The following is a 72089-nucleotide window of genomic DNA, read 5'->3' as shown; positions in this document are numbered from 1 at the left end:
TGTCTCAGCATGTCAGTGACACACATATTGGTACTACCGCCTCATAGGTGGGACAGAAGGTTTTTACACAAAGACCATATGTGCACTAAAGAGATAATGTAATGACCTTTCTGATGTGGCTCTGGCTTAAGGAGTTACTGCTCTCAGCTGTCTGATTCCCTTTGTCTGTGCACTGTTCCTTAACTCCTTTTTGTTGAACTGTTCACCTGTGTGACTTCTAAAGCAGAAACTAGTCTCTTAAAATGTCTTGTCTGTAAATAGTTTTTTTTCAAAACCAGAATAATTTGTAAGTGCCTGCATTTATGGCTAAATGAAGCATCCCACTGTGGTGCAGATGGCATATTAACATCCAGAAGGGGCAGAAGAAGTCAGGTCGGGCTGAATGGTAGGTAGTAATTAAATATTTCTTAGAAAAAGAGCACTCACATAATAGGAAAAATTTCTTCCAAAAGGGGTGTTCAGCCAGACAGTCTAGACCGGGTGGCTCAAGGTAATGGTGGAGTCACCATTCTGGAGGTATTTAAAAGACATGTAGATGTGACACTTGGGGACATGGTTTAGTGGTGGACCTGGCAGTTCTACATATACAGTTGGACTTGATGATTTTAGAGGTCTTTTCCTACCTAAACAGTTCTATGATTGTGTGATTCTGTGTGTAGCCATGATTCTGTGATTCTGTGTGTAGCCTGTGTGGACCAAAATATTCCTGCCTGAATGAGTCCTTCACTGCATGTCACCTCAGGTTTCTTCCAGGACCCTGTCACTGAGTATTCTGGGACTTGCATCAGCTGAGCCACAGCCCTTCCTGTTAAATGAAATGCTTTCCACATCATTGTGAGGCAAATCATTGTGTATTAGAATGTTAAATGATATTCCTTAAAGTTAAAATATTTTCCTGCATAAATTAATTAATTATGTGGAAATTATACCCAATGAATTGTGAAATACTGATTTCCTCTTGTTCCAGATGCTGTTCTGCTCTGTACCCAGACTACTATACCTTAATACTCTTCCTCTATACTCTGAAACTCTTGGTCTTAAAGTCAGCATTAGAAATAAGTGACAATATAGAATATTACCTTCTAGAAAAAATAATTGCTGTGGCTAAAGGCAAGGTGGAGTTGACACAAATAAACTCTTAAACTAAACATTCCTGATATGCATATGAGAGAAATATGCATTGGATGGAAATGGGTTATGTGTGTACAAATGCAGTGTGGCTTTTACTAGTATCACTTATTCAGATGTAATAGACTGTTTTGTTACTGCTTTCTCTCTTGTCTGACTTCCTGAAGATCTCAGAGCTAAAACGATTTTCAAAACTGGAAACCAAACAGACTTTACACCCTTTGGACTCTGCTAATTTCTGGGGTGTTTGCAGTGACTATAGGAGTGCAAAGTATTAGTATTAGTGTGAAATACTAATTCATGTGTTGCCAGATTTGATGTACATTTTAATCTACACAAGAGGAATTCTGACACCTTATTGAATTGTAATATAAAGATTTTTCAATATGGATTTTTCAATTCAATATGGATGCTGTCACATTTAAAATGATCCTGTACTCTGACATTGCTGTTTGTGCATTGCTAGATCACGTCATTAATTTTTTAAGTCTCCTTATTATAAGATTCTTTTAATTTGCTCTGGGATCAGCAACACATTTTTTGATTGGGCAGTACCTCTGCTGTAGCTGCAAAGAAGTCTGGCTGAGGGTTGAGTGCATCAGCCTGCCCACATGAACACTGGCTGCCTGACTTTGTGCTGGGAAGCCTGGCAGGGAGCAGGGAAGGTGCCAGCCACCTCCTAGTCTGCAAATCTTGCTGCTATTACAGCTTTCTCCTATGCTAACAAATTATTATACAGCATAGTTAGGCTCTCTAGATGCTGGTGTGCCCCACACGGGGCTCATGTGAGATGCACACACTTTTGCACTTCTGCCACCCCACCAGGGCTGTAGGGCCTTTGCCTCTTGACTCAGTTTACTATGCCTTTAACCTCTTTTAAGAAGAGCTGTAATATCTGCCAAGATAAAAATGAAATGATGGACAGGCAATGATAACAGCGTTGTGGTTTTGCACACATGACAACTATTATGATATAAGGGTCTTGAGTTTTGATTTTTTTGATCTCTTGCCCAGAGAAGTTGTGGATGCCCTATCCCTGGATGTGTTCAAGGCCAGGTCGAGTGGGGCGTTGAGCAACCTGGTGTAGTAGGAGGTGTCCCTGCCCATGGCAGGGGGTTTGAAGCTACAGGATCTCCAAGGTCCCTTCCAACCCAAACCATTCTGTGATTCCATGATTCTGTGCTACACCAAGTGCTGTTTTATCTTGTTACCGCTTGCTGCTGGAACACAGTTTTTTGTCGTTAGAGGGAGCTACAGAGCAATTTATGAGAAGATCAGCTATAAACATATTAAATACATGTGAAATAATAATAATACACAAACGATTGGTTCACAAATTACTCTGGACTTTTGTTCTTATTGTGGTGAATTAATTTTGGCCCTCCTAAGGCTGATTTCCTTGCCACTGTATCCTAAGTCCTCTGTTTTAAAGCACTTGTTTGTTTTCTTTGACACCTCTCCCTGCTGTGCAGTATTTCCATTCCCATAGCACATGCGTTATTTACAAAGATGTTTAAAATATTTATGTAATCTCCAAAAAATAACTGCTTGTTTGTTTCCTAGGTCACTACTCCTCTTATCTTGGTAAGAAAAATCTCTAAGGGAATTACAGAGGAGGCCTGCCCTTCCCATGGTGGCACTGAAGTGTTGGGCTGTACTTGAAGCTCCTCAGTGCCAGCCGGCTGTGCCAGGGACCTGTGCTGTGCAAAAGCTCTGTAAGTGCAAAGAGGATTTAACTACAGTCCACGGCAGCTGGTGCACGCAACAGAAATGCAGCCTCTGGCTGATGAGGGTTTGAAAATCTCAGACCTGTTTACCACCAGGAGGTGAGAATGAAGCAGGGCCACAAGCACTCCCTGCAAGTCCTGCTCATACAGCACTTACAGCTGGCCCCTGCTGCTTTTGTGAAAGACCCCAGCACAACTTGTCACCCAACATTTACAGAGGGGAGGGTCACACAGAAATTGCACAGATTCACAGTCACACAGAAATGCACCGGAGGGAACTAGTGAGATGGAAAAGAGAAGAAATGTGAGAAACCAAATTTAGATCCAGGTTAAGCTTCCCCAAGTCTGAGCAGAGAGGGGACAGCCTCCAAGCAGGAAATCTGAAAATACAAATCCAGATGTAGCTGGCACTGCCATAGGAAATCTGCCTGCAAGGCAGTGGTAGCACTTGCTGGGTTTTGTATGTTTCCACTTCCAGCATTGACAGCACTTTCTTGACTATTGGTGGACGGCAAGACAGTGACTGTCTTGCCGTCACTATCTTAGAGACATTTATTTCTTTATTTTATCTAATATTAAATCAGATATAAGGGAGAAATTATTTACTGTGAGGGTGGTGAGGCACTGGAACAGGTTGCCCAGGAAAGCTGTAATTGCCTCATCCCTGGAAGTGTTCAAGGCCAGGTTGGATGGGGCGTTGAACAACCTGGAATAGTGAGAAGTGTCCCTGCCCATGGCAGAGGTGTTGGAACTAGGTGGTCTTTAAGGTCCCTTCCAACCCAAACGATTCCGTGATTCTCTGATGTGTCTGTGCTGTGACACACTGCCTTCAGATGCAGCCTGCCCATCTGCAGTCATATTTCCATTTGACATTCTCAAGGGGAATTTTGACTGAGTGAGGCTGTGCACTGCTTGACTTCCTGAGGCAAACACTGTTTGCAGATACAAAACACAAACAAGCCCTGAAACTTCTGTGCATCATTTTACATTGACTTGCTGTGGTCTGGGCTGTCTCCAGCATTTTTCCTCCCTGTACTCATTACTTCAGGTAATAATGAAACTGCATAAGCCAAATGACCAACTTGGCTTTGACATGATCATAATGTTGTTGAAAGTGGGGGGAAACACAAACATACTGTCTTGGTCATAGGAACCTTCCTGCTTCATTTACAGTAAAAAAGAATCAGAAATCCTTAATTCCTTCACTTTCAGACTTCTCTGATACACATGCACTTTAAGGCGTTGCACAAAACATTAGGAGAAAGAAGTCAGACGACTTTCATAATTTGATCTTTCAAACCTGTCAGTGAGAAATCCTTTGAAATTTAACTTCCCACTAAAGAAACCCAGGTGAAGCTGTAGGGCTGTTTTAATTGTAATAAAAACTGTCACCAGACGGTCACATCACTTGGAAGCAAATGCTACTTTTAAGTAATGATCTCCGACTGCAAAATGAACTGACAAAATAAGAGTGATAAATGGTCTTAGGCGGGATCGTTGGCATAGCCTTCATTGTGGTTTTGAAGCAGCAAGGAAGGATTCAAATACCTATGCATTTACAACAGAACTGGAATGATTTATCTGCTCTGGTTTATGTCAGCACGTTTCTGTGCAAATAGCTGGAGTGAAGATTCCAGTTTTCCTGATAAATAGTAGAAAATCAACCCACTGCCACTGGCGTGTGCAGCATAGTTCACATTGCTTTACAGCAGCTGCAGGATGTGTTCCTTACACTTTGTGTAAACAAAGAGATATGATCCCAGCATAGGGAAGGGCTCCTGACAGGCTGCTGGTGCAGGAGCCGCCCAACTGCCTGGTCAAGAGATAGCAGGCACTGGAGCCTTTGATTGCTGTTGGCCTGAGCTGTATCCTACCCAGATTTCTTAAAACTGGCTATTTTATTGTTTGGATATAAACTGGTTGCTGAATAGATGGAATTAGGTTTGTTTAATTAAAAAAAAAACCAAACAGCTAGCTAATTGAGTTAAAACTGTGGTTTATGGCAGAAAACACCAAAGTTAATGACAGTTACCATCTATTTCATCAAAACACTTATTTATTTTGAATATGTCTATTGTCAGGTCAGGACTGTTTTTAATGTCTTTCTCAAATTTATTCCAGTAGGGAGGTACTTTAAAATTAAATGACCTTGTTCTCCATAACCTCAAGCAGACAACAGAGTGGTGGTGTCTGCAGTGACCTTATGGTGCTATTTCTTGAAAATATTGCTGTGGCTTTAATCACTGCAAGCTTATCTCTGTGCACAGGGAGCTTGCATGTTTTTTTCCAGGGATTTATTCAAGGAGGTCTGTGTGGTTTTGTATGAGGCATATTGCAAACATGAAGGGCATTCTTTTCCCCAGTATCTCCTTTCCACTACCTGACCATGATTTAATTCCTGATATATCAGTTCTCAAAAAAACCCTGAAGAATTCACCTCTCCCCGTGTACTTATGCACAGATTCACGTGTACATGCACACACCTCGTTCCTAAGAGCTGTGTCACAATATATGAGTCAGCTCTCTTGAGAGTCATGCAATGTACTTGTATGATATGGTCTGGAGGAACTGAGTGACTGGACATAGCACAGGCTTTTACTACATGAACTTGATTGTGACATGGGGCCATTTATCCCAGGCTCTTGCTGTACCTCTGGGCTGCCTGCATTCCCTGGGGGATGCTAGCACAAACACCAGTTCTTGCCTAGTTTCCAGGAGGGTTGTGAGGTATTTGAAATAAATGTTATGTGTTGCTACTGGTAGATAGAAAAGGCTAGGCTATTGCTTAGGTGATAGAAGCAAGGTGGCTGTGAAAAATGGGAAACAAAAATAACTTCTTTTAACAGCCCATCTGTCTTATTATATAAACATTCTCCAAAACATTAATTTCTGTGGCAAAAGTATCACTGATACTTTTGTCATTTCCAAGGCTTGAAGGAATGTATGAATTCATGTGTACTGAATCCTATGAATTCAAGGAAAATTCAATGGATATTTAATCTGCTTCTGGAAGGAAAAATTCTTCCCTCTGCTTCCTTCAAAGAGAAACAAAAACATCCTTTATTATTCTTAGTAAGAGGACCGTGCTGCTACCACTCTACATAGTGAAATGACAACTTCTTGAAAATCCTGCTGCTCTTACATCTTGGATAAATGCTAACCTAATGGAAGTGATAGAGAATTAGGCAATAAGATTAGAAAGAGCGATTGTTCCTGAATCAGTCCATTAGGATTAACCAGGCTTTGTTCCATGGCAACTTAGCTAAGAATAATCACAACTGCAAATAGTGCAGTTCCAGTTTCTTGGGTGGAGCACGGAGTAAAATTGCTGGTCTCCAAGCGCGGTTGTTAATGTGTTTGGCGGTTCTTAAATGTCACCGTGGCCATACTTCAGCAATTCAGTTAGAATTGGTTTTGCCATAATATGTGATGCATAAGGAATTCAAAAGCCTGCAGGAGAGCTGAGTTCATAAGGTTCTTGCATGTTCAGATTACTTCTGGTGGGGCATGATTTGTGGCATTAACGGTTGAGACTGACAGCATTGACTTTGCCACCTGAGTCACCAGCGGTACACGAAGCATGAAAGGAGTATGTGAGCGATGTGGGTTGGAGCAGTAAGGCTGGCACATTGGTGGGTCCTGATGATAAACCGGTTCTCAGAATGTGGATCTCAGGTGGAGGAGAAATTCAAAACACCTTCTCTGTTTATTCGTACTGCAGTGCCCCATTTTGGGCATGACTGAGCCCGGCCCAAGGAAAGGCAGTATCACCAGTGAACAGTTTGATTACATTGATCATGTCCAAGAAGAATACTGAGAATCTTTTAAAAAATGTAAACTTGCATTTCTTTATATTACTTGTTTTTACTATTCTACTGTACGCTCCCCCACCTCACATTGCAACATTTTTTATATTAAATGCATCTACCTGTCTAATCTGTGCTTGGAAATCGTGGTGCTTTCTTAATTCACCAATCTAAACTAGCGTGAATAATTTTACATAATTGATTATGTTGTCACAGTCATTTAAACAAAGAATGCATTGGGCACAGGCATAGGTTACAATGAAGGGCCCATCCCATCTGAGACATTTCATGGGCAGTGTAGTTAGCTGAAAGAGTAGTACGAGTGTGGTCACAATACTGAAGTTCCCATCTGCCATCCAGTTCTTTTGTCCTGGTAGAAGCCCTGTTGTGTGCCATAGTTTTGTCATGAGGGGAAGTACACACTGCTTACCAGCTGTGTTTTGATTCCACTCACTGCCCATCTGTGTCCACTTGGATGTACACCTCTTAGGATGTCTGCCAAATCAGTCAGTTGGGGCTGAAATATTCTTCAAGATACTGGTTTAGGAAATATTTATGCAGGAACAACAAACAAGAAAATGTGGCTTCTCTGGTGTCCTTTGTTTTGTAGCTAAAATTAAGTTTGTCAGCAGGAGAGAGGAGCAGATGTTCTGCAGGCCACTGCTGGTGCATAGGCTCCAGGGCCAGCTGCAAGCCACGAGGGACAGGGCTGCTGCTCCCAACATACAGCCCTGGGCAGCTCACACTCACAGCAGTGGGGTAAAGCTGCAGTGTGTGTGACAAAGTACCCTCCGTGACCTTCACCTGCCCTGAGCAGGAGGTAGGACTGTTCTTGTGCAACTTACCAAGTGCATTTTTTGTTCTTCAGATTCAATTTTTTAAAAAAAAATTTAGACAAAGATAACACACACGCCCCTTCCCTAAATTACAAGCATTTATTCAATGCTCTGTGCTTTTTGCCAAGTTCATAAAGAACACCTCCTTTCTAATGCTTTGCAAAAAAACGCTGATGTGTTTTCCAGAACTGTATTTAATCTGTATATATTGAAGTTTGATGTCCTGCAGATGTTTGGTGAAATTCTAATAAAACAGCCAAAGTAAGCCACCATGGGAATTTTATCAAAATCCTCCCGAGGAAAATTCATCCCAAGGGATGTGTCATAGGTCAAACAAAAGCTGTCATACCTCCCTCCTCCTTGTTTTGAAAACACCCAAAACACTCTCTTTACTTTTATTTACAACCAATATATAAAAGCTTTTTGTCAGCAATTTGCCTTTTTATTTATGTGCTGGTATGCTAACTAATTATTACAAGTTCCACACAGTGCTAATCTTGCCATAATGGTATTTCTAGTATGACAACTTTCATCTGCTGACTAAACAAGCACAGTCTTGCCTTTTCTCAGCATGGCCCTGAGTCAAAAACAAGTCACTGAGAATTGAGGATCTTGGGGCTCGCCTGTACATGGGTTTTGCATGAGTGCAATTACACAAGTTTAAGTCAAAGCAGTGCAGCCCTCAAGCATGGGTGAAATTGCATTCCTGCTAAAGTCTGCACAGTTTATCTGAATAAATTCAGTGTAACAAGCAGTCCATGTTAGAATAGCTGCTCTGGAGTAGATGGAGTGGCTGTTCTGCTCTGGCTGAGACAATTCCATAATGTCCACCACTGTGCCAGTGTTCCCAGGATATTTTTTTTCTGACAACGTAAGAGTGAGATTTTAGAAAGAGCTCTTGGGAAAAGAAATTGGTCATCATGCTGTTCACCAAAAACATGAGATTTTTCCCTCTGCCTCCTTTCAGATCTGGGAATTAGGGGCCTGGATTCTGAGCCTCCAGTTGCTTATAGGGAACAACACAATACAGGGAACACTCATGTCACCTCACACCAAATGACTAGGTGCAGGAAACATGCCCTTTCCCATGTACCCCAGTGCAGCAAATGTTCTTCGGACACAAAAGCGCATGCAAGGGGCTCATCATGCAGAAACCTCACCACAGGACCAGACTGAGGGTAGTTATCCTCTACCACCACGTGCTGTACTGTGTATGACACATCTCCTATATCATGGGCATTTTGTTTGTTCCTTTCTTCTTTTTTTTTTTCTTTTTTAAAAGCCTGACTACCATGTGCTGATGGTGCAGGTACACAATGTGTTTGCTCTGGCAGTGAAAGCAGCTGAATAATTTCCCACTTCATCCCCCAGCCCAGCTGCTCACCCTGTTCTTCTTGGTTGTGCTGAGGCAACTGTTTGAATACGGGTAGTATAAGCCAGGACAGGGAAATAAAAATGTTAAAAAGTAACTCTCAACAAAAAAAAAAATTCACAATTGCAAGGGGGGACACTGACTTATGATTGAGACAGGAAACCATGGCAGAGGCAAGCAATTTTTTAATATATCATTACAAAAGTAGTAGGAATCATCTTGTGTTGGGGCAAGGATGTTAAAACCACAAAAAATGTGAAAAACAAGTGTTGAAATAAATAGACCAAACAACTAAGATGACATTTGAAATTACACAAATGTGTTGTCATCTATTGTGAGTATCAAGTGTACTTCTTCAATTTGTCTAATCTAATATAAACACTGAGCAGCAGGTATATCTAAAAAAAGCCACTGCAGATACCCATCTTGCCCTGGGGAGATGATAATGAAGACAGCAAACCAGGTATGACAGTACCTAGAGGCATAATTTAATGCATAGTTAGAAGGCATTCACATTCCACTGTAATGAGAGTGATAAACACAGGAGAGGAGGGGAGGGGAGGGGAAGGAGGGGGAGAAGAGATGTCAGATCTCAGTTAAAAAATTAAAGCACTTGAACATTGAATGTCACCCTCTCAGTGTTTCTCTCTTTTTTTTTTTTTACTTCAAAATAGAGACCATGCAAGTTCAGCATAAAAAAAAAAGAGGTAGCAATAAAGTTTCATTTTGGATGCTAAATTTAGTGGAACAAATGTGAATGTTTTTATTGCCACTGTCATATTCAAAAGCAAGTTTTCCTTCAACCTGTTTTTTTTTTGTCTTATAGCAAGCTGTTATAATTAAAAAAACCCACGTCTTTCCAAACATATACAGCATTAAGCCAAAAGACTCCCTGCATGAATTCTGGTTTGAATGAGTAAGTTTGACTCAAATTGAATCTCTTTTGAAAGACATGCCTAGAGTTTGTGTTTTGTAGAACTTTGGACTAACTGATTACAAAATTTTTTCCTTGACTGGTAGTTGATGAACCCACATGGATTTGCCCTTCCACCCTAAAGTTTTATTGGCAAGTAAAGTGAGGTGTCAAGATTTGATGTGATTCACAGTGAGGATAGGAGTGAAGCTGCCATCTGGTTTTAATGGTGACTCTCTTGGCCCTGGTTTGCCCACAGATGACCTTGCTCAAGAAAGAGGAAACAGAACTTCAAGTTCTGCAGATAAGAAAGCTTCCTTCTGAAACTAGAAACAACACTGCCTGAGATGTGACTCTTGAACGTCTTTTCACTGTGATGTTAAATTAAGCTAGCATAATATATACATATTAAAGTTTCTGCCATATTTTAAGTGCTGTTTGGATGTAGACTATGCAGTAACAACTTCCAAAATGGGTTGCTCTAAACAGGAGAGGATTTAACATGCATTTTTACCTCTTGCTAGAAAAGAGCAGGATTAGCCAAGAAAACAGTGTTTGCATTTGAATTACTTTTCTGCCTTGAGTTTAAATCCTGGTATAATAACACTGTCTTTCACAAAAACCTTTTTTGGGTCATTTTCCAGTCAGTGCTGGAAATCCCATGAAATCACCAGCGATCAGATTTCATATTTGTGGGTGAAATCTTGAAAGACTTCTTGAGATACTTTGGCCATGCATAGCAAGAAGTTGGAAAGCTGTCTATACTTTGGGTTTGATGCAGAATGATTCCTCCCTTAGTGGTACAGTCATTACTCCTGTCTATGGTGATCTGGCAGGAACATCTGCACTGAGTCCAGCTGTTTCCTTCTCTTGCTGCTCTTACCCTCACTGTCATGCTGTACAGAAGGCCTCTTCCACCTGCAGAGCTGGGTTTCAGTATCCAACATGCTCTTCTCTTAGAATGTTCTCTCTTCAATCTGTCTTGGCAAGTTTTGTCTGTGGCCTGCATGGAATTATTTTAAAACCCAACAAAGAACGTATTTCAGCTGTTGACCTCAGCAGTTCTTAGCAGCTACATCATTTCCCTGATACTTGCAATCCAGTAACCGGAGAGGACGTAAGTTGGCTGGCTCTTGGCCAGGGAGCTGGTTCCTCTGCACAGCTCTGCAATCAATCCAGTCCATTGCCACAAGTGCCATAGGGAGTTTTAAAAGACACAGAGACACGTTATAAATGCTTCAGTCTTTGCAGCTCTATATGAAAGAGAAGCAGACTGCCTGTCGGTGCTTTGGGGAGTTAAGAAGTTGCAGTACTGGGAGGTAAACAAGACCATTTTAATGTATTCATTTCTCTATGGGAACTGTTGACAACAGTGATAAAATGGGGTTTTCCCCTGATCTTCAGATCAAGCCCATATTCCTGAGAGGGCCCCATTCTTCCCCCACCAAGCAGGTTGGCACTTACTTAGGTGATCTGATGGTCACAGAGAATTTAGGTAGAATGAAATACCAGCTTACCCAGGCAGGAGACGTGGATTCTGTCCTCTTCTTCTTGTGTGTTTACTCACACAAAAACCAATGTATTTACTTGTATTTCAACCACATATATATTGACAACTTTCTTTTACAATGCATCTCTCTGGTAGATTTTAGATAGATCTTTACACTGAATTGCAGCTATCACAGCACAATTAGTACTAAATAGCTAGTCTTGTTGCTTTGTTTTGGGTTTTGATTTGGGTAGGGTTTTTTTGGTTTTTTTTTTTCTCTTCTAGGACAAGCACTTGTATCTCTTCACTAACAAATTTAGGCTCCTTCCCCACTGCAGTGGTAGGCACTCGAATCAGTGGGGATTTGCCACTGCTGTTAGACAGGGGTATGTCAGAGGGTGAGTTTTATCTCTGCAAGGTGCCTGGTTCTCTTTTAACCATCGCTCCCGATGGTCACCACTGGGACAGTCATACCAGCTCCTGATGCAGAGAAGGCAGAAACAGGTAAGGGATCACACCTAAGCAGGGCTGTACATGAGGCTGACACTTCGTAAGGCCACAACTTAAAACTACCAAGATACCCAATTTGGAAATTTTATTTTGTCATGACTTCCCAGTCCAATATTTTTGATAGTGGGCCAAAATCCACCTGAGTTCCCTTGGATTTTTTTTCTTTTCTTTTTCTTTCTGAGTGGCAGACATAGTGGTCTAGCTGTAGCAGGATAACATGCCAGGGATCAAACGTGTCTGACTCTGACCAGAATAGTTTAGTGGAGGAGGAAAATACAATGAGAGCATGGCAAGAGAGGATGGCAAACATGTTATCACAACTCATTCTTCTGCAGTACACCCTTTCAGTGCAAGGGATAGTAGACAGTCCCTGCATGGGTAACACCGACTGTCAGCTATGCAATAATGTAGTTTTTTACCTTGTAGGGTCTCAAGCCTTATTTGTGGAAGACTCCTCAAGTCTTGTTCAAAGAATATTATTTCCTCAAAAGACATTCTATGTGGTTTATATCAATAACCATCTGATAGCTTATGCAAGGTATGAGAGTGGCATCATCTCCACAGGAACTAAGACCTGTGTCAGAATTGTCCATGTTGTGTGTGTTGTTTGTTTTGGATGTCCTAGTTGAGGTGTTATAGACCCAGCATTTGGCACTGTTTGGCACTGTTTGGCACTTTCTCGAATCAAAAGGCAGTAACCCAAGGCAAGCCTGGTGGGAAGGGTTCATTCTCAAATTCTTGGTGGGACTGAAAACACAGAAAACAAAGGGTTCCTAGTCTCAGTTCTCCTGCCTTCACACAGATAGTCAAGAGAGTAGAGGAACTACATTTAAAAAGAAGGGCCGAAACAGCTCTAAGCTGGACCACATTTTCAGAAAATAAAGATAAAAGTTGTTAGCATGTCTCTACTGAGCATATGCAACATATATTTTTTCAGACATTTGTAACTTGAAAATAGGAAAAAGCACACTGCATGCCAAACTGCAATTCTTTTCCTCATGATGATGGTGACATTGCCACCTTTACATAATTTTCAGTGAGAAAAACCCACTTTGTCCCATGGTATTATTCTGCAGTGCCTGATCTCCCACAGCTAACATGAAAAGAAATACACTTCCCCCTGCCCAAAGCCCCTGATTAAATCAAACTGAAGTCAGAGAATGAAAAATTTAAGACCATCTGTTCAAAGTTATAAACAATTGAAACCAAGGTATTTTTCTGGCCAGAGCTATCAAGCATATCTACAATAATTAGATTTAGTTATGTTTCTTTAAGCCATGTTCTTTTTTTATCCACATCACATTTGTGATCTAGAGCTCCAAATACACTGGAAAAGGCAAAACAAACAAACACAAAAATTCTCTTCCTGCAAAGATGAACAGGAAGAAAATATGCTTCCAGAGTCAGAAACAAGGGTACTGTTCACAGTGAAAAAAGCGCCATAGCTGCATCTGCTTACAGAAATTACACTCAGTGGGTTTGTTGCCGCCCTTGGCAGCAAATTACTTTTGTCCCCCATCCATAGCTCTTTAACATGATCATCTGTGGCTTTATCATGGTTTCAGAGGAGTTAACAGCACAGAATATCCAAACCCTCCTAAGGGGAAAAAAAAAGGTGGTATTTTTAATCTTTTGTGTTTTTTACATTTTTGACATATTTGTGGATATTGTTGCATAACAGGTGACCTGCAGAGGAGTTATGTACATTTAAATGCTTCTGTGACTACCAACTCAACAGCTTCACCCTTGCAGTCAGCAAACCTCAAAACCCATTTTCATTTGAGAAAATCTGCCGGAGTGAGGGTTATTCCCTAATTAGCCACATCCTCCATGTATCACCCTTAGATAACACAAGGAAATGTGTTCACGGCTTGCTGCTTCATCGAGCTACTGTAGTGATTCATTCCACATCAACTAGCACTGGGAGAGCAGAAAAGCCCAGGCTGACATCAGAGATGTGAAGGAGAGCACCATTCCCATAAGATTTTTTTCCCACAGTGTCTCTCTCATCGTTTTTCCACAGATGAAGGTTTGCCCTGTGCTGCCCCAAGGAGCTTGCCCTCCATTTACCTCCTAGAGTAGAAGATCTTTGTGGTTGGGTCAATTGTTGAAAAAGTGTGTGTCAAAATGTGTGTTTTTTCGATCCTGCTCCCAGCTGCCACCTCACAAGGGGATCAGCTTGATGCCAGTGTCTCTCTGGAGCAATAACATTCAGATCCCATGAAATCCTGCTCCTGGAGACTGGAGAACTCTTGATGAAATTCTTGCAGTCACAGGACTCTTTGCTTACAAGAAGAGAAGCTGGAGCATGATGCCCTTCTCTGAGCACCACACACACCACAATGACTGATCGTTCTTTGTGGGATCCCCCATTCAGCTATGGCTATCTGAACACTGGCTGCATCCTCCCAGCCCAAGGCCTGGATTCCTTCTGTGGCCAGGGAACAACAGCCACATGTATGCATCTCCAGAAGAGATTTTATCTGTCCTGTTTCAGACACAACTGTACAGGAAACATAAGAAAACAATCAGATCATCGAGCTCTTAGAATGCTGTAATTGAGAAAAACACATGCAGCCCTCTATATTCAGAAATAAAGCTTGTATTTCCCTGAAACTGTGAAAGATTTATATTTTGAGCATCTCTGCATCTTTACTTGCTTTCACCTATCGTTGTTACCCACACGTAACCTGCCTACGCTTATAGTATTATGATTGAATACTCTGTGTGTGTGTCTAGTCTCAGGGTCTGTCACTGGCCTGCTAAGAAATGTGATGGGTGTAGGAATTACTTACAGTACAGCCTGGTGCTCTGAGTTATTTCAGGGACTCAGCATTATTTTGAAGGGTGCTCTGTATTTTAGATTACTTGTCTGCAACACTGTTCCTTACAACTGCAACATGTCATTAGCTTTTCTTCCAAAGAATAGCCTCTTCTAGGTGCCTTCGCTGGGCCTGTCTTCTCTGCAAGCACATTCCCTGAAGAAGTGAAGCAGCACTCAAATGTATCATGTTCTTGATGACTACTCCCACAGGAGTCATGCCAGTCTTAAGGATTAGACTCAGTGCGTGGAAAAGTGCTGTGAGTTTCCCTCAGGAACAAAACAGTCTGTTTTGTTCAGTGAGGGTTACCATTCATTCCAGCAAGAAATACTGTTTTATGGTTTAGCCCTAGTAGCAGCATGCAAGTTAAGTCCCTATTAAAACATGGCTCAGCTGTTCTTTGTCAGTAGTTTGGGGCCAGATGGCAAAGCCTTATGCTGACCTGCATCAAGGGAAATACTATGCTTTGATTTTCGGTACTGGCTAGCCCAGGCTGCTGCCAAGCTCCTCATCCCCTGGCCTCTTTACCTACTGCCAAGTAGGGTGATCAGCTGGGCATTTGAATTCTTAGTCTTGCTTTCTCTGTCCTCATTCACTTTGCTGAAAGGCTCCCCTTCCCTTCAAAGGATGTCTTCTCTCATACATTGGCATTGCAGCCCAATCTGCTCCAGAAATATGCCTGAAGATGACTCATATGTATAATACACAAGCAAACAGAACGTTTAACATGTTATTCTAGGTCCTTTGATATTAACCATGTAGGGGAGATAGGTTTTGTTTGCAGTTCTTGTCCCACCAAAAAAATCCTGAGTGTTGTATCAGTAATGACCTGCTACAGACCCTTTTATCTAGCAGCATTTGTTGTATTTATTTAGGCTGTGGTGAGGACACAGACAAGGATGAGAAATTAAGAGGTGTTGTGCTGACAAGAGACATGGAAGGCACAAAGTTGACCATACAGAGTAAGACAGGTAGACAAAATGGGCACTTGGCCTAGCAGCTGTTTGGGAGAATGATGTTATACCAAACCGAACACCGCGATTTAAAAGCAATTAAAAGCTACAGATTAAAATACCTTTGATAATAGCATCATAACTGTATGTGCCTAAAAGGAAGATGTATCCTTAGGAAGACAACCATCAGCTGTGCTCTCCAGCAAGTGGGAAATGATCTATTACTTCTCATCAAAGGTCTTCACCTACACTGAAAGTGGTGTATTTCTGCCTTTGTCAGTGTTGGAATCTCTAAAAGGCACAAGCATCTTAAAAAGTGAGAAGTATTTTCTCATTGTGTCTGGTTAGCAATATTAATACATTATTATTATTGTTGCTTTGAAATGTTGTGGGAATTCCTTACCTTACATCAGCTTTACAAGCAGGGCATTTGTTTAGTGCCAAAATAGTCTGGCACGCCAACCTGACATTCAAGAAGCAAATGACCTTAGTATTAGTTGTATCTCTCTTGGGATGTTCTTTTTTTCTTTACTTATGAATAAGATAAGTCTGTTAAATAATGTTAGTTTGTTATCAAACTTTCCATCCTTAGGAAAGGAGGGGCCTTTTTCCTCTTTAAGTGTGTTTGTTCTGCTTCTGAGGATTACTCATTTCCAGAACACTGGCAGGTAGCATATACAGCAGGGTTTAGCAACAGATTTTCCATACCTGAGTCACAGGATGTACTATGCAAAGAATATGATGTTATTTAGGAGGAGTTAGTGTTTTCAATGTAGGCCATGTGCAACGTAAATCTAGCAAAATAAAAAAGTGGTGATGTCTCACCATTTTCTTCACCCAGAAAACGTGGCCAAAACCATATCAATCTTCTAAGAAAACATATAAAGTCTCTAACATGTTTCATTACATTTCCTTTTTGCACAGATAGTGACTTGTTCTGAAATAGTACCTTCTAACCTGTAACCTTAATCCTATTCTTTTTAATACAAAGCAGTAAATAACCTCAGATGCAGTTCCCTGCTACACAATTACACAGAACAGAAAACTACCATGGACGGGGATCAGTTTGTACCACCACTGCATAAATACCTTTCTGTGTGAAAAGCCTGTCTCTCCTGCAAAAATTCGCATCTCAGCCTGTTGCTCTGCCACTTGCTTGTGGAGGTATCACCACTGGCTGCAGTTTGATCAAGAAGAGTTAGTCAGAACACATCACCTTCCTGCTCTTGGCCATCTCCTTGCTCTGTCCCTGCCAGCAATAGTCCAGGCTGGCTGCTGGCTGCTCAGGCTTGTACCTGGGTAACACCTCAAAAAGCATTTGAAGCACAGTTTATCACACTTCCAGGCACAAAGACAGGTAAAATTGGTGTTCTCCAGTCTGTGGTTAGCTCCATGAAACATGAGAAGAAGATCCAGGAAAAGGCTGCAGAATAGTATTTCTAAACAATTAGTCATGCAGTTACTCATCTATATGACTGAACAACAATAAAAAGAAATGGTGGTGATAGATAAACCTTCAGACTTTGGCCCATTTTCATGGTTGCAAGTACAGATCTCTGTGGCACTGCTGTACAAGCAATCTTCTGTGCTTCTTTGACAAAAATTTTGTTGAGAACCACTGGAAACAACACCTCCCAGTTTCTATGATTTTTTTCTATGCAAAGGGTAGCTTAAACAGCATTTCACAAGGCAGGTGCATCTCTTGTGCACTGTATATGTGACCCCCTGCAGCAGCAACAAATGTGATGAACAAGCCGGTGTTCATCCAGTGTCTTGAGCCTCTGCCTGAGTAGCCCTGCTCATGAAGCACCTTGAAGAGGAGCACTGAGAATTTTCCTTTTTCACTGAAAGAGCCATTCCCCACAGGCATTATCCTCCTTACAACCCCTCCTTAAAATCCTTCTTCCACACTCCACCGAGCCTCCTCAAAGATATCCACCAGCAGGCAGAGTGGGCCAAGGACTCTTGTTACAAATTGCACTGCCTTTGTCTCAACACTTGATCACTATCTTGTCTTATACTGCAATCAAACTGTAAAGGTCTGGGGCAGTGACAATCTCCTCCTCTTCTCTGTATCACTTAGCCCAACAGGGTCTAGCTCATAAGAGTATTGAGGAACTAAAGCAAAAGAAGTAAAAAAAATTGCAAAGAATTAAAATAATAAATAGTTAAACAAAGGAAGTAATAAGTACCCATATTTAGCATATTATACATATTTTTAAACAGTAATAGAAAAGATCACCATAGGAATAATAATTGTTACTATTTTTGCCTTGTGTAGATCTTTTAATCTGTGACTTTCTGAGCACGCTAATTAAAGACTTTGCACATATTCAAGCACAAATAATTCCCATCTGGAAGGGACAGAATGCCAAAAGTGAAGCAATTGAATGCCAACAATATCCTCATCTGGCATTATCACTGCAGATCTGGGGTTAAGCTTCCATTTTTAATTAGCTGGCAATCTTAGTATGACATAGATAGATTAAGTAGGTCCTCATCTACTGTTTGATACATGGGCCAATAGTCACCATCAGATCATGGATGTTTGCAATGGGCATTTACCAGCAAATCTGTGACCACTGAAGTGACTCAGTTATTGGCCAGAAACACGAGTGCTGGTCTGCAGCCATAAAACTGGGATTCAGCTTCAGAGCTGAAGGTGGTAACTTCCTTCTCCTTTTACCACTCATTATGTGTGGTAAAATAATTCCTTCCTCCAATTTCTTACTGATGGCATTAAGATTTCAGCTTTTCCTTTGTGGGATGGCAACTACATCTTCTCTGCAGCAAACAGCAGTCAGTACCAACCACAGACCTTTTCTTTGGAGCCAGGCAGCCACAGACCCAGAAGACAGTCTTCTCAGTAGAAAGCAGCAAGCTTTCAAAATTTCACCATAAATTGATTTACTAAAACTTCTGCAGGTGATTAGATGACTTTTCACTTTGCTGTGTGCCCATGGGGAGGGATAAAGGCAATCTCTTTCTCCTCCACCCACCCTGTTTGACAGCAAGGTGAGTGGTTCCCATCTTTTTTTCAGAGGTCAGTTACCCATTTGCAAAACTTCCAGGGTCCAGTTGCTCTTCCCTTTTCACAGACTAACATATTCCCAGTATTTCTTGGAGCAGCTCTGAGTCAGGTCTGGGTATGTGCCATGGGCCTGTCACAAGGAGCCAGGCAGCCAACTAGGCGAAAGGCACCACAGTCACATCGAGCTGTATCTTTCAGTAGCTGTTTCAGTTGAAGTTCCCTTTTTGTTCAGCCTGGAGCAGATGGTGAATCAGAGCACCTTCGGGCAAGTGAAAATCTTCCAGCAGCAACGTCTGGAGCACTGAAGTCAGCTCCTCGCACGCCCTCCCCCCTGCCCAGCCGTGCTGGCCCAGGGTGCTGGCTGTCTGCTCAGATGGCTCCAGACAGGGAAGAGCGTTGAGGAGGAAAAGTGGCAGAAGGCAGCTGAATCTGGATCAAAACAGGAGGCCTCACCTCTATGCAGCAAGCACTGATAGGAACTGGAATTTTTTCCAGCTGTGTTTTGGTTGGCTGTGTTTAAAAAGTGCCCCTCTGCAGAGAACTTTGAGGTTTTTTTATTTAAAAAGTCCACAATCGCCTGCTGTTTTCCTCATCTCACCCTGCGCATGGGCTTGAAGGGCCAGATCCAGACCTAAATTAAAGTACCTGTAAGTGTGAAGCTCAGGTGACAGGCCCCCAAATGTGGCTCTATTGACTGGATGTAATGCTTTGGCTGTGGGGAATTTTTTCAAGGGGTGATCCACTTTTATTGCCATGTTTGCTGTGTGAACATGTCTGCAAGATGTGTAATAAAAGCAAGGCAGCTTTTTCTGTGGCCCTCCTATGTTAACAGAAAGCTGGCAAAGCTTTCATAGCCCTTCCCAGGTGCCCTTCCTGTGACGATGCCAACATATTTTGCAAATGCTGAATTGGCCAAGATAGCTGCTTTCATGTGTGTTAAAATTTGCCCATATAAAATGCTGAGAGTGGGTGAGTAAGAGTGATGAACAGGCCTGTAGGAACTGGTATATGCCCATGCAATGCTGTTCTTTATGCTCAGGATAGAATATGCTCTTATGCAAGACTGGGGTTATTTAGCAGAGGTGCTTGGTACCTGTTGCCAGCTATCACTCTTTCTTTTGGTTTCTCCTGCTTTGACAAAAAAAAAAAATCAATTGTGCTACCAGGCTGATCTCAAGTCTTGGAATAGAGAAAGTATCAGACATTTATAATTTAATTTTGCAATTTCACAACGTGGAAAAGCTAAAGATGAGACCAATACATGACAGTAAATCTTGCTATCTGGAAAACAAAATGTGGCAGAGGCATCAAGCCTATCTCGAAGACTTAGGTCTTCACTACTTAAACTGATTAGGCAGCACTGTTAAGATCCATAAGCCTGTGTTTGCTGTTCTACCAGAAGAGTCCTGGCCACTCCACAGTGAGATCCCTGAAGCAAAGGAGATCTAGCTATGAAGTTTGCCATGTGGGGGAAACTGAAACCAAAGCTAATCTGAGTCATAGAATCGCAGAATCATTTATGTTGATCCTAAGATCATCAAGTCTAACTGCCAAGTCCATCACTAAACCATGTACCTAAGTGCCACATCTATGTCTTTGAAATATCTCCAGGGATATAAATCACCACTTCCCTGGGCAGCCTGTTCCAGTGCTTGACAACCCTTCTGTGAAGAAATGTTTCCTAATATCCAATCTAAGCCTCCTCTGGCATAACTTGAGGCCGTTTCCTAACTTCTCCTTAATTATTTTAATAGAAGACAGAGGACAATCTCTTTCTTCTGGCTTTCATTTGGACCGCTCCAAGCACTTCCTATCTTTCCAATTGCCTTTTATCTGGAGGAGGCTTCACAGAACATGCAGCATCTCAAGGAGAGCAATACTCAAGCAAATTGAATGTGTGACTTATTCCAAGCAGGAAATGGTCTTGATAAGCTTTTCTAGTTCTCTTTTGACAACTTCAGAAGCAATTTTCCAACCTAGGAGCCATCTTGTTACATGACCTAGGAGAAGATGTGCCAGCAAAGGTCTCTGGCCCATTGGCAGGAGGTTGGGCCAGAGCAACTAGACTCTTACTGGTAAATTGTGTCCTGCATCATTACATAATTGGTAAATGGTTATCTTCTGAGACTCATACCACAGTAAAAATGAAAAACTGAATGTGACATTTGGGTCTCAAACTATTACTGTAATTTTCTGTAGTTCTCTAGAATAGTATATAGCTGACATGGGGAATGGTGGGGTGTCTTTCCTTTGGGCTGGGGTTCCATCCCATCATCACCTGTAGGTGGAAGGAGCTACAGGGAACCCTAAGGTCTGTCTGATTGGATGGGGTATGACCTGCTACTGTGGAGGTAACTCTACACTGCATCAGGTGCCCTCTGAAAAAAGCTCAAGGAGAAGTGCTTTGGTCTATTTTAATGTCTGCACTAATTGGTTTTGTCATTCCATGGCCATGAGTTGTATGTTCACCTGGAACCAGAAATTGTAGGGCAATGACATAACTGTAACTGAAAAGGAAAACACTTGGGTCTCTCAAGGCAGTTTTTCAGGAAAGAAGCCAGGCATCTACCAAAAGTTTGCGAAAATGGAACCAGAATATTAACTAAGCCTTGAAGGAAAGTTTGAGGAGATACTTCCCCAACTGTCGTTTTGAGTGAAGACCATGCAGGAGGGCAAATCTCTCTCAAGAGAGATTTCCTTGCAGAGGGGAAGAGGGAAGGAGAAGGGGGGCCCACTTTCATTCAAAGCAAGCCCTGCAGATTGGCAGCATCCAGCAGCACCCAGCCCTTGGTCTGTCAGTGAACGAGCCCATGGACATGAGGGGGTACTAAAGAGGAGTAACACTCTGTCAAAGTACCTCTGGAAAACTTGGCAGTGCCCTAAGGACTTACTGTAGTTCTGAAGGGCAGTTGTGTTTTTTTCCATTTTGTGAGGGTATCAAAGCGGCAGCCAGATTCTCCAGATCATTTGCAGAAATGGAAGAGCCAGAAATAACCTTAAAAAAAGCTGTCTCCTAGCATGTGGCTGTAGATCTACAGTATGGGCTCTTGCATCACCATGGAAATTAAGAAATCTCTGACAGCTTAAATCTCACCGAGAAGGAAATAAAGTAGTGAAATGTCACAACATGGCAGGACAAAATCTGTCTTCCCTGGATTCCCATTGAGATAAACTGTTCCGGACCAGGGTCACATAGGGCAATAGGAACTGTAGTGGACTCCTGTTGGAGGGCCCCACTGGCAGAGAGAAATAATGTTTTGAGTGGTTACAGTGCATTGAAAATGTCTATCCTGCCCCTTGGGAAAACATGGTAGTTAAACATTAATGTGCTTCCTTTGCCAGTGGCACAGGTTCCAGGACAGGGACAAACACAGACAAATGACCACAAACAAACTTGTGTTTCTCTGACCTTCTACAGATCCAGTGTTACATGCTAGTTTAGAGCTTTGTAGCTCTTATTTACCTTACAGTGTTTCTGACTTAGTGATTTTAGGAAACAGCATTGCTGGTGGGGCGAAAGCCCTGTTAGCCAGCACAGGCTAAATTCTGCTGAGGGAAGGTGCTGCTGTGCCAGTGCCATCACTGCCTTCTTTCTCAATCTTTCAAGTATTTGCTACTGCCATGTTATTTGGCTGGACACTGATGCTTCTCTGACCCTTCTCTGAGCTGAGTTACTTCATTAAGATGGCAGAAAACTAACTCCACAAAATAAAACTGAATCCCTGATAGGTCTATAGCAGGGAACCGAAACCATTCACTAAAGGGTCAGATAGCCAGTAAGGAAGGAATTATATGTTGGGGAAGAGCAGTGATTGGGAAAACAAGGGGCATTTGTTTGGAAACAAGTTTTGTTTCCTCCTTTGGAAACAAGGAGTGTTGGAGCAGGTAGGCTAAAGAGTGTTGGAGCAGGTAGGCTATCTTGTCTAACTGCACCCATATTGCTCATGGCTTGCGTACGGCTGCCAAACCCTGGCAGCACAGCCAGCCCCAGCCCCTGCCCCATCCTCCACTGACACAGGGCAGTTGAGCCAGGACAGGCTGTAAGAACTGCTGCAAGATTGGTTTCACTGTGCCTCTGACTTGGGTGAAGTTATGTGGTAATCTAGAAAAGCAGAGGTATGAAAATATGGCCAAGGGAAACAGAGAGGGAGGATTTCCCAGGCTCCAGTTACAGTAGTCCCATATCCTGCTTTGGTTACTGCATTCCCTCCCCTGTGCTGTTGGGATTAACTGATTTGCTCCAAAACCTTCCTGGGAAGTGAAATGAAAAACCAAAACAGCACATTTGTTACTGAAAGACTCTCGGCCTTGAGCTATACATGTGCAGCACAAAACAGGGTGTCATAATCCGGTATTGAACACGCCAGGCCAAACATAATGTGGATCAGTCAAGGACACGAGGTCCCAGCCCCACGTGGTCAGGAAGAATGTGACACAGGATTTGTGCTGCCCCTAGGCTGGCTGTAGGAGATGATGCGTGATCCAGCATAAAGCTCAAGTGGCACAAACAGATGATGCTAAATCTCCTATAAAAAAACCCCAACCCTGCCAGTACAACAGATTAGCTGTGAAAACTTGACTCAGCAACAAGAGTTTAGTGTAAGTCAGCACTTTACATTGTGTGGCTGCAGTGCTTTTGACCTAGGAGCCCTAATGCTGGATTTACTGCACAGTGAATTCATGGGCACAGGAAGAGCAAATGACCAAGTGAGGCCAAAGCACTCAGCACCTCAGGAACAGCAGCTGGTAGGACTAAGTCTGCAGAAGACTAGAAGATCTGCTGGGTCTGGCAGTGTTCAGAGCTCCCAGCTCCATTGTAAGCACTCGTCAGACCAGATTAACAGCTTGCCAAGTGCAGTATGTACATGAAAAGCTCGAAAGAGGGAATAAAGATAAAGTATCTTTCTGCATTCTGATTACATCTAATTTCGTGACTGACCATCTGTCTACTTTTTTTAGCCTCTTTTTAAGTCTGTGACATGTGTGCTGGTTTTCAAAATCACTTCCAGATATAAAATTCTTTCAGATAACAATCCCTTTCTACTTCTTTCACATTAGATATTTGTGTATAACGGGTATTGGTGAAATGATTCTTTTTACCATTAGTAGTTCTTTAACATTGTTTTAAAAGTGTTCTGTATTCCAAAATAAGAATGCTGTGCTAGTCGTCTCACGTAAGGAGCTCCAGTGCCTATAGTATACACGCTGACATCCAAAGTTGCTGTTCCACATACTTCTCTGCACAAAAGGTCCCTTAAAGTAGCAGAGAACAGACCGAGCTCCTGGGGTAGTCTGCTTGAGACGCATTCTATAGGAAGGAACTTTATGAAAGAAGGACACCATGTGAGGAAGATATCAGTGTTGTCCCTGACTAACAGATTTTTTTAAAATAACTGCAAGGGTTTGCCCTGGGGTATCAGACTTGCACAGTGACAAGAATTAATGGAAAAATTTAAATAAGCTAAACACTAAATCCACATGGAATGCCATGAGTTTGAATGTCTAAAATTCATCTCCTGGGGATTTCTGGACAAACAAATTCCAGTACTTTTTAACAGACAGTGAGAATACTTAGAAACCGGATCTGAAATGAATACATTTCTAAAGATTCCTCATCTCCTCTCACGTCCTTTTACTTTCTGGCTCAGCTTTAGATAACATGCTGGAACTATCATTTCTATATAACTTGTCACAGGCAGTATACTCTGCCTACTGGCATTCACTCATTACTGAGATGAAGGATCTCAAATATTTCCATTTCTTTTGTCAGAAAGGTAAGAATCTCTGCATAAAATTACCAACAATGAAAATATGTTCTATGAAAGCAGGTCTTGGTTATCCAAGTTACCTGGAAGGAGGATAATGAAGATAATGGATATTTTGAATTACAAGTAGTTCAGAAAAAAATAAAAGGAAAAAATTATCTTGAGTTGCATCAAACCAGAAACCTTTCAGAAATGGCTGGTGAAATCAAAAGGTTGGAAAAAAATAATTTCAGGATAAACAAAATTTGTGATTTGACCTAAAATGCATAATTCTTTCTGCTTTGAGCATTTTCATTCATATTTAACTTAGTAGAAAGTAAATGTCAAGGAAATACCAAATCAGAAAGCTGAAAAGAAATGAATATCATTTTGGAAAAGAGTAGATGTGAAACAATTTTTTAAAAAAAGAATTTTATTTTCTTTCTGAATAGACGTGTGGCCCAGCATCAATTCGCGCATGTAAGTTGCTTCCCAAGTGGGAAGAAGAGAGAGCAGGAGGGGATGCAAACAGTCATAAGGAAACAGGAGCTGCAGGCCCTGCTGCCCATCTCTGGTGAGCATCTTGAGGGGCCCCAGTCCTGGTTTGCTGGCAGGACTCAGAGAAAGTGAATCTGCCTGGGGCTCCCAGCCTGTACTGTGCACAGAAGGAGATGTCTTGAGCCAACAGAAGAAAATCAAAACCTCTTGTTCTGAAACGACTTTATTCTGATGAGGGAAGAGACCTCCACGTGGATGTTAACATAAACAGAAATTCTTACTGATGGCATTTAGATTTCCTGTATATATAGATTTAAGGAATAGCCACTAGAACACTGATTTTTTGTGACCCTTGCCCTCCCTGTTTGTGAGTGGCAGCTGAGATGCAGCCCTGATTCAGGGCAAATTCCAGAGCAACAGTGCCCCTCTCCCTCCCTCCCTCTGGGTCAGCCCTGGATGCACCAGTCTCTTGCCACTAGGAGCAGAAGGACTGAGGGTCTCAAGTCCATGCTCTGAGTGATTCTGCTAGGAAAATGTGAGTATTGCCTTGGTATTGGCAGTCCAGGTGCAGCTCTGTTGCTCACCCTTCAATTTCACCCCAAATTTTCAAACCACTTTCTGTTTGATTTTCAATCCATGCTTCAGCTTGCTTCTCCTTTTTGATCTTCCTTAAAGTCCTATTTTCTGTGTTTGCAAAACCATTATCAAACAGCTATTTGCTGCTGCTAATATAGAGAAGGGAAAACACATTTCTGCCAAAAACATATGAGAGATTCTTACTTGTAAGGGCAGGACGTCTCAGCCCTAAAACCTTATCTGCACATGAGCTGTACTGCATTGTAATGAGTGTACCGTCCTGATGTGGAAGTGCAGATGGAAAGAACCATCTGCAGGGGCATCTTTATACTAATCTGATGAAGGTGTGACCATAAAGTGTGTGAAGTGTAAACGAACCTGTAAGGATAAAACCTCAGCTTCAAGTTTCAGAGGAAACTTTCCAATTGGAGTATTTTGGCATTATGTCATGATCTGAAAGAGCACATTACTGCAACGTAGTGTTTGTTTGTTTTATGCGTATACTGTGTACTCTGTGGATTAAAAAAAACCAAGTATTTTGGCATAGGACAAAGCAAAGACACAATAAGTACAAAACACAGCACAGAAATTCTGATGGCAATCACTCCCTGCAGTAGGAGGCTAGCATTCAGCTAAACTAGTCTTCTGGTACAGCAGGTTCTGGCTAGTGAGACTCCATTGTTATTTACAAGCAAGCATATTTAAGTGATTAGGATATCTTCATTCCATTTTCTTCTGATTTGGCTGGTATCCTTGTACTTATTGCTCTCTGAGCACACTTAAGGGACCAACCCCTTCATTTACATTTTCAGTTACACAAGAATTTTTTCATCAGGTCGCTCTTCTATGCGTTGCCATGTGCCGAGTACTACATTTGGAAGCATTTGATGGTCTCGAGAGAGGCGATGCTTCACTTGTCTTGGGAAGCAGAAGACAGAAGTCCTCATAGGCAGGAAGAGCTGGGCTAGATGGAAAATGTATTAGCATAAGTAAGATAAAAATTTAAGGCACAGAAATTGTAATTGCAAAATACATCTGTGTGAATTCTGGCATTAAGGGAACTCTGGAAACCACAAAGAAAATAACTGCCATTAGGTTGGGAATGACAGTAGAACAGGTTTAAACTAAACTGCATTATGTGGTGTTTAGGATGCACCAAGAGCATGTGTAAACATTGGGGTATAGCTGTACAGTACATCTGAGGATTACTAACAGTTTGGCACTGCCAGAAGGGGCAGCCCTGCCATTCTCTATTGGTCTTTTGCTTTGCCCCTTCTCTCGAACCATGTCTGTCTCTCATATGAGAACTCATGAGCCAATTCTCACCTGGCAGAAACTGCTCACCTTTTATTTTTGGCAGGGCTATTTTTGGTGAGCACAGCAATTTCACTTGGTGCTTCATTCCATCAGATGAGTACCAGAGCCAGTGCTTGGAACAGGTTCGGGGTTTTCACCCAGTGTGAGCAGTGCTGGCAGAGGACTGGTACCTCCTTGTTCAGTGGCGAGGAGCACATAGGTTGGCAGAGCTCTGTCATTCATATTGCGGCACATGGGAGCTAAAGTACATTAAGTGTGCTCTATGGTTGTGTAACTCAAATGAGTCTGTTTCAGAGGTATAAAAGTCCATAATTTTTCTGAAGGATTCATAATGCTGCATTGTCTGTTTCTCTGTGTAGAGCTTCTGAGGTTAGAGGAAAAAACAGTTTGTTTGGGGACATAGAGCAGTAGTTGGTAGGCACACTCTAAACAGTGTTAAGAGTGCCTTTGGACTGAGGATTGCTCAAAGTTCATCTTTTTTCTCCCCTCCCAGTTCCTGTGAATTTACAGCATAAATGTTTTCCATCATGTCAACAAACCAGCCTCAAATCCCAGGGTTTATCTCTTCCAAGAAAACTCAAAAGACAAATAATGTGAAGACAGCTGAAAGTGTCATTCAGATGCAATCACATTAGTATGGGTTACTGCTGGCATAGTGCATTTTTTCTGTGTTAGTGTTGCTGGTTTTGAGTTGGTATCAGTACACAGCCTGTTCACAAAAACACTGCAATGCCAGTTGCAATTCCTGCCTCATGTGCTGCTGTCCCAACTTGACACTCACTGCTGCTAAACTGCAGTAGAACTGAAATGCTGAGGAGTGTGCATAGGAAGGGACTTTCTGGAGACTAAGCAAAGCTTTTAAAGAGAACAGCTTAAAACTGCAAATCTATATGGGAGGTCAAGATTCTGTAGAAAAGACTGAGACTTTTAGAACAGCAAAGGAGATTTAGCCACATATCTTTCATTCAATAGTATGAGGAAATCCCCACATCCAGGTTGGAAATTTTTGATATAAATTATTGCAGATGACAGTCTTCTTGAGCAGTACGAGCTCCAGTTCTGATTCTTTTAAATATCAAATTCATAGAAAATGATGATAGAAAACTAATACAGAAAAACTGTTACACACACTAATATGCTGAAGAATGAAATGCTTTCCACAGTGATTTTAAAAAAAAAGTTCTTAAATTCAAGCCAGCATTTAGGGGCTATAGCAATGTAGAAACCTTGGCAGGATAAAAAGCACTGAGAAGGTTACTGTCGGTTTTAATTTTCTGGTAAAGCGGGAGCCAGTTCTGCTAGAGTTTATCCCAATAATTTAAAAGGGAGCTTTTTAAATACTTCTACTTAGTTCTTTTATTCTTCTCTTAAACTTTTGGCTACTTCTGGTTTCATTTTTTTTGTCAAAACCACAAAAATTTGTTAAGGAGGACTTGGTTAGTTCAATGCAAATTTTCTCTGCTTGCTTTCTGATCATTGTTTCTTTTAAATCTTACATGAGCAGAGGTTAGCTTGATGGGTTCAGAGCTTCAGTTCCCATTCTTTGACAATCCAAGCATGGGAGAACTGGAGTTCAATAGAAAACTCAGAGTAAAAACTAGGGGGGTGTTTCTTCTTAAGTCATCTGTTCTGTTTTTCAATCAATGTTCCTTTTTCTTTTTTCTTTCCCATTAATGACTGCCAAATAGTTTGCAAAGAATGCTGCAGATGACCAGTGTTGTGTGCTGCAAACTGATATATTCCTCTGCCCTGGAAGCTCCCCAGTGTGAACAGCATTACCTATTTGTATGGAGTGCCTAAAAGGTTACCCTGTAACATGACGTGAGGAAACAAATCTGTAGAATTCTTAGAATAGGAAAAAGGAACAGATTTGAAAAGAGATCCAATGAGAATTATTGCAGAATTATATAGAAAATTACTTTAGTTTAGCTAGTCATACAAGATCCATCACGTCCCTCAAAGAACAGAGTTGTGATCTTCCCAATAACTTCTGAGAAGATGAATAAGAACCGAGTTCCTTTTGAGAGAACAAGTAAGAAGTAAGCCCCTTTGTGGCTTTTGGTTTCTAAATAATTTCTCACTGTCCAAGTCAAAAGGTTCTTTCATAAAATCCTTGTTCATCTTGTCTTGACCCTGAGGTGGAACTAAACTACCTGAACACCAAAGGCCTCAGACAGACCAGAATTCTTTCCAAAGGCAGTGACAGCTTAGCTTTCAGTTGGGTTATCAGGCCAAAGAGTCAGAGCCTCACCCTGCACCAAATTGGTTGGTTCCGCATAAGAGGCTGGCGTAGGATGGGGATCGATCAAGGGGAAACAATGTCTTTCCTGTGGAAGCCCAGATGGGCCTGCATAAGTATGACATCAAACCACAGTACAGTGTCAAAAACTGTTTCCAGGTGCTGGTTTGCTACTTCAGAGCTTTGCTGGTGGCCAGGATTCTAAAACATCAAACTCTCTTCTACTTTTACCCTGGAGTAGCAGTTCTTAAGCTTTGAGGCATGGAGTATTCTGTGGCAGAGCATAGAGAAGCACCTGGTTATTCACACACAGGTACAGGGTTTGTACATTAATATGGTTCTTTTGAAGTTAATTATCAGAATGTAACGAAAGAAATAAAAGTTGGGTGGAGTAATTTCTTGCAGTTAGTCCATAATCTGTGGACAAACAACTGGTCTGCAATGCCATAATTTGCTGTGACGTGGCTTGTGGCGTGCAAATCATGGACAACTCTGGCTCTCTATTGAGTAATTACCATAACAATTTATGTTGGCTTACAAGTATTTACCCTCAGAAAGTCCTTGTTCCCTCCTTTGACTTTAGAAAGATTAAAAAGAGTAACTGGTATAGTTATTTAATTTCTTGATGACCATATTAATCCTGTAGATCCTGCTCAATCAAGACGCTGATATTGCTGCTGATTAAATACAATTTGGCAGACACACGCCTACACCAAATTTATTCCTGCATTTGACATGAACAAAGTGTAGCTAAGCTTAAACATAAGGAAATTCTAGTTAATCACAGCTCTGGAATGAAATGGAAGCTATGTACATAAATTAGTGTAATACAGAGCAATTCTCAGAAAAAATACCCTAAGATTTTATTATTATCTCCCTGTGAGACTGAAATTTGTAATTTGTACTATAATTCCATCAGCTGTCTTTTCTGCTTCTGTGCACAATCAGATATAACATCACTATGTCATTAAAGAAACAATTATTCTAACAACAGACTAATAAATGCCTTCTGTTAGATGCAGGATTTAGCCAACAAACATAAATAGACCTTTTACATCAATACCAGAGAAGATTAACGGTGACATTTTCATGTCACCCACTCATTCATGAATTGCCACATTGTCACTGCAAGCCACAGGGTGGAAGAAAAAAAAGGGAGACAACCAGCAAATGCAAAGTTATCATTCGTGGGAGTGAAGAAACTGTGACTATTTAAAGATGTTAGTAAAAAACTCTAAAATTAGCAAATGTTTGAAACCACATAAATTCCATATTGTAGGATTGAATATTTAATAAGAATTTGGTTGAACAGATTTTTTTTTGGGAGGATACAGTACTTCCTACTTATTCACAGCCTTCCTGTGTCGACTTGGACAACTCATACAGCATTTGTGTGCCTCTTATTTTCTCAGGCTTATAATTTTGGGATATATTTTACAGGAGTATTTCCCATTCCTACACGTGGATTGTAAGCAATTTAGTAGTGTCTGTAGAGAATCTACAGATGTTCTGTAGGGGTAGGGTAGTACTGCTGTTACAACGAAGCATGGGAACCTGAGGATCCTATAATAACAATTATCTTCTTTGTCCTCACACTCCCCAAATCAAAAACCAGATTATAGCAAGCAGCAGGGTTAATCTGATTCTTAACTGGTGTATAGTTAAAATTACACTGCAAAATTAAACAAACTTTCAAATGCCATTTTTTAACAGAGCATTTTTTTCTGCCATTGTTTCATAGATATTGGTGTAGTTTTTCTGTAGCACTCATCATTATGGTAGTCAGCTATCAAGCCCAGGATATAAATGCAAGTTGTCAGCTAAAGCCTTGAAGCCAGTCTTGCAGTCATACACTGATTTTCACATATATTCATCAACTGGGTTGGGCTTAAGTTCTTCCTAGGAATATTTCATCAGTTAAGCTTGAATTCAATTGTGTTGTTTAAACTAAGTTTTAAGGATATAGGTTTGCAAATTTAGGCTAAAAATATCCCTTGAGTCAATCAAATGAGTTGACTGGTTCCCAGGAAAGTCATAGTGAGATGTGAGGGAAAAGTAGGAAAACATCTAGCCAAAAGCTATCATTCCTTTTCTTTTTTGCATGTGGGTACATACATACACATATACATGATTCCTGCCTGGCTGCCACCGTTTGAGTAGGTTGCAAAGATTCTAGGGACAGTGGGTGAGGAGCTACAGCCTTTCCTGTATTTGGACAATATTATGGGATACTGACTGTACAATGTCATCAGCACAAGTTTTGACCAGGCACCAGGAAAGGACCCCTGAAGAGCACCTTTGTGGAATGTGGAACAGTAAAATCATTCTGTGATTACAAAGAAAGGAGCTGTTGCCCTGTACCGATTAGTCACTGTTTGCTGGCACGTCTGAGATGGTTTATTTTTTTCCCCTTCTTTTTACATCAGGCATTCAGTTTGAAGGGTGTGTAGGGAAGTGAATTTAGATTAGTCATATGTAAAGTTACAATATTCTACTTTTAATAGGATGTGAGGCAAAGTTTTCCAGAATTTGGATTCATCTACACAGGGATCACAGGGCACTCACCAGCAAAAGAGGATGAAGTGGGCATTCAGGTTAGTCAGAACTCTCATTTAGGACCCATTGTAAAAGATACTAGTTTTGACATGGCTAGTGGAATAATCATTGGAAATCCTATGAACTATGCTTAGTGTTTCTTATCCACCAGTGTTGCCTTTAAGGTACACAACACTAAACTCATGGAAGAGAAATTGCGGTCTTTTCCCACATTTGCCCACCAACTTTAAGTTTTCTTGTCTCTTATTATAATTAAAATGCTATATGTGGAGACCTCTATCATCAACACAATTTTTGTTCTTCTCACTCCTGAAGTTTAAAGTAGAAAAGGAAAGCTTATGTTTAGTTTTTCCATTTAATTCTTAATAAAGAGATTTCTTTATTTGAAGCATCCCCATTTTCTGAGCTGCATTCCTTTAATTATAGTCTCCCAAACTGTCACAGTCATTTCTGTAAGACAGTATGTCATGGGTAACAAGGAAGAGAAATAGCAACTATAGATGTCCTTATACATTCAAGTGTTACAAACATGTTTTCTGGTACTTTGATGCTTTATGTCACGCAGGTTTTGTGTCCAGTGAACAGAGATATAGCCTGCACAGTCCATTTTGTCTTTCTGTATTTAAAGCAGTAAAAGGGACAGCACCTCTTTAGTACTAAATGTCTCAAGGGATTTCTGTGCCCCAACATATATCGAGGGCAGGCTTTATCTCTTTTTGAAAAGAAAAAAACCCCTACACTTCCAGAATAGCCAGCACTCCACCCAAACAATCATCACCCCATCCAGCTTCCAAAAGAGATATCCATTATTTATGCCCATCCTACTACCAGTTTCTCAGGCACTGTTAAGGAACTGCAAAGTGAAATAACTAGTAGAGCTCAACAGCCAGCCAGCAGAAGGCCTCTGGCTGCAGGGGAAGAATACTGAGGAAATGTCCAGTGCTACAACTAAAATTAGGCCTAGCTCTACATACAGCCCAAGCTACTGAATTAATTCTAGTGGTTAGCAGCATTTAAGATTAGGTTTACAAAATCTCTCTTCATGGACAAGGATTGATGCAAGGATACATTCTGTAGACCATCTGCTTTAGACTGACAGCAGTAAGCTTCAGTCATTTACCTACACTGACACAGAGCCCCCCATGGACATGGATCATTTACTTCTGTCACCTCTCGCCAGTACCACAGGTTTGCCAAATAACTCTTAGTGAAATAAGGGCACATTAAAAGAGATTTATATGACTTGCTCCTTCTCATGCTCCCCAGTAACCCAGGGGAGGAGACAATTTACCGCTGTCTACACAGAAGGGTAGGTGCAACTAAATGCACTAGAATGGTTCATTTGGCATGCCTGATCTAGCTGAAAGAACACAGAATGCTTCTGCACCTTGACCTGAGTATTACCTGCTCTAAGGGCAACTCTTTCACGTGCCAGTAGCAGCTTAACTCTTGGTAAAAGTCTCACAATATGGTTTCTTCAGGTTTTACCAACAGAAGATGAAATACCTCACCTCTAACACAGTTTTATTAAAACCAAACACAAAACCTGTTAGGTTGCCTCCATTTTCCAATAATGTGTGTGTATTAGGACACACCAATACTAGATTTGGCTAAAGTGAAAAATCATAGAAGATAAATTCTGGAACAGCTGCAAAATAATGCTTCATTATAACAAAACTGCAAATTCAAAATCGTATGTTCCATCTTTTTCTGTCAAACTGTACACTGTTTTAACACAAACTGAAAAGCTAGTCCCTCTCTCAAACCCTAATTTTAATCTCAGACTTCTTCCTTCTCCCTTCTCCCCACACTCAGTAGAGGACATGAAAAAATTACAGTATGTACCCTTTTTTTAATTCTTCAATGTCAACAGGGAAACAAAATGCACTACTAAAATACTTTTTTCTGGATAAAGTCTCTGAAGTTTAATTTATTGCCTTCAGGTTCATATGCATTCCATATAAGTCAAGGCATATTAAGTCAGGACTGTAATCCCCTTAGTCCTCCTTTCTAGCTAATGGAAAAATAAGTCAGCAATGCAACGCTGAAGGGCTTCTCTTCCAGTGAGAAGCCTAAAGTTAAGTGGGTTCATTCTGATGTACCAGGACTCTCCTGCAACAGCTGTAGCTACACTCAACACAAGAGTTGTTTGCGCTTTTGCAAACAGTACTAGTCACACTAAGAAATGTTGGTAAGAGGGCCAACTAAAATACTTAGCATCAGCCATTAATTTACATTAGAGCTCTCAACAAGTCATCTCTCTCAACTATTACTCTGTAGAAGGGAAATATGTTTAGATACAATTTTCTAAACTATCAAGCCATTGCATGATCAGCAAGGTTCACATAGATTGCTCTCCTACCAAGTCCTCCACCGCTCTCATAACCTCAAGCTGCTTCCTGCATGCCTCTACCCTCCCCTAAGTTTCTAAGAACACTTCCCCCTCCATTTTACTCTCACTTGTGTCACCATACTACTGATTTGGGGTTGCTTGGTTTGGAGCTGCATGCATCCTGATCCACCAGCACGGTAACAGCTAAGACTTCTTTCAGTCTAAGCACAAATCTGGATGTCTGTTGGAGGAGTTACTGGCTGCACAAGGTTTACTAGTTTTAAAATATCTTTTGGTAAGGTGGCAGCTTCTAAGAATTTTTAGATATACCAAGATCCCACAGTCTAGCTTGGTAATGAAATGAAACTTCCCTTTAGAGAAACCACCAGCTGTACTTGAGACATATTCCAAAATACCTTAATCCTAAACCTTTTTTAATGAGGTACTGACCTTTACACAGTGACCAAAACTAGTATTAGTCTTTCCAGGGTCAGAGATATTAACCTGCACAAAAATAGGGTCAGGATACTATTTTCAGTTAAGCAATGCCACTCTGCCAGGCCCTTATTTAGACATACTTGTCTACAACAAAAATTGTTGTGTCTTCATTTACTTTGACCTGAGTTATTAGAGAGAAACTGCCAAAAAAAAACGCTACTTCTTGCAAACAACTCAACTGTATTTTTTTTTATGTCTTACTCTTTGAGTGCTAGATGGCATCAGACATCTTGATGATTAAAAAACCCAACACAAAACAGTACATAGTTTTAACAGCCAATATGCACATAGCACCTAAGTATGTAGCATACAGGAGCTGAGTCAAGCATAAACAGTTCATGGGCTCTTTTATTTTGTAAAACCAAAGCTTACAGATTCTTAACTCATAATCATTCAGAGAGACATCCATAAAAAGTGTATTAATAAAAACTGACTTCCAGGCCTCTAATTTTTTCCAACATAAGGTACAACAAAAGATACCAAATGTTTACATTACAGTCTTGCCACCTTACACACATCATAAAAATTGAACACATCCAGTAACTTCAGACGTACCATTTTAAACATACCAGTAAGTGCTCCAGTTTTCTGTACCATACAACTTTATTTCAAATTCACATCTTTCTAGGCAATGTACCCAAAATATTTGACGCAAGCATACGTTTAGACTGTAAATATCTTGAAACAGAGTCTTTCCCATCTCAAAAAACCCCATTAAATTTTAGCTCATGTTATAAAAAGTAACCCTGTGGAATGTGACAAGTCGTGAAATCAAAGTGCTTTAGTTCCATAGCGCAGACAGACACAAGTAGTTATCTAGTCATTCCTCAGTATATCTCAAACACCAAGACATGTTTGCTCTGTTGCATCCCACCTTGCAAAGACCTTTGGACCATTGTGGTGAAATTTCATTAATTGACAGGTGAACAGTATCAGTGGACCAACAATTTCACTTTGAAATGTCAAGTAATGAGTTACAAATGAGGCATCTTTTTCCTATTTTTCAAGTTCCCTTAATAATTACCAAAGTTCTACTGTATTATGCAAGATTATGTTCCAGTTAAGTCTCTTCAAATCCAAGGTGTGCTATATTCAAAACCCTCAAATTATTCCCCCAGAACCCAACATCTATCTAAAACTCATTATTTTTGTGCAATTCTTTGCTATTTGCACGTGAAGAGATAAACACTTCACCCAACTTGTATGAAACAACTATAAACTCTCAAAGCAGAAAAGCTACTTTAATAAGGTCTGGACATTGGTAGTTGCATGGAATATGTTCTCAATTGAGCTCACATTGCAAGCATTCAGTCAGAAAACTTCCTTCCCAAAGAAGTCTAAAAAGTGATTTATCTTCCAGAGAGAAGGAAGTTTAAGACTTAGGCATTTAATTTTCTTTTCTGTTGCAACAGAATTAGCTCTATGCTATAATTTGTATGATTGGTCCCTCCCTCTATTTCACACACCCCACTGTTATACAGGTGTACAGCTTAAATGGGAAGGGTCAAGGGAAAATTTCTGGTCCCATCCCACAGATGTAAAGAAAAAGTGCTTTGCAAGACTGATTTTATCCATCACATATGTGGCAACCAACCCAAAATGAAGGCACATGAAATCTATATCAATATAGCTATAAGTTATAAACTAAAGCTGAACCTCTGTATAATTTCTAGTCTTTTTGCACAAAAGTAATGACCAGCACCTACACAGAGATTTAATTTTTTAAAATGTAACTTTTCCCAGAAATAGTTAAAGTGTCGCTTGCATGCCTATGCAAACACTGTCATTTATTAGCTTTGACACAAAGTGCAGAAACTGGTAATTTATCTGCATGGGAAGTCTAAAGCCAATGCATTGGCAGCACTTCCTTCCCCTGTTGCTACAAGAAATGTAAGCCACCAGAAAGAACCACAGATGGCTGTTACCTTGAAAGTGCACAACTCCCAGCAGCAGCTCCCCTGTGAGGTATTCTACAGCTTGTGGCATGCATTTAATCAGTGTCTCAAATTTGGATTTCAACGTGTCAAAGCCTATCTACTTTTGCTTAACTACTGGCCAGACATGCATATGCATTCTAGGAAGCCAACTCGAATCATGCTTTGACAAATGTTGCATTGAAACAGGCCAAACCTTAACAAGTGAACACAGATGAGCTGCTACGTTGAGCATCATTGAGGATCCAGGGTCAGCTCAATACCTCAGTTCTTAAGGAAAGCTGAATATGGATACAAATCTGCCTGCTAGATTTCACTGGAATTGCTATCTTGAAAGCAGAGAAACAAGATTCAAGGTTTCCGAAAGCTTAGCAGATGGATAGGCTCATCAATCAGATGAAGACTTACTAGGTTGTTAAACAACAGTTCAAAACCTTGGCTATCACTTCTCTAGACACACAGGTTTAAAAGAACTCAAAAACCACTGCCATCACTTAACTAGATTATGATATGCAATTATACTGCTTCACTCAGAATGATAGTTTCAGAATTCTAGTTTTTCACTCCGTGTGTGAATTCACACACCTTCCTTTGTTTTCCCCTCTTTTTTATTTTTCTCTCCATTTCTGCACAAAGTCAGTTGAAGGGACTAGCACACAAGATGCTAGTGAATGCAGACCTGTACAGGAGTGAATACAGACCTGTACAGGAGTGAATACAGACCTGTACAGGACCATATTAGAGTTTCATGAAGATTTCATGCAATGGTGTCTTGCTCTTTTATTCTAAAAGAGAACAACTTTCACAGGTAACACATACAACACAATTTTCTGATTTTAAATGCAGTGAGTTACACAAAGAATATTAACAGGAATTGACCAGACTTTATAACTGGAACTGCGCTAGGTCTGGCACTTGAGAATTCACAGTGATTAAAATAAAATTGCTTTGCCTAAGACAAAACATAAGATACCAAATATATAAAAACTCTTTGCTTCTATTATCTTGAATTAGTATTCCAACAGCAATAAGCAAGCTCAGTAGTACCTCAAACAACAGAGACTTCTGCACATGGTTAACTTTATTCATTGTTTGCAGTGCAATTGATTTTTTTTAATATATTTATGATGTCAAATCAGGCAATTTTCAATGCATAAAGTCAACACAGGCTCAAGTTTTTGATGGCTCAAAGCTTGGGTTCTGACAGGAAACCACTCTCTACCATCTCATTGTGGGTACCCAACTCCACACTGTGCCAGGTGGTATTGCTGTTAAACAGAAACTTAAGGTATACTTGCATATTACTGAGGTGTTCTGATATAGCAAGTTGTTTGCCAGTAGTTTATAGTACCAGGTGATAATACAAGAGTAAAGCATTTGTCCTTTTCCCCTCAACTCGCTAATCCTAGTAGATCCACTAACACCAGTTTATGATACTGAAGCCTGCTTTTAGAGAGAAAGGAGCACAGCTTTTAAACACCCCAGCGTTTCTCAGCCCATCTGCTGGCTCTTATTTCAGCACCGAGGGCCCGGCCAAAGCAGCTGCTCTTGGGAGCTGTGAGCTCCCAGAACCCCGCTGACCCACTGGGCTCACTGACACCACTGAACTGAGAGTTAAAGCAAGATACTCAGAACCCATTTGGCTGGAATCCACGAGTGTAGATGAGCACCCACTAGTACCTGCCTCACCTTCTGTGCTACACCTTAGGGCACTTTGGTCCGTGCACCCACCTCCCAGACCTCCTGCTCCACAGCCTTATCCAAAAACATTGGACTTTGGCCTGAGCTTGAACGACGTTTTGAGGGATTTCTCCTCATGCTCTTCTTCCTCGGTGTCACCACGAAAGGAGGGCGTGTTGTGGATGATCTGAGTCCTGAAGCGGATCTTATTAAGCCGAGGCTTCATCCGTCCACTGCCGGAGGCTTTCCTGGTCATCTCCTTGCCCTTGCCCGGCACTGCTGCCCCGTCGGTGCCCTCAGCTTCCTCCCCAGTGCTATGATGGTGGTGGGAGAGCCGGTAGCTCATGAGGTTGGACGGCAACACCTTGGACAGCCTCCACCGTCCGCTCCCATTGCCAGCATTCCCTTCCTCCTCCTCCTCCTCCTCTAGGGCCCCCACGAGGCTCCGCATGTCCCCCGAGGTGCTGTGGTGCAGGTACTGCGCAGCCTTGCGCCCGCTGTAGTCGCGGATGTCCACGTCGGCGTCGTAGGCACCCACGAGCAGCTTCACCACCTCGGCGTGGCCGTGCATGGCGGCGATGTGCAGCGCCGTGTGCCCGCCGCTCGTGCGGGCGTTGATGTCCACGGGCAGCCGGTGCCGCTGGGCGAAGTTGACCAGCGTGGCCAGCAGCTCCTGCCGCCCGTGCTTGGCGGCCCAGTGCAGCACCGTGAAGCCGGTGATGAAGTCCCGCTTGCAGAGCAGCGCCGGCTCGCAGCTCAGCAGCCCCTCCAGGCTCTCCCACCGCCCGTCCGAGGCCGACAGCATCCAGGCGTGCTCCAGGGGGTCCAGGGCCACGGCGCCGGTGGTGCTACCCTCGTCCTCGGCGGAGGACGACGCCACCGAGGCGCTGTCCGAGTCGCGGCCGCGGCCCCCGCCGGGGAGGGCGCCGCGCTTCAGCTGGGGGGAGCCGCCCCGCGCCGCCTCCCGCAGGCTCCGGCGGCCGCCGCTCTGCGCCACCGCCCCGGGGGCACCCTCGGTCGCCCCCGCCTCCTCCGCTGGTGGGGGGGGCTGCCCTGGGCCCTCCGCTACCGCGCTCTCCTCGCCACCACCTCCACCGCGCCCGGGCCGTGGCCCCCGGCGGGAGCCCCTCCGCTGGCCCCCGGCCGCTGCCGTGCTCGGCCGGGGCGGCTCTCCCCGCCGCCCCGCGGGCTGCGGGCGGCTGCCGGCATCCTCGCCCGCTGCCGGCGGCGGCGGCGCCTCCTCAGCGCCCGCCCGCGGCGAGAGCGGCGGGCTCGACCGCTCCGCGCTGTTTCTCACCGCCGGCGGCGGCTCCTGCTCCCCGGGGGTCGGGGGGGCGGCGACGGGGGGCGCCGGGGCGCAGTACCGGCGGCGGAGGTGCACGTACTTGACTCCGGTGCCGGGCTCTTGGCGCACGGTGGCCACGGCGTTGACCAGCTCCTTGAAACGGTGCCGGGCGGCGGCGCGGCGGGCGGGCTCCGCGGGGCTCAGCCAGTCCCGGAAATGCTCCAGCAGCTCCGCGTTGCGCGCCCGCCCGCCCCGCGCCGCCAGGAACCGCACCACTGACTCCTGCTGCAGCTCCGCCGGCTCCGCCATCGCCGCCGCTACCCCATCGCGCCGCGCCGCTCCTCCTGCTGCTCCTGATGCCTGTGGTGGCGCGGGCGCGGCAGAGCCGTCGCTGCCCTCGCCCCTCCTCCCGGCGGCTGCATGCCCGGCAATCACTGCCGCGGCAGCGACACCACGCCGCCCTCCGGCCGGGAGGCGCCCGCCACTAATGCCCGCCTCGGCGGCGGAGCCGGGACCGCATCCCCGCCCCGCGCTCCTCCCCGCCGCGTGGCTTTGCCCCCTTGGCGGCCGCTCTGGCCGAGCTTTTCCCTTCATCCCTGCTTTCCTCACTTCTTCCCTGCCTCGCCTGGTGAGGGTATGGCTGCTTCCGATGCTGGTCGGCATCCGGTAAGTCCCCTCCGCGGTGTGGGGAGCGGCTGGTAAGCAGCCCCATGAGCTGGGGGTGACCCCGGCGCGGCTGCGGGCACGGATGGGCCCGGCAGCGCCGGCACCGGGAGGGGAAGGAGAGCGGCGGTAACTCTGTGCCAAGAGGTGGAAGTGCCGCCCGAACTGAGCTGCCCTCTCCGCGGGGGGCCAGGGGCTGCCCCGCGTCCGTGCCGGGCGCTGGTGAGGGCTGCTCAAGGCGGGGATCGGGAGTGCGCGGGAAATGGATCATCCCTCCACATGCCGTGTAGTTCCTGGAGCTGCCAGGCTTTTAGAACACTTGTTGTTGAAGGAACTTGTTAACAGATGTCACCCTTCTTAGCGCTCCTGCGGCGCATCGCATATTTCAAGTAATAAGTTGAATCTTGGCTACTGAAGAATTGTTTTTGCGTCATGGCAGAGCTGTCAGCTTTATGCTCTGAGGACGTCGAACCCATCCACGCGTCAGTGCTGGACCGTTAATTCCCTAATGCCCACACCTGTTCATGGTAGTGGAAAACTCAGGGCGCTGAAACAGTCCCATTTGGGGTGCCCATTGGCACGTCAGTGTGGTGATGTCCACCCTCGGGGCTGATGCCTAGGCATCTTTTCCTAGGGCTTCCGTGCAGCCTGTGTAGCCGCCTGGGGCTGGCGAGACCCTCGCCTCCTACCTCAGCACACACTGATTACTTTTTTCTTCAGGTTTTGAAGGGTAAATTTCAGTCATCTCTACCAGCTCAATGGAAAGCTAGCTTTTTGCCTGGACTGCCAGTCTGGTTCTGCAGAGGGTTCTGCAGAGAGATGCTTGTAGTCTTGAGACCCAGCTTTTGCTGTGGAATGGCCCTGTGTTGTGCAATTTTAGTCAGAAAGATGTGGCAAATTTAAAAGATAACTAATTTTTTTAGTTTCTTTCTGCAAGAAAGAATAGTTTTTAAATGTTATGCTGTCTCAGGCAATGATTTTTCTTTGCATGCTGTTTTTAATGGGCAAGATGACTTTATATATACCAAAATATTTGATTAAATCATAGAATCATAGAATGGTTTGGGTTGGAAGGGACTTCAAAGATCATCTAGTTCCAGCCCCCCTGCGGTCAGGGACACCTTCCACTACATCAGGTTGCTCAGAGCCCCATCCAGTGTAATGAATCTGCAGAAATCCAGACGCATTAGCTATGCTACTAGCCTTTTAAAAAGGGAGTGAGGGAAGGAGCAAGATGTATTTAGACCATCTCAGGCTATCTATATTATGTGCTGTTTTGTTGAGAGTGTCAATTCTGAGGAAGCAGTGAGAAACAGGAAGTGTTTATGGGAATATTGCAGCTTTGCTAGCATTCAGATGATAAGGTTTGAGTTATTCACTGAGTAAAGTTGAATGAGATGCTGTCTTCAAGCATAATTAAGCTGCTCCATGCAACAGATACTAATTTGAAGAGACTAGCTAATAAGGTAACTTTCAGTATGATCTACAGTTCATAATTTAGGGTAGATTTCTTTCTATAGTGTAGCTTTAGATTAGATATGAGGAAGAAATACTTTACTGTGATGGTGGTGAGGCACTGGGATAGGTTGCCCAGAGAAGCTGTGGATGCTCCATCCCTGGAAGTGTTCCAGGCCAAGTTGGAGCATCCAGGGTCTTGGAGCAACCTGGTCTAGTGGAAGATGTCCTGGAATACTCTTTAAGGTCCTTTCCAACCAAAACCATTCTATGACTGTATGATTTTTGAATTACCACCATTTTTCTAATCTAGCAATGCACTAGTAACTTGTTTTTCAACTACACGATGTATTATTTCTTTTGGAAGTAGTAGGAATGCAGGTATGTGGTCAGTTCGTGGATTTAATTTATGTATTCATTAGATGGTAGCAGATGAAGCTGTATGAGGTGCTGAGGTTAGAGACAAACACATGATGCCCTTGGAAAATTTCAGAAGGAAAAACGTAGGCTACTGCTTTTCTATTAAGAGATTGCTGTCATGTAGAACAGGTTTACACTGTGACTCTTCTGTAAGGAAGGTGGAGGTGTTGTCCTGAATGAGGGCTCACTTCCTTATATGCAGAGCCAATTTACACACCAGGATGAGGTACTTCTATTTCTTTGTTCTAGTTTGTGCAAAGTAGGGAGCTAGGTGATAATGCACAGAGTGCTAGGCCTCAGTCATCAAAACCCTGCACCATTTACACATTTTAGGAAACAAAGAAATTACTGTTCATTGGCTACACATTTTTTTTAATTAGTGGTCTACCTTCTATCATTAAATTATTCTCTCGCTTCTCATGCTAATTAGTCCACAGTCCTTCTCTTCTTTTGAGTTGGTGGGTTTCTTGAGTCAGTGGGATGTGAGTTGGTGGTCCCAATTTCCCCCAGCCAGAATTACCTTTTGCCTGGTTAGAGCTGTTTTCAGCACAGCTGCTGAGTTGGCTTTGTTAGTTTCTTCCTTATATTGGGAATTCTGCCAAATGTCCTTGTGGCCTGTAAATTCTGCGTTCTTTGTGTCTACTATCAGCAATACATCCTTCTCCCCTCACACTAGGTCTGAGATCATTCAGGTGTGTCAAGCCCTAAATCTTATCAAGGTGATTCTACTAACAAGTAATTTATCTTTGTAACATCTGGACTTCAGAAGGAAATAAAGTTCTTTCTGCTAGGGTCTTTTCTTGGAGAGTGACGAATGATTATGCAGGGGTTTTGAGAGTAGGTCAGCACGGTTTGGATTTAGGCTAGTGACAGAAAAATGAAAAGGCTCCCTTCTACAGTCACGCTAAGCCTCTTACACTGGCTTTTTGGTGTGGAGGCTGAATGGTTGGTGTTAGAACTGTCTTTTATTGGTAGCAATAGAGCTGTGTAACTAGAGTTCTTAGATGTGCTCCCACTGTCTCAGATACACTTGTCTTTAAAGGGACAGGATATTGACAGTTTTCAGTGTTTCTCATCACTTTTTAATAGTAATTTCCTTCTGGTAGAATACCTTGAGAAATTTCACTTTCAGACATGTTTTGAATGTACATTTATTTTTTTATAGCCCAAAGATCTTGTATTTTCCCTTTAAATTCTTCACTTTGCGTGCACATTCTCCTTTCTGTTAGTCTAAAATGCAATTACTAGATTATAATAGTCTAAAATGAGAGTTGGTGCAGTTGGTGCAGTGCAGTCTGTAGTCCCACAAGGGAATCCTGTGCAAATCAAGAAGAGGATGAGTATTTACTGTGAGTAATGTCCGTATCCTTTAAGCTACAGGAATTCTGAGACTTGCTATGCATTCCTGTTAAAAAAGGTAGCACTTTTATGGGCTTTTAAGTGTTAAATTAAAAAATTTCCTACTGTTCACCGTGTGCGTGTTCCCAGGAACCAGTAATGGTTTCCCATTCCATGTGGGTTGAAAATATAAGAGAAAAAATAGCATGGACCTGTTACCATTTACACTTTTGATATGGAAAGTTTGTTTGAAAATACAGTTAGTTTGTATGAACCAAGATATTTCCTTTTAGTCTTATGTGTTTTTTGTATGCTCAGTGCCTTGATGTCCTTAATTTCTAGGAGCAAACCAATTGTGATCTGTTTTCTCTCTGTGGTTTGCAGTTTACATTTTCAGTTGGACTTGTCTGCTTTATTTCATTCACGTAAATTTCAGTATTCTTAAATCATGGAATAAAGTTGATTTGACAGATTTTTTTTTTTTCCAGACTTCGGCTTTTCTTCATTGTATGTAAATCGCAAGGAATGAGTTCCAGCTTACTAGTAGAGTTAATTTATTGCAATTGCTAATTGCTTTGCAAATCACTTCATTAACGTATTTTTAAACTATTTTTCTGTAGCAAAATGGTGACTATCGAACTTTATCCTTGTCTGCGCATGTTGGGTTTGATAGTTTACCTGACCAGCTGATTAAGAAATCCATCAAACAGGGCTTCTCTTTCAACGTTCTTTGCATTGGTGAGTAGTATCTTGGTGCTTTAAGGCTTTAGTAATATACCCATCTTTAGGAAGTGACTGAAATTTAAATCCACTTGTGGTGTTAAATAGTTTCTTTAATGTTTAGCATGAACTATAGTTCTATCCCTTTCCCCAGCTTTGCTTATTTGTATCCATTCTTTGGTTTTATATTTAGCATTTTTGTAAACAATGTGAAGACCAAAAATGTTGAAAATGGATGCCATGAGTTTATTGGTTCATCAGCAGTTTTTTGGATTCTTCTGAGTAAACTGGACTACGCTTGTAACAAAGAGCTTCAGAGTAAAAAAATCCTAAAATTCCAAGGTGGTGTTACTGAAATGTTTCTATACTTATCAAATATTTACTCTAGTATTTTACCCTTACTCATAAAAAGCCTTTGTTGAACCTTGTTTTTTCACAGCTAGCTATGTAGCTTCTTAAAATCTGTAGGAAATTAGTTCACACTTAAAAAGAAACCAAAGTGTCAAGAGACTGTTCTGCTTATTACTCATTAGCTGGTAACTTACCCTAATATATAGGATGAAAAAAAATAAGTAAAAGATATTTAGTGCTCATTAAAGGAATGCAGGAATGCATTTTGCTTGGAGAAATCAGTTGAGAAGTTTTTGTGTAAATTTGTTGAGTTTCTGTGATGGCACTTTCTGTGCTTACTGTGTATTTATTTGATGTGCAAAATGTCTACCCCAACCCTTCTGTTGAACTTTAGGAGAAACTGGAATTGGGAAATCAGCCTTGATAAACAGTTTATTTAACAGCAATTTTGAGGACCCTCCATCAACACATTTTCTGCCAAGTGTACAACTTAGAACCCAGACTTATGAACTTCAGGAGAGTAATGTTCTTTTGAAGCTGACCATTGTAAATACAGTGGGATTTGGTGACCAGATGAACAAAGGAGATAGGTAAGTGCCCTTGTGTCCCTGTGTTATGAAGAAGTTTTGGTCTTAACTGCAAGTTGATTTATCTTTGGGCTTTGTAGTAAGTATTTGGCTTACATATGTTCTAAATATATCATTAACTGTTTTCACTGTGTACCAAAGTAAACCCGTTTTTCTTTTCATGTAGGAAATTCCTTTATAAATCAGATGAAATCTGCCCCTTTATTTGTGATGTATTCTTTTATAAATGTTTGTACATACAACATGCAGTAGTTTCTTTTGGGGTGGAGGAAAGCAGGGAGGTCAAAGAAAGGCTTTTTAAACAGCCAAGCAGTACTGTAGATTAGATCTATAGGGTTTTTAACAATTTTATTAGAACGTGTTGAAGACCTTAAACTGGAAGTAACATCATGTGGGTTACTGAAGGCCTTTGTTCTTTATGTTGGATGGCTTAGTTGGCAATGTGTAGAGGTAGTGCACTAGTGTCTTCCAGAACCTTTTTTGAGTCTCTGCTTTTATGAGTTGAAGATTTTACACTACTGAGCTGTCTCAGCAGATGTTGTTTCCGTCACCCTAATTGTAAAGAATTTATGCTATTTGAGTGCCTAAATGGTGGCAATAATAAACGAAGGTCACAAAGTGACATTAAGATTGTCATGAGAGCTATGGCTTATGATATGACTGGATAATAGCTACCGCTAGTGACTTGGATGAATGAGATGCAGGTACATGTTAGTATAGCTATTAGAGGTTTTGATGTGCGGTATAAGAGCTGCCTTTTCACTGTTCTTTTAGTTTTGTGTATAACAGCTGCTTTTGAATTTTGATAGCATTGATCTGGTTTATAAACTTCGTGTAGCAGCCGAAATGTAGGGGTGCGCTGCTTCTACATGTAGCAACAGTTTCTTTTTGAAAGCAGATTATACTCTGGTTTTAAGTAGGATAAAGTATACTTAGACTGTACTTGCTCAGATTTACATTATTCTTTTACATTTCTCATTTTCAGTTTTTGTCTATTGTTTAAGAGCTCTGTCACGTACAGTACTTTAGAAGATAAAGTTCATCCTATTTCTTGATACTGTTAGTTGCATATTTTTTCTTTTCTTGTATTGTACCTAAGAGGTTTTTGTGTCTTCCTTATATCTAAGAGTTCTGCATTTGTACAGCTTGATGGGAAAAATTTAAAAACATCACTTGAGAAGATCCATTGTAATCATAATTAACTTTGTGTACCTTTTTTCACTAACAGTAACTAGGAAATGTTTTATCTGTACTAGATACACAATTTTTTTTTAGTAGCTTTTCAGAAATTAAGATTAGTCTGTGCATTTAATTTTCAGCTCTGCTTGAGCAGCCTTTTGACACATAAAGCAAAAATCCATAAAACAATGCAAGAGGAATTCCCCTCTTAGTTTGGTTCTGTTTAGGAGTAGCTAATCTTTGGTTTTTAAATTTTATTTCCTACAGCTATCAGCCAGTAGTGGATTATATAGATGCACAATTTGAAGCCTATCTCCAGGAAGAACTGAAAATTATACGTTCTTTATTTAGCTACCATGATACTCGCATCCATGTTTGCCTCTATTTCATCTCACCTACAGGCCGTTCCCTAAAAACCCTAGATTTGTTAACCATGAGAAGCCTAGACAGTAAGGTAAGACTTTGAAACAGAGTTCCAAGAGTTTGTCTTAATTTCTGAAGCATCTTGGAGCTTTCAGGTCCACTACCACCTTTCAGTTCTATATCTGTGTGTTTGGTTTTGCAGTGTTTTTTTGGGTGCTGGTGTACCTTAAGTTCGGAATAAATTGTCTCCGCAAGTAGCTTGCAGTTTGTCACTTGTTTATTTATAAGTCGAAAGGAGAGAGACATTCAGCAAGAACATTGAAAAAAGTACAAGGTTTAAAAAAATAGTAAAAAAAGTAGAACCACACCAACTTTAAAACTGTAAACATCATATGGATATTGGATAGGGTACCTTCCATGAGTGCTGTGGTATTTCTAATTAAGGTTGTTTCTAGTTCTCAGGCTGCTGGAAAGTTGGCATATAAAAAGCTTTGCAGTCCTATTAAGATCTTTGTTATAGATAACTGAAGAGGCATCTGCCATGAACAGAACACCCTGCCAATGTGCTTTTCGAAGATAGGCTGCAGTAGTGTTTTAACATGTTTATTTGTTTAAAAGGCTTTAAAATAGAAGTTTCCAGTGTAATTGCTTGCTCTTTCTAAATCCTTAACTTTCTTCCTGTAATAGGGCTGTGTGAACTAGATGAAGCTAAATGTTTAACCTATTTTAAGAAACCTTACATCATTTGGATTCAATTTGTTGAAATGTTGAGACATTTGAAAACTTAAATGTGTTTTCTGTGCCTTTAGTCCTTTCCTTAATGCTTTAATAGAGCCCATCCTTGCTAAGTATTTTTCCTGCATTTTCTTGTTCTTGAGATATTTATCTAAGATAACAAGGATTAAATTAGCTGTCTAGTCCACATTTGTGATGATGAGCATGTTTGGGATTTTTTTAAATTTTGTTTGTGGATGTATTTTGCATTTTGAACTTTCTCAATAGCACAGAGCAAGTGGAGGGAAGGTATGGTGGTACAAAGGTAGGGGAGAGCGGGGTCACTTCTATGTGCTATGTTGTTGATTTATGCCAGATTTAAATGTTTATGAAACTACTGTAGAAAATAGGACAATCTCAAAGACTGTGTTCTACACTGAGTTTTGAAGTTGGAGTTTGTGTTTAACCACAAAAATACTTGTTTTCTAGGTAGTGCCCTCTCCCTTTAAAACAGTGTTTCTTTCAAAAGAAAAGGCTGTAGATCCATGAGTCTCAGCATCCTGAGTAAATATTTCCATCAGAATAAACTAAAAGTAATTCTTCTTTGGGGAATTTTGGCTTCTAGCCACCTACTGTAACTATTTTTAGTTCTGCTTCGGCACAAAGAGAACATGAACCACATGGAACTTCATTATTTTATCCCTTTGTAATGGCTTCTACTTTCTGATCTTACTACTGAAATATACACAGAAAAAGTATATTCTTTAACTGTGTATGAAGTATATACTTTAACTGTAGCTTGGTTTCCATCTTATTGTGGAACATAGTTGTGGTGCTTTTAGTACTGCATTCTCCTATGCCAATTAGGAATTTGGGATTTCCTAGAATGTGGAAATCCCTGGGTGCATTTTCTGAGTACAGGATTCCCTAAAGAGAAGATGGTACAGCCACATCAAAAGCTGCCTTCAGTTTCTTCCTAAAGCCGCCACAGTGTACGCTGTGTGCTTTTGTTACGGTCTGCCTGGTACAAAACAAGACCAGATTCCACAGCTCACAGGTAGAGAGAGCTCTTGGAATAGATAAGATCATTGTGTACTCTCTAATCCTGGGAGCAAAAAACTGGAGTATCTGGGGTCAATTAATTTTTTTCCAATTATAAATTGGATGACTGGCTAAGAATTTGGACTGTAGCTTTTAGACATTGAAAAATCCTGTAGTTTTGCTTAGGATGCAATCACTACAGACCAACCAGGTTTCATTCACAGATTAAGGGAATCTTTTTCTGTAGCCTTTCATGCTGGGAATAGTGATTATTCAACTAAGAGATCTGCCGTTTTAATTAATTCCAATGGAATTGTGTACAGGTTACATTCAAGTCAGGAAATTACATGAGTGTACTTTGTGGGGTTTTGAGTTTGTTTTTTTTTCCTTCTGAAAGTATCTTTGGAAATTTTTATATTGATTCATAGAGGTACTCTTAAATCAACTTGCTCTTGCAACCAATAATGATTTCAAAAATATTTTTTTTCCCTTTGTTGCTTATCTAAAACATAAAATGTATGTGTTTAAATTTTAATACAATGGCTGTGATGTAACATCAATGTTGACAGCTGTAATCACAGTTTCTGAGGATTTTGCTTTTCTTTCGTTACTGATCTCAGTAGTCTTTCTCTGCTATTCATTTTCTACGTAATTCTCTCCTAATTAACAACTACTTGAAAAACTTTGCTGTTGAAAATACAGAATATAGGTTAATTTGTTTCTCGGGACTCTGTTCCATCCATTTTTAGACTGTATTATAGAAAACCTAAATTGATGTCCTTCAGCTATTTTGATGCAAGCTGTAAATTCCTCTTAGCTGCGCTCACTTATTAAAAAAATATATTCCAACATTTTATTTGATTTTAGATATTTTACCCAATAGGTTCTTAGTTTGCATAGGTTACACAGTTAAGGACTATCATCATGCAGTCTTAGAAGTCAGACTTCGGAGTTGGCTTGCTCCCTTTTCATTTAGACATTTTGCTTAGGACAGAAGTCTTATTTGAAAAATAGCCATTTTGAGTTTGTTCTTAAGTTTCCATGCTTAGGCATTTTCACTCAGACAGAATAATCAAAAGAATACAAAATATGGGGGTTTTTATTTTTTTTCTCTCCTTCCATTTTGCATCTGTGATCAAAAAACTCTAAAAACTCTCATCTTCTGAAATCTGGGAGAATTATTTGTATTGTTCTTCCAAAATATTTGGATATTAGCGTTCATTATTTGTATCTAGTCCTGAAAAATGTATGTTTTGGGAGCGGTGTCAGGATTTTAAAAAAAAAGTAGCATCTACTACTGTCCTAAGTTACTGCCATAGCTATTTTAGGAAATAGGGCAGATTAGTAGAACTGAATTTCAAGTTCTGAATAATTACTGTAAAGTCTGGTGAGTAAGATTCTTCAGTCTTTGTCATTCCTCTGCTCACATCAGATACTTGAGAAAGTCTTTGCTGCAGTGGTGAGGTGAAGAAGATGATGTTTTAGCTGAAAGGAACCCAAGGAAGAGGCTCAGGGGTAGGCAGGGTTTGATAGCCAGCTTCCTTTTCTTTGTGAAGGTAAACTCTCAGCTTTCATTTAACACCTTAACCATATCCCCTGGTGCTATAAACTAGAACAATCTATTTTTTTAGTAGAAATATAAATAATGACATTTAGTTAATGAGTAGGCATTACTGTTCTTTTGAGTACTTCACTGCATGAGACCTTCTTCCTTGTTCTTTTCTCGTATTCAATTAATTTTAAGGAAGACTAGTCAATAATCTGTTGCTGTTTTCTTAAATGATGCCCATGAACATATTTTTAATGATTTGTGAGGCTTTGATGTCAAGTGATGAAAAAGTTTGGGCTGGGGGAGAAATTAAAGAGCTTAGCAGAAAACAATTTAAGTTACAAAAGTTGCTGCCTTAAAATTGAAGACTCACACATTTCATATAATTTATATCATTAATAGGTGAACATTATACCAGTTATAGGCAAAGCAGACAGCATTTCTAAAACTGAGCTTCAGGAGTTCAAGAGCAAAATAATGAGTGAATTAGTTAGTAATGGCATCCAGATATACCAGTTTCCAACAGATGATGAAACTGTTTCTGAAATTAATACCATCACGAATGTAAGTAAATGACAAAAACATTTATATTTCAGTACTAAAGCATCATTCTCTAATGTTGATTAATGAAATTTCTTTCACCATTATCTTGAAGTTTATAAGTTTATGTGTCATGAGTTTGTTTGTTTTCCTCTCCTTAAAAAGTTCATATGTTTTGGCTTTTTCCTTCCCTGCTTGCAAATCTTCCTGCCCCTCAGCAGTTGATATCACTTGGTTTTTCTTTTCTGGCTCAGCAACAGAAAAGAGGTTCTCGTGCATAAATATTTTTTCTAATTTCTGGATAATTAATATATCATTAATATTATGGACAGACAGATTGACTTTTCCCTTTTCCTCAGTGAATACAGCTTTACATCTGTTAGAGAAGATATTTAGGTGCCTTGCGTCTCCAGTTTTCTCTGGTCTTTATCACAGCAAGTCTTCTGCCTGCATTTTTTTCCTTTACTTAGTACTTTCGTTTGAAATTAGGACAAATTTTCTTTGGGAATGAAAAAGTCAGATGTAATTCTGGCTTATTTTCTATTGTCCTTTCAGATCCTCCCAGGAGTAGCTGCCAGCTTCAACTAAGCTTCTGAGGCTAAATGGCTTTGTTTTGAGCACTCTGCATTTGTTTATGTGCAAGTGTTTGTAGATGCACATGAACATATGTTTGTGTGTACCGGGGTTTGAAAGCAGGGAGCAGGAGCTGGTGTGCCGGAACGCACGACTCTGTATCCGAACCTCTGTTACTTGGCCAGGCAGTGACCATGTGCAGCTCTCGGTCAGTGACAGGTCCTTCTGCTGTGGGGAAAGGTGGTGGGCTCTTACTTACCCCTTCCATGCTCTGTTACTGATGTGTTTTCCAGGTAATGATTTTTTTTGTTTGGTCAGTTGTTGTGGGTCAGCACACAGCCATTTGGGCAGCCCACAGCAGAACCATACCATGGATTCCAACCTCTGATTGTCACATGACTGTTACTGGGGATATGAATTCTGACTGAATGCGAATCATGTGTTCTAGAGGAGCTTTCTGTTTGCTAATGATGCTCTTCCTAATGCAGGATGTAGTCGGCTGCCTTTGCCATTGGGGCAGACCTGCTGAATCGGGTCCAACCTGTTGTTCACCAGGTCGTTGTCCCCACATCTTATTCTGCAAAGTGCCTTTCCAGACAGTTGGCCCTCAGCGTGTGCTGGGGCGTGGGGTTGTTCCTCCTGATGTGCAGGGCTTGCCATTGCTCGCATTGCCACTTCATGAGATGCCTGTTGGCCCATTTTCCAGCCTGTCGAGGTTCCTCTGAATTGGCAGCACACCCATCTGGGTCTGTAAACCGCTCCTCCTGCTTTTGTTATTGTAGCTTGACTTTTGTATCAGTAGATAGTGACTAGCTACTGATCTCTTCAAAGTGGTTTTTGGTTTGAAATTGCCTGTTGGATTTTCCTGAAGTGGTGTTTTTCCCCCTAATTTATTTCTGAAGTGTTTTTCAGTTGTGGCATAAGAATACTGAGAGATAAAACTTTATTGGTATGACTCTTACAGGGTAATTTGCCTTTCGCTGTAGTAGGAAGTACGGAAAAGGTGAATATTGGAAACAAAATGGTGAGAGCTCGTCAGTACCCTTGGGGCATTGTAAAAGGTAAATGAATTCTCAGAGGTGTTTTTATGAGATTTTTGTTGTTGTTGTTGAAGTATAAAATTCACCAGTAATACAAGAGGCTGTTCCATTGATGCCATGCTGATTGTATTTTGGATCAACAGCAATTAATATTTGAGGTGTGCACTAACTGGTAGTTTTATCAACACTGATACATCCTTGGAATCAAAGTATGAGATGGTGTATGTAGTATTTGGGTGGCGTAGTATGGTGGCAGTTCCTCTACCAAATTTCAAACTTTATGATTGTCGGTAAAGAAGGGGGTAAAAAAGAAGAAATGTCGTGTTGTTCAGCTCAAACAGGAAATCAGGACATATTGAAACATATTCACCAGTACTTACAGTTCTTCAGTACTTCGGTGTTGTATATTAGAAATTATAAGGAAGTATAAGAGGTATAATAAACAATGCTATACCTTTTTCTAGAATTATGTTTAGTAAACAAAATAAATGAATCTCAGTGCTGTTTGAAATGTATTTTGACTACTTTGCTACTCATGCATAATAATAAAATCTTTTTCTTTTTACTGATTAGTGGAAAATGAGAGCCACTGTGACACTGTAAAGCTTCGCAAGATGCTTTGCACAAATATGGAAGATTTAAGAGAGAAGACTCATGCACAACACTATGAGTTGTACAGACGCTGCAGACTGGAAGAGATGGGTTTCCGAGACATTGGCCCCGAGACCAAACCAGTCAGGTAAAGGACTTCATGTGCAGCACTTGCTTTCAGCATCCATTCACTTCACATTTGACTGTATCAACCCAATACAGAGCAGTGATCATACACAAAATAGGTTTTCTGTGAGGGAAAGAAAAATTTGGGTTTTTTAAATCAAAGGATGTAGCTGTTAATTCAGTTATCTTCATGGAGAAGTATATGGGATTAAATGAGCATTACTTTTAAAGACACGCAAGCCAGATGTATTTTGAAATCCTTCTCTCTTATAATAAACCTGGGGATTTTAGTTTTTCTCAGGAAGAATGTCTGTTTTCTTCAGGTACATGTACTTTATGAATTTTTCAATTATTTTCATTGCATATAAGCATTCTGTTTTACTTTCTTTTTTAAGAATGTCTGATTCTGAATATGGTTCGGTTGAACTCAAGGTTCAGAAGGAACTGAAACAAAAACTTTTACAAAATCAGTGGTTACACTGTTGGCTTCCCCCATTATCTGCCATAATAACGAATTTCTAGCAATTTTCAGGTCAAGAAACTTCTTGCTAAACTGTAGGGAGTTAAAAGAGGATTCCAAAGGAAAGTTAAGCAGCAGATTAGAGACAGTTGTTTCATGTAGGAAAGTTGCTTTCTGCAGGAAGCATTTAAAATTTCTATATCCAGTTTGTTTAATCTTTTTTTCCCAATTCTGTTGTCTTCCAGCTTCCTTTTTTTTTCTTTTATGCACGGGACTATATTTTGTAGTTGATGAGAATCCTGATGGGAAAGAACTGATGCTTCAGGAGTTGTTCATGGTTTACTGAAGTGCTGTTATTGCATAGTCATGGTGGGAAATACTGACTTAAAGCAGGCACGAAAACTGAAAATACTTTGCAGTAAGAACAGTTTCTAATGATTGGAACCTACTGGTTTGTTTATTTGTTGTTTTACTTAGTGATCAGAGTGTCTTTACCCATTCTGTTCTGGTAAAAATAAATGTCTTCCTTCCAAACAGTTGGGTTTAGCGGCTTAAATTCTTTGCTTTCACCTGTTCTTTGCACAGAAGTTTTAAGTAAATTGCAGTTAGTGTAACTTGTAGAAATGGAGCAGCATTTCTTTGACTTTGACTAGGTCTAGTTTATATATTGGTCAAACAATACTAATTAAGTAAGATTAATGTAGCCAAGGAAGATGCTGGATGTGGACAGTTTTTTCTGAAGTCTTAATGTCAAGGCACATTTGCAGATTAGTTCATTTAGATGATCTTGACCTGTCCGTGACTCACAGTAATCTCTTGAATATTCTCTTGGCTTAACAGGAAAGGAATACAACCTTTTCATAGAGAACCAAAGATGAAAGAGGTTTAAAACCAACTGAAATTAACCCTAGACTTTTATTTGATTTAGGTTTAAGAACATACATTAACAGCTAATGTCTCATTATCTTCGTCCACGGGAAGCTTTTTTTTAGAGATTTGTTCATAGCAATATTGACTGCAGTACCTTTGGCTTTTCTGAACTTGAATGTCACAATGTACAGCCATCTCAAGAAAGAAGTTAAATTATAAAAAGTATCATCCACAGAAGTATTTTCTTTCACAAACTCAAGAATTCTCTTTGTAAAACCCCTACACAGTTTGCATTTTACTAATGGTCTAAAATGGTAGGTTTGTATCAGAATGTGCTGGTATTTTACACTTAAGAAACTGGTTTAGAAATCGATCACTTCATGGATATACAGAAGAGCTGAGTTCCCTCTGGTGTGTAGTTTTTATGTATGGCCCACTAAATGTCAGGTTTGTTAAGAGATTTTTGACAAGAAAGTACATTTAATAATTAGTTTTGGTAAACCGGATCTATTGAAAATGTCATTGTTTTGAAAGGATGAGAATAGATATTCCACAAGAATCTAGAAAAACAAACTTCTTCCCAGGTTTACTGCAGCAAGAAGAGAAAAGCATGATTAGAGTGGGTGTGGTTGTCCCTCAGTTGTGTGGCATAGTGAAGGACACTGAAGTCTGAAAGAGAAGGTGTTTGGTGTTTTGGGAGAGACGTTTTATGATACTATAAAAAAGGAAGAGAATTTAGGGGATGCGTATGCAGTATGTTTTATAAAGCTACTGAGGAAACAATAAAAAGTGTCATCCTCAGCATAGACATAGAAAATGTCTTCTTACCAGAGGAAGTTCAGTGCTTCCTGTTTGGATGACTTGTACATTTATATATCTTTCAGAATAGGGACTATCCAGTTGTTCTAGGCAAAAATGTGTTATTAAATTGTCATCCTCTTTGTCCTTAAAGATGTTGACAGTATATACAGTTGGATTCTAAGAGCTGTAGTTTCAAAGTTGAATTAATATTGCATAGCAGCATATGCCTGATGATTAAAATTTTATGCTGCTTGTGTAAATAATGATCAAAGTGCATGTTGAGAAGTCATATTTTGTGCCTGTGATGTAGCTGCCTACATATTAAATTTGATAATCTGAATTGGGTGATTTGATGTTAATTCAGAAAACTTTTGCTAGACTTGAATAATTGACTATTTGTAGCATTTGAACATCGACACTTCGAGTAGATGACATGCCCTGCCTTTTAGCATGTTGTGAAGCTGCCTGTGACATTCCTCTACCACTCTTTTGGATTTAGAAGTACCGCAGTAGTTTATTCATCCAAATTTGTATGCCACTGCAAAGCAAACCCAGTAATTCTTGGGTGTTCAGCTACCTTGTGAGGCAGGTTGTGGGCAGACGTCTGTAAAGGCTTTCATTGACATGTGAAAAAACACGTTGGCAAGCTTTATTTTTTATGAGAGATGTAGAAAGAGGTAGATTCAGCACACAACAGAAAAATGTGTTTGCATTGCCATTACTATGTGTGAGAAGGGAAGATAAAAGTAGTAATAGTCTGAAGTGACTGTTTTGTGTACACTTTTAAAATGCCTATTCCCTAATCCTATATTTTTTGTGAAGCTCTTTCATAATAACTTTTAAATTTGTTTATTTGCAATTGCCTTCTAAGAATGAAGTAATGAAGTCAATGGATAGCAGAGTGTTTGCGGTATGGTTTATGCATTTGATGCAATATCTGTTGGATATAAAATCCAGGAAGTGGATTTTTTTGGTTTTTTTTACTACGTAAAATTGGGATTTGCATTTCTTTGTTGTTGAAAAGTAAAGATAGGCTATTTTTTGTTTGTGGATGTACTGCCTTTTCAATGGTCCAATTATGTCCATTAGGAACATGAATTCCTACTTTCAGGTCATTCTTGGTGAGAGATATTTGCTGAGATGTTTTGAATGGAAAAATTGGGAATAGTTGAAAACAGAAATCTGGACATGAAGAGCGCTTCCAGCAAAACAAACTTTTAAATATATTCACACACATAGTTAGGTTAGGTGTTTGGAAGGAAGGAGAGGATTAGTAGTTTTGAAGCTGGACATTTTGTTAAGTCCATTTTTCAATCCAAGCTAAGTTGTTTCCCACAGGGACTTTCTTGATTTGAAAGAAGAAAACAACTAATAGACCAGGGTCTGTTGAAAAAAGCTGAGGATTGATATTCAGGCTGTGTGCTTGCATTTAGATTCTCTGATGTTAATCTTTCTCTGGTTCAGTTGTTTTTCTGTCATCATAATTACAAATGTTTCTTCATCATAACTGCAGTTAAACATATTTGTAACATAAGCACCTCATTTGCTCAATATGCGAGGAATCATATATTCCATGCTTTATTCCTCCCTGAAACTGGGATATTCAGACCTTGCAGTTCTTGAACTTGTTTATATTTCAGTCTATTTTGAAGATGATGACAGAAAAACAGGAAGGATTCAGTAATATGAATAAAGTTTATGTGTAGAGGAAGGTTGATATGACTCTTGTTGTCTTTTCTAAGAAAAGAAGCCTAATATCTGAAAGGCTATTAGACTTTTTCCTTAAGAAGTCACTTGGGAATGGAGTTCATCTGACCAGCTGCAGACCTTTGCATTTGAGCTCAATATTTTAACTGTCTCAAGGTGAGATTGAACTACATCCAAAATGCCTATTTTTCATACCTCCCCTGGGAAAATGGTAATTATTTAGAACTACCACAACCTTAGTGTTGCTTAATATCAACTTAAGTAGTTAGGTAGTCAAGGCATCCCGCTGGAAATACCTGCCACTAGTTAACCTTTAATTCTTTTTTTTAGTGTTTTTTTTGGTTGGTTGGTTGGATTTTTTTTAGTTTTTCAGATATACCTTAATTGATAGTCTAATGTTATACAAAAAGTTACAAGTGTTACTTTCAAATTTGAAAGCTTTAAAAAATTTAGCGGAACAAACTGTAAAGTAGTATGTAAATACCTGTGTTGTTCAAAGTGCACAAACATTGTGTTCCACTGGGAGTTGAATTCACTTCAGAGTCTTTATTTATGAACATAACGTATTTGATTTGCATCTTCAGGCTTCCATGCTTTCAGTCTTATGCAGACAGAGAAACTGTATGTCACAGCTATGCTTCTTCAGAAAGGTAGGTGGTGGTGCTGGTATCTATGATTAGTTTAGACTTTATTCACAATCCCTTCCTCCAAAACCTCAATAAGAATGCATTATTTAAATAATTAGCTATAACATTTAGATTTTGCAAGTGTCTTTGTACAGAGTATAAAATTCTGGAGGTCTAACCCAGAAGAATGAGAGAACCTGTGAACTTGATTTTCATAATGTTCTAAATAAGAAGCGGTGAAACCAGTCCTCAGATAAACCGAAAAGTGTTTTACTATGAGTAATGGATGCAGTAATGTTGAAAGGATTGGCTTAAGATGTGGTGTACTATTTCCCCCTCCTCCCCAGACCTCCTAAAACCAAAGACTGTTTGGGTCATTATGTTTCTGATCTGCCAAATGCAGAAGAGGAAATTTTGTTTTAGTTTTGTCTTCGTGATTTCCAGAACAACTCAGTCCAGGGGGAGGGGGCATTTCATAGGATCATAGAATGGTTTGGGTTGAAAGGGTCCTCAAAGACCATCTAGTTCCAACCCCCCTGCCATGGGCAGGGACACCTCCCACTAGACCAGGTTGCTCAGAGCCCCATCTAACCTGGCCTTTAACGCTTCCAGGGATGGGGCATCCACAACCACCCTCACAGTAAATTTAAAATATTCACTTAGTTTCTTCTCTTCCTTCCACACGTAATTTGATAACTTAGTAAATCCAGTGTCTTCAAAGTTAATATTTTACTAATTTCAAGACAAAATTGCTTTTACCTGGTAAAGTAACCTAGGTTGAGTCTAAAGACATCCACATGAAGAAATGAAGGTGTGATTGTAGCATGTTAGCTCAGTCTAGCACTTGCTCTAGCAGCTGTATTGCTCCCAAAGGCAGCATGTTTGCTAGCAGAACTGACACTGGGTGCAAAAGTGTGTATAGTGTGAGACTGCTGGCACTTGAAAAACCTGTGCTGTAGCTTTATTGTCTAAACTTGAAGATTCTGTGAATTCGTGTATCTATATGAAAACCGTGCCCCCATGTCATGTGGTAGATAGAATTTAGAATTTCGGGATTACCCAATTTACTTCACAGCTGGTTAAAAACTCCTCAAAAAACAAATCAAAAAACAAAGGGGTTATTGTTCTGAGTTTATTTGGTTGCTGTGTAGTGCTCAAATAAGATAGAATAGGAAGAGTGCTCTGACCTTGATAACTTACAAACATTGTCTGCATGTGCAATTTCAAGATGATTCTTCTCTCTCTTTAGATGATATTTTGAATACAAATAAGAAACTTTAGGACTGTGAAATTGACCAGTCATCATAAATTTAAATATAGAAGAGAGCTGTTAAAGCTTACTGTTGCTCTAAATAATTAACTTTTTAAATGCCCTTTTTAGTAAGTCTTTCCATTTATAAACTTTTTAAATAGAAACAGTAGAAGGTAAGACAAAACCTGATACATAAGTATGGATGTGTATTAAAGATATAAAATTAAATATTTTATATACATACCTATTTATTTTACATCAGAGTGGAAGGCATGAGATACCTGGCAAAGGACAGTAACTGATGTTAGCTGAGAAGGGCTCACTAGTCAGTAGTCGTGAAGTGTTAGAAGAGATGAATGGTGTAACAGAAACAAAGAGCTTGAACATTGTCCATGTTTTGATCTGTTCATAAGCCCTATATCCTAGAAGATAATGGGCAGGTGCTTTTGAGTTTCTGGTAACCATTAGCACATTACGATCCACCAATTCTGCCTCTCTGGAATCCTGTGACTTAGAAAAATTTGTGGTAAATATTTTGGTGGAAGAACTTGTGTCATTAAGCAGTTTTGCTTTTCAAAGGCAGTGTGCACTTTGGTGTATGAGGTACATCTGTGGACAAGCTCCCTTCATTTTTCATTGAAAAGCTGAACACTTTCTGCCAGCACTGGGTGATAGCAGGGTAGTATAGACCTCACACCTCTAGTAGTTTGTTTGTATGAATGAATTACCAGCGTCTTTTAATTTGACATGATATGCTTTGCCACAAAAAAGTATCTCAATTTCAAGTACCTGTTGTTTGGACAAAAAAACATTATCTTGTGTACTAAAAGGAAAGGGAGGCATAGATTTAAAAGTAAAGAAGTGGTTTAATTACTTGCTGATTTGTTCTATTGCCAGATATTTATTCAATGATCTGAACTAATTTACACCTCCTGTATAATTTCAAATATAAATATGCGTGTATGCAGTATATTTGCTTCTGAGAGAGAGGATTCAGGAAAAACCAAGCAGTCTTGAGGTTTTGACTGATGCATGTTGGAAAGTAACCCTGTCTTTTTGATGTTGAACTACTTAGGAAATTGTTTTTATTCTATATTAATATAACTGCCGTATTTAAATTTTGACATTACACAAAGAGAGTGCTATATATTTTGAAGATACTGTTATCGTCTTTAATTTTCATATAGGAATAATAATTTTTTTAGTTATGTTAATGCTCCAGATTAATTGCTTTCTCAAGTTACTTAAGTACTTTAAGACTGAAGTTTTACAATGCAGAAGTTTTGGGGGATTTTTCTGGCAATTTCAGTGTTTCATTAGTAAGCAACTTAAAGGAGAAACTTATGCATGTTGGAGTCAGGAAGGTATAACTCAAGACTTTAGAACATTAGATGCCTAAAGTGCTGTATTTACTTTGAAATGTAAATTGCCCAGGAGCAGTTAGCATAAATAATTTTACTCTGAGTTGTTTACATAAATAAAAAAATAGAAATATAAGATGCTTGCTTCTGTTCAGGTTTGTTTATGAATTTTTATGTGGGAAGCTGTAGAAATTAAGATTTCAGATGAATATTAATTGTTTAAATGATTTTCTAGATTGTTGGTTTTCCATATTGAATAAAGCAACGTGCTGGAAACTTGCTTGTTTTTGGACTTCAGTCTACAGGAAGCCTATGAGGCAAAGAGGCATAAGTTCTACCTTGAACTGCAAAGAAAAGAGGAGGAGATTAAAAAACGATTTGTGCAGAGAGTGAAGGAGAAAGCAGCAATGTTGAAAGAGGCAGAGCAAAAGGTAAGCATGCCTGTCTGTCTTGTTTGCTGAGCTTCGGAACAGTTAAGTTCTTAACAATATCACTGGTTGATGTTTATAATTTCCTAATATTTTGAGGACAGTAATGCTTTAAATCAAAAGCAGATTGATTACATAGATTGATTGGTTTAGCAGATTGATTAGACACAAGCAAACAAGAGAATGTGTCTTAGGAGGAGCAGCTGAGAGATTGTTTAGCCTGAAGTAAAGGAGGCTCAGGGGAGACTTTATTGCTCTTTACAACTACCTGAAAAGAGGTTATAGTGAAATGGGGATTGGTCTCTTCTGCCAAGTGACAAGATGAGAGGAATTGGCCTCAGGTTGCATCAGGGGAGGTTTAGATTGGATATTAGGAAAAATGTCTTCACCGAAGGGGTGGTCAAGCACTGGAACAGGCTGCCCAGGGCAGTGGTGGAGTCACCATCCCTGGAGGCATTTAAAAGACCTGTAAGTGTGGCACTTGGGGCATGGTTTAGTGGTGGACTTGGCAGTACTGGGTTAATGGTTGGACTTGATTTTAAGGGTCATTTTCAACATAAATGATTATATCATTCTATAAATGGCAATCATTTTTTGGAAGGAGGAAGCTTACAGTCTAATGGCTTTGGTGGATAGCAGGACCAAGTCTATAGAGTAAGAGTTGATATGGTGAAGTAAAAGAGTGATGAATATAATAATTGTGTTTCTTTGTCTTCTCTAGCAGTGTGCTGAGAAACATTGGTAAGCTATAGCAGCACATTAGGTACTTTTCATGCTTAGATCGCTCTGTAAAAACAAAGATTTTAGGAAAAAATGCCATGCGTTGTTTTTTCAGAGAGTGGGCTATGTATGTTTATGACTTCCAGATTCAGTTATTAAATCTAAGGTCAACCTTCATGTTGAGAGGTTTGAAAGTGGCGTTTTTGTTGGTTTGGTTTGGTTCTGGTTTTAAAATCTCATCTGTTCCCAGCTACGTTAAGGCTACTGGGAGATGTGGAATATTTCTTGAATATGTTGTTGAAGATTTAGTCCTGTCAAGCTGGACTAGCAAAACAGAATCTTCTCATCTATTTTCTGCCAGACTCTATCATGGTCATGTGTATTTATATTCAAATACTGGTTTAACTGAAATTGGAAACCTGTGCATTTTTATTAATGTTCTTTTCTGTACATCAGTTTCCCAACAAAGCTGTGGCAGTTTTTTTGAGGTGTTCAGGTGCATATTTTAAATAAGGAGGCTTAATATTTGTTTTCTAAATCTGTTGAGATCCCCATGCTACTTGTGGAGAAAAAAAAATCAGATTCAGTCCTTCTCAGTATGAGGCTATCCAATTGGAAGAATACTTGACCATGTTCAAAGTAGGTTCAGCAAGGTCTTACACAGTATCTGTGATACTCTTTGATATTTTCCTTCTATGATTTATATGAGGTGGTTTGTGAACTCTGAATATTGCAATTGAATTATGGATATTAGTTTTCCAAGTTCCTGATGTGGGAAAGTGATCATGCAGTCACTCCTAAAGAACATTCGTCATATGCTCTTGCTTCTCATTTGCCAGGAAGGGTGTGGGTGTACCTGGAAATTAAAGAAAACCCGGAATTTCTGTTGTACTTAAGATTGCTTTCACATCCTTCATTAGAGAAAACTTGTAGGTGCTCCTATAAAATTTGAGAGCTCTGCTGGGTAGAACAGGCATACTTTTGTGTTTATAGTCTTAGTTATTTCTTCTTCTTCTTTGCAAAAGATGGAAATAAATCTCTCTGATTTCTGTACCAGTGTAGCTGCACTCAGAGTTACACCAATACAAATTAATATAGAAGCAGGATTCTAGGAAAATTAGTGTGTGAGAAGATGGGAGATGAGGAAGAATGGAGTGAAGTGCTCTTTGGTCATTGTGCATAACTTCACAGTAGGTTTAAACTGGTTAAAATATGTCTTCAGATTTAAAAGCATTAATATGTCAAAAGAACAATCAAAGAACAATTACTGCAGAATAGTTAACTTCTTACATCCACCAATAACTCCTCAACCAGACTTAACTCTGTGCGTGTACATATTAATATTTAAATGTGATTAATACACATATTAAAATCATGTATATATATGAAAATGCATATCTATGTAACTAAAGTGTGTATGATTCCTTACCCATTTGATTTTAGGGAAGTATATTCTACCTGACAGATCCTGATTTAATCTGTCTGTTGGTAATTGTTTCATCTCTAAAGGCCTCCTTATTTTTGATATAACAAAATGTAAAATGTAGTAGGAAATCTAGTATTCAGTGCCTTCCATGTTTTCCACTTGTACTTAGTGTATTAGCCCAGCTTCATGAGAACAGTATGATAGGAATGATTGTTTTTATGATTTGCTGTTTTTTTCAGTCGTAACAGTTTGGGGAAATAACTGCAATTTCTTATGACTATTAACACCAGTTGAGGTAGGTTTTGCTGCTAATTTACAGAGGGGTTTTATATTGTGATATCACCACCTTGTGTTACTAGCTGGAAGCGTTATTTGTGCTTTCTTGAAATAGGTGCAGACTAAGTTTGAATGTCTTATGCTAATGCATCAAGAAGAGGAACTGAAATTAGACGAAAAGAAAAAAGTTCTAGAAGATGAAATAGCTGAGTTTATTGAGAAGAAAGCTACGGCTGAATTGCTTCAATCACAAGCACCCATCTCTACCCCTATTGTTAATTTGAAGAGACAAGGACTGCAGAAAGTGAGTGCTGATGCTAGTCATCAGAGGCAGCAATAAAAAAATTCTTCACATTCACTTTTATAACTCAAATTTCAGTAATCTTTTAGAAAAGACAGAAACATGAACCTATTCTGTTGTGTGATAAGAAGACAGAAGTGTGTAAAATATCATCATGCTTGGCTTTACTTTTAGAGTAACTGCTGTATGTTCTATGAACATTTTTTTCTTTTTTTCCATGAAAGAACCAAGATTTTCAACTTGAACTCCAATGCTTTGATGTCAGAGATGAAGGAACTATGAACGTTCAAGAACAGAGCAAGAGGGAAAGTGAGGAGGAGGAGTTAGAGAGAGAAATTCACCCAGGGAATTCCAGAAATAGTATTTGATTGCAGCACTCAACACTTTGAATGTAGGGTATGTTAGTAGTTTTATAAAGTGGTCTGACTGCTGTTGTCCCATAATATTAGATGTGTCTTCCTAATGCAGATTTTTTAGAGAAGAGATTGATAAAATTGGCTGTGAAAATACAAGGAGTGCAGAATATGACACGATAAAGATTTCACTTCCTTCTCTTCCACCTGCTTGTTTTTTTCTCCACTCCCAAAAGAAAACCTTGAATAGATTGTGGAATTTCGGAAATATATTCAAAAGTAGGCTCCAGAATAACATGCCCAACTTCTTCATATATAAAAATAGAATTAAATGCTCATATAATAAATTAAACTGATTTAAATGGTTTTTTTCTTCCAAACCCAGAAGTCAATTAATTTATTAATTTCTTTTCCTGATAGGTTACAAATTTACTGCAGATAACATTTTGTTAATTAGTAACTTACTGCAGTTGAAAGCAGATTTTTTTGCTTCTGAATTTATTAATAACTGCTAGATTATGAAGAACTTTCGAAGCTAGATTGGTGCACATATTTCCACAAATATGTGACATTTTTGTGGTCTATGATAGGAACCTGCTTATGTTTTTGCCAAAATTTATTGCATTTCATCTACTGTTACTGAATTCATTTTCCAAGACTCCTTTTTTTCTGGATTTACATATGAAAGTGGAATTCTTGGTAACAGAGGTCATTATCTGCACTACTATGAGTAACTCTCAACTTCAGAAAATTTTTTATTTGTTTTCTCTGGTTTAGTTTTATTTCTTCAGAGTAAGTTAAGTTTATGTGCTCGCTCTAGTTTTTTAGTTCCAGCTTTCCATAGTACTGATGACAGAAGACACAGTATTGATAATTTCTCTTGAGGAAGCAGTGATTCATGGTGCGCTTTTGAAGGTATAGCAGTTTCAGTTTCTTACTAAAGGAAGATATCTCTTGTTGCTGCATGCTGCAAAACAAGAATTTTTATGCATGATCTGTACACATACAACGAGGTGATTACTGTCATCACCATTGCAGACTTGCTGTTGCGAGTCTGCCTTGATATGTGTTTGCCTTATGTACGTGTGGCCAGCTTGCTTTCATTTAAAATGCATTATGCCACAGACAGCTCCATTTGGCCTATGAATGATGTAATACAAAAGTATTCAGTGAATATATCCACCACAACCTTTCTAAAGAGTTTTTTTCAAATGGTAGGGTTTAGTAGTCTACTAAGTATTATTTAATACAACTGTTGACACACTTGAACCATTTACTGATTTTTCTGACAGATTTTTGTTTATAGGCTTTTATGTACATGCAGTGTTCTAGATTTCAGGTACGGTCTTTCTAATGAAAATTTATTGGAATATTTTTGCAGTGCTGTACTTTACTGATGATAGTTTATCTGACATTAATTTAATATGGAAAGTACCTGTAACTTTTTGATGCTTATTGGTGTTCAGTTACAGCTGAAGTTTTACAAAAACTATTAACTATGAGAGCTGCAGGTTAAAACAAGTTTTAAATGCTTTGTATGTTTTCAGTAGCCATGATAACTAATGGGAAACTATGAGGTACAGTTCTCTGAAGTTCTTTTGTGCAACTGTTTAACAGTGAAATGCTAACCTGACAAAAATAAAATAGGTTGGTTTTGCTTAAGAGTTACTCTTGTTCTGCTTTCTGTCCCTCATGTGTTAATAAAAAGGAATAAGATTTCATATTTATCTGGAAAAAAAAGTGTTTAACATCTGTTTTAAATATCTTAAATCATTTATTGACTGGAAAAAATATGCGACTTGTGTTACTGTACCAGAGAGGCAATGTGACTTCTGATGTACTTGTCATATACCACGGTACTTATCACAGAGTCATAGAATATTTCAAGTTGGAAGGAAGCCATAGGGAGTTGGAAGGGACCCAATAAGGTTCATCGACTCCAGCTCTCTGCTCCTTGCAGGACTACCATTGACTGGACCATTTGCATCTATTTGATTAGAAGCAAGGGATATGTCCTCCTTAAAGTAGATAACAGCCAAATGAAAAGAAAAAATATTCTTTTAGGTGATTAGAAGTGTTATCAAGTGATCTTGAACAGAATGTAATAATAATTTAGTGATATGTATTGTCAGCACTCAGTTATCCCTGTGTGAGTTATCACTGCCGCTGATGTTAGTTAGCTCAAGCACAGCTCTACATTAGCGTTAAAAAACTGCATCCAATGACAGATTTAGCTTTCTCTAGTCTGACAATTTTGTTGAGGGCAAAGACTGAGATAGTTAAGTACTGTTTGACCTAGATATCTCCCTGCCTGGCCAGCACTAGAGGATGTGCTGTGCTTTGACAGCTGGGAACTACGAATAGTACTGTATCGTACCACATGTCTTGGTCAGATGGGTTTTGTTCAGTTGCATGTGCGGGCCCTGCAGGACTTAGCAGCAAACGAAACTGGTGCAGGCACGTGTGCAGGTCTTTGGAACAGATGACAATTAAAGGGAGTTTGTTCAGTTGTAGCATGAAAATGATGTAGCACAAAATGAGAGAACTGGTGGGTTTCTCTTTTTTTTTTCCCCCCCGATACTCATTTAAACAGTGGAGAGTCATATGTTAAGTGTGGGAAATTCCATAGTTGTTTTGTTTTAAGTTTGCTTAAAGGTGAGATACCAGGTAAGCACACACGTGCACATTACAGCCTGACAGTCAAATGCAGTTTGAAGAGTTATAAAGGAGCAACTAAACATGTCGTCTGAAAGGGCAGAATTAGTAATGGTGGTAAATTAAAATGTATATGGCTCCTTGTAGTTTATCTTAGCTATGTGCTTTTTAATTGAACACTTCAGAGAGGTTTATCCTGCAGGTGAAATGGTTTCAGGACCATTAATTAAGGTTTCTTTATTGTTATGGTACCTTCTCCATGTGGCTATTGCAAAATTGTTTACGGCCTCTACAAACCTGAAAGCTTTATTTTTATAGATCCTTTCCGTAGGTTATTTTCTGTATATATTTTGTATAATATTCTTAACCATATCTTTAAAGTTACTATGCCAGTAACAAGACACAGCCAGGATTCATAAGTAGTTTTATCTTAATCTGGCTGACAGGTCAGGCTCAAAGAGTTATAGTAAATGGGATTACATCAAGCTGGCAGCCAGTCACCCCCAGGCTCCGTTTTAGGGTCAGTGCTCTTTAATGTTTATTATAAATGATCCAGATGCAGGAATTGAATGTACATCAAGGAGTTTGCCAATGATACTAAATTAGGGGGAAGTTGTAGCATCCCTCTGGGATAGAGAGGCCTTACAGAGAGGTCAGGATAGGCTAGAGAGCTGGGCAATCCCAAACCAATTGAAATCTAACAAGAGCAGGTGCCAGAGGTTCAGGGGAAGTTCAGACTGGACTTTAGAAAAAGACTTTTCACTGGGAGGGTAGTGGATCACTGAAAACCCTGAGACAGTGGTTACAGCATCAAGTCTGTCAGAGTTCAAGGGATATCTGGAATATGCTCGTAGTCAAATGGTTTAGTTTTAAGTAGTCCTGCGAGGAGCAGAGAGTTGTGCTTGATCCTTATGGGGTCCTTTCAATTCGAGATATTCTGTGATTCAATGATTTTAACTTATGGTGACACAAGCCTCTTTCATAACAGCAACAACATAATATTTTATAGAAATGAAAATACTCAAAAGAAAAATGAGTAATTTTCCAAGACCTTTGTGAAGGCTTGTGTAATTCACATTCAGCATATCACTGTGGAAAGTAATTTAGTGTAATTCATGGACAGGTAAAATACCTAAATGGATTTTTATGAGGTACTGGGGTGTCTACTGCTCCATGTTTTCTTTAATAAATGTGTTTTTTAAAATCCAGACCCCAGCATCAAGGCAGCAAAACACTGATAGCTAAGTATAGACACTTGCAGCATTTTAAACCAGAAAAAAAAAGTCTTCAACAGGATTTTCACTAGGGTGCGCTTGAAGAACATGGCTTTCACTTTGGGGAAGGGACTGTGGCACTGAGCAACTGTGTCACTGGCTCTGAAGAGCCCCCTCTAGTTGAACTTGCTTTTATCATGGGGTTTGGAGTAGGTGGGCTCCAGAGGTCTCTTCCAACCTCAACTGTTCTGTGATTTGGAAGTGCATTTATCATTAGCAATTCTTTTTCCAAATATTAAGAGAATATTAATTTCTGTAGAAACAAAGCTGTAAAGCATGGAAAGCAGTAAAGTAAGTGCAGTGAGAGCATCTGCGCTGACGTGTTTGATTACCTGCTAGGGCATTAAAATGCTGGAATCAGTCTTCATAATTTGAAAAATTCTGAGTACAGTTGCTCCTCTGAGCAATTGCTCTGATTCTAAGCCAAAATATTTTTAAGTTACTTCCTAGAAATCTGTGTGAAAATGCCCTATTTTTCTTGTTGGGAAGTACTAGTGAGATACGTCACGATGTTTTCTGGTTTATCATCCTGCGAGTCTTAGGCTTTCTGAAAAAGAGTATTATGGAGCTGCACAAATGTCTTTTGGTATCAGGTCTCTAAGCATCTCTTTATTTTGGGGTACTTGTACTTGCCATCACTAAGTAATAATCTCTCTTGACACTTTTATATATTACAGTTTCTTAGTGTAATTTGCATAAACAAGGAACCCACCAAACTAATGGTTTCAGAATTAAATTCTGTCTTACGACAGAAATTTGCCTTTCTCTGATTTTGATATCCAAGTGTGAAGGATTTTGATATCTTCCTATTCATATCTACAAACCTATACATTTTTTATAACTGTACTTAGAGATGCGTCTCACTCCTGCTGGTGTGTATGTAGATATATAGATCATTCACAAGTGCCACAGTTCGCTAAGAGTGGTCCCCAGGCTATGTGATAGGTTCAAGAGACTATTTTAGTGCTTAACACTTGGTCTGGGTGCCTGGCTGCAGTTTCTGCATTCCCTTGTTCTGGGAGGAGGAAATCTTTGCTCCCCCACTAGTCTGCTTACATTTGGAGGGGCAGATCCTCCCCAGTGAGAAGAGACTGCGAGACAGAGCTCTCTGCACCCCTAAGATTTTACCTGTTACCCTCACAGAGTGGAAATCTGGAGCTACTCCTTCCTCCTCAGGAAGATGTTAACTCCTTTCCCCAAAGTTTGGAACAGGCAGACTGGTAGTCATCACCCCTTTGGAGAGAAGAGAAAATAATTAGCATGTTTAGAAAGAGGATAAGAAGGTGCTGGTGTTTGCATAGCTGTTTTTAATGGCTTCTGCTTATGGCTGTTTTGCTGAGATGGGGTTTATTTGGTAAGTCTGCAGAAAGCCAGAGATGGAATTCCATTCCCTGCACGCTGGCAGTGTGAAGACACTTGGTCCTTTTAGCCTTCTGGGAACACAGCAATCCCAGTGCATTTTGGTACATCCAGCTGACAAGGTGTGCGAGCATCCAGAGAGATGAGACGCACAGAACTCTGTTGCAGCCTTTCCTCAAATGTTTGTTAGCCTTCTGTCACTTCACGGGGTGTGACGGCACTCATTTGACTTGCAGGCTCCGTGAAAGTCCATACTAGCTGCCATCTAGAAACACATCAGGCAGTACTGATGGACTGTGCAGAGGAATACAAAATACCAGTGCTGTTTTATGACTGTGTTCACAGTAGATGAATGAATCCAAGCTTTGCCCCAAGGTCAAATCAATATATACCTCTAATAATTTAAAATTTACAAATGCACAATGCCAATATTTAAGAAATAATTCCACTGTCTGTTGTGATGGCATTTGAGACTGGTGTGTGTGTTTTGTCTCCAAAGTTACAGAAAGTTCTTTTTGCCTACATTAGTTTCGCAAGGGAAAAAAAAAATCTTAGGCAAGTTGAGTATCTTCTGACTGCTTCTCAATCTTCCATGTATTTGTTCTCATGAAATGCATTAAGAAGTTGAAAGATACTGCATTGGAAAATGAGACCCACAGTGGGTAGGGCTCAGATTTTTAAGGGTATTTAGATTTTTTCTTTTTTTACTTGCAGTCACGCAGGGAAATTGAGCTGTGGAAATAAATCTGTTATAGTTTTTAATATGTAGTTACAATCCCACAGCAAATCTGTGGACTAGGTACTTGTGCTGATGTCCTTTGCTGGTACTAAGCACAGGTCTGCACTCCCCAGACTTGTACATAGTTCTCGATCCTGCTGTTGTTTATACTGATAAATAAAACAGATGAGCTTTTGGGGAGAGTAATCTACATAAGGAGGAGTATGCATTCTGAATTCTGACTACTTTGGGTTAGGTTTGCATGAGACTTTTGTTTCCCTACAGAATGTATATGCCTTATCTGTTGCATCTAGATTCCCCAGTCACTTAGATTTTAGAGAGGAATTCATGTACATTGTTAATGTCTCCAAAACCATACTGGGTTTCCTGAAGGAATATGGTCTGTGGTGTGGACCTGAAGTGTCTGCGAGTGTGTACTTCTCAGAGGAGAGGCTTCCCTGATACATAATTTATCTTGTCAGTCCATCTTGCTGACATTTTCCAGTTTTATTTAGGTGGTTAAGTATGCATTGATCCAGAAAGAAAAAAAAAATTGCAATTTTAAGTTCATGTCAGATTTTGCTCATTGCTCCAGTTTGGGTGCAGTTTTTACTAAATGAAGCTATTTCAACAGGAGATAAGGAAGACCTACCTCAAAAATTCCTTAGCCTGGAATTTTCATCCAAGTTCATTGTCTAAAAGGTGAGAAAGCTCATTTCAAATCCCTCCTTCAAGTCAGGAAGAGCAAGGGGCTGGGTTTAAAACTCTTCACACTCTAAAATTATTTGTGAATATATTTCCTGGAGTTTCTCACAAGGCAGGACTTTCTCAGGTTCCTGAGTAATGATGATTTTGGGAGGGCAGGTGTTTACATGTGACTGCTGGGAGGCTCTGGAATCATCAGAGGGAAAAAAAAAAATCTACTTCTAACGAACTCCATCTCACGCTTCCCTTTCCAGAAAGGGCAGCACTCTGGCCTGGGAGCTGGTGCTTGCCAGAAAGCCCTTTGTAGCCTCCTGCCTTCATCTGACCTCAGGCTCATGCCCGACCTCACTGGTCCAGCTTTGGCAGAGGCTGAGCCAGTTTCTAACCAAATGAACAGTATCTGGGCACAAACTGCTTCCACTTGAGCATGCAAAGACTTGATTCGTATTTGGGTGGCCGAAGAGAAGGAGACCAACAAGCCATCTAACCGTCAGCATCCTGTGACAGTGCCACTGCTGGCAGGCAGGGCAGGGAAGAAAGGCTCAAAACTCATTCACCTCTCATAAATCTCTGCTAGCCTGGATTCTTTACCTGGAAAAAACTTTAAAATAAACTTGAGATGTATGAAGACTCTGGGAATCTGCAGTTCAGTGAGCTGAATTTTAAAGATTACAGAAACACTGATGTTCTGTTTCAGTAGTTTTTGAAAAATATAGGAATCCTAATGAAAAGACTACACAGTGTTAATTTTGACATCCAAGGAAGTACTATCCTAATATTCTGGTGAGGCTGGAAACAGTTCAGTTTATGAATCCAGTCATTGAAAATATGATCACAGAGGCTAAAGATCACAATAAGCTGAGGGCAGTGCTGGTGATATTCCTGGTAAGTGAAATGTAATTATGGTAAGTGGAACAGCAGATTTCCTTAGTAAGGGCTTGCATGTCAGTCATATGTTTTGAATGTGTCTTACTTTGCCTGTGAGGTCAGGAGTGATCCTTGAGAGTTTTACTGGATAATATAATGGTGTTTGTATATTGGCAGAGCTTATTGGATCAATAAGTAAAGATACTGCATTGCAAGCTGTGAATTAGGGATTGCTGCAAACAGTTGGCTGATGTTGCTGTCACTTTGGGTAGACAAGTAAAGGAATTACAGCCTAATATGCACGTTGCTAAAAGCCATGTTTGGAAATTTGGCTGGATAGGATGTGTAAAAAAACCCATTCAATCCTGATGTGCTTCTAAAAAATTATTTACAGCTTTAAATTTTTTATAAGGTGCAATAATACTAATATAATATCTCAGAACATAATACCTGAAGCAATAAATTCCCTTGCCCTCTAGCAGAAAGATAAAAACCCCATGCAGAAGTTTTTGGACCCTACCTTGCACAGCCTCAGAGGCTGAAGGTGCATCGGTGAGTTTGACTCCATGGGAAAAAGAAAATATTTCCTGTTTGATGTGAAATGAAGTTGAAATGTACTAAAAATGTCAAGGAGCCCATCCAAAACTCTGCAGAGGAATTTACAGATATGTATACTTTCAAATAAATTAATTTTACTCTGGCCAGCATTCACTCAAGACTACAAGACAGACTACAGAATTATCCCTAATGTTGTAACTATGCCAAATGTAAGAGAAACAGGGATCAAGGTGTCCTCTGGATGCGTATTTCTGGTGTCATCCTTAATTTGCTCACCTTCAGTAGCTGGAACCCAGTTAATGACCTACTGAAAGGATTCTTCACATAAAATGTTTGCATGTAGATGCTCAGAAAAAGAAATAGACATGAGACCCAGGACATCTGTTTTTTTGAAATACCAGATCTGTTTGCAGGAAAGACTTTTTAAAGATTATTACAATTATCTTGAAAATGTAATTTCTTGGAAACTAGGAAGGAAAGGTGTATTGTGGTTGCTGTCAGTCTGTGTTTGTCTGGATCTTCTATGTGGTACATTTTTTGTTTATTTCTCCTCTCTATTTTAAAGCCTGTTTTAATCTATTTTATGGAGACTGCCAGTGAGGGGTGCTATGTGACCACTCCAGAGAGGTTGCAGCTCCTGAATCTGTGTCCTGCTACCAGCCAAAAATTATGGTTAAGCATAAAAGCAAACCCCCAAGCAAAGGAAAGCTGTGAAAGCCCCACTTTATAAAGCCAAAAATTAAAGGATTGTCAGGATTTTACTCCTCAGAAGCAACCAGGATGGAAAATCCTTGGGCAGTTTGTAGTCCATGAGAATGAAGCAGCAGGAAGGATTCAGCAGCGTGGGATGTGAAAGGCCAGCTGGCAGGGATGAGG

At 40.2% G+C, this 72089-nt stretch overlaps 2 protein-coding genes across 3 annotated transcripts; one reads left to right on the top strand and one right to left on the bottom strand.

The window, feature by feature from the left end:
• Positions 1-38037: 38037 nt before the first annotated feature.
• Positions 38038-39555, bottom strand: SOWAHC (sosondowah ankyrin repeat domain family member C). The gene has a single exon (XM_027675195.1). It carries the CDS (start codon positions 39553-39555, stop codon positions 38038-38040), a length of 1518 nt encoding a protein of 505 aa, XP_027530996.1.
• Positions 39556-39627: 72 nt separating this feature from the next.
• On the top strand, positions 39628-64798 carry SEPT10 (septin 10). 2 transcript variants are annotated; one of them, XM_027675015.1, is made up of 11 exons: positions 39629-39912; positions 43743-43860; positions 44588-44783; positions 46227-46413; positions 50029-50190; positions 51704-51800; positions 52353-52518; positions 56919-56984; positions 59872-60004; positions 62539-62727; positions 62949-64798. In XM_027675015.1, the coding sequence occupies exons 1-11, from the start codon at positions 39667-39669 to the stop codon at positions 63090-63092; spliced, it is 1704 nt and encodes a 567-aa protein (XP_027530816.1). In that variant the 5' UTR covers positions 39629-39666; the 3' UTR covers positions 63093-64798. The 2 variants fall into 2 exon arrangements, with proteins under 2 accessions (XP_027530817.1, XP_027530816.1); XM_027675016.1 differs by lacking the exon at positions 50029-50190 and having other exon boundaries at positions 39628-39912.
• Positions 64799-72089: the final 7291 nt, after the last annotated feature.

The sequence above is a fragment of the Neopelma chrysocephalum genome, unplaced genomic scaffold (genome assembly GCF_003984885.1).
Source record: "Neopelma chrysocephalum unplaced genomic scaffold, ASM398488v2 Primary Assembly neopelma1_25, whole genome shotgun sequence".
Taxonomy (NCBI): Eukaryota; Metazoa; Chordata; class Aves; order Passeriformes; family Pipridae; genus Neopelma; species Neopelma chrysocephalum.
The sequence above is the reverse complement of the archived record's forward strand: the minus strand, read 5'-3'. Positions and strand labels throughout refer to the sequence as shown.

Excerpts from the sequence above, each read along its gene's own strand:
- SEPT10 (XM_027675015.1), top strand. The coding sequence starts at position 39,667 with ATGCCCGGCAATCACTGCCGCGGCAGCGACACCACGCCGCCCTCCGGC. Across the intron at positions 52,519-56,918 it reads CCCGAGACCAAACCAGTCAG|GCTTCCATGCTTTCAGTCTT; the intron begins GTAAAGGACTTC and ends TTGCATCTTCAG. Across the intron at positions 62,728-62,948 it reads AGAGACAAGGACTGCAGAAA|AACCAAGATTTTCAACTTGA; the intron begins GTGAGTGCTGAT and ends TTTCCATGAAAG.
- SOWAHC (XM_027675195.1), bottom strand. The coding sequence starts at position 39,555 with ATGGCGGAGCCGGCGGAGCTGCAGCAGGAGTCAGTGGTGCGGTTCCTG.